This window comes from Quercus suber, unplaced genomic scaffold, assembly GCF_002906115.3.
Source record: "Quercus suber isolate HL8 unplaced genomic scaffold, Cork oak 2.0 scaffold_469, whole genome shotgun sequence".
NCBI lineage: Eukaryota > Viridiplantae > Streptophyta > Magnoliopsida > Fagales > Fagaceae > Quercus > Quercus suber.
Genome location: NW_027069920.1, coordinates 476,993 through 549,081, shown reverse-complemented (window position 1 = coordinate 549,081; position 72,089 = coordinate 476,993). Strand labels below are relative to the sequence as shown.

General features: G+C 33.9%; 4 protein-coding genes, 1 long non-coding RNA gene and 1 pseudogene across 5 annotated transcripts; 2 read left to right on the top strand and 4 right to left on the bottom strand.

Moving 5' to 3' along the window:
• Positions 1-9,400: 9,400 nt before the first annotated feature.
• Positions 9,401-10,456, top strand: LOC136062947 (uncharacterized). Its single transcript, XM_065762701.1, has 2 exons — positions 9,401-9,771; positions 9,875-10,456. The coding sequence occupies exons 1-2, from the start codon at positions 9,416-9,418 to the stop codon at positions 10,212-10,214; spliced, it is 696 nt and encodes a 231-aa protein (XP_065618773.1). The 5' UTR covers positions 9,401-9,415; the 3' UTR covers positions 10,215-10,456.
• Positions 10,457-25,874: 15,418 nt separating this feature from the next.
• On the bottom strand, positions 25,875-27,450 carry LOC112020596 (putative F-box/LRR-repeat protein At3g28410). Its single transcript, XM_065762692.1, has 3 exons — positions 26,682-27,450; positions 26,248-26,345; positions 25,875-26,129 (listed from the first exon to the last, which is right to left on the bottom strand). Exons 1-3 carry the CDS (start codon positions 27,448-27,450, stop codon positions 25,875-25,877), a joined length of 1,122 nt encoding a protein of 373 aa, XP_065618764.1.
• A 12,901-nt stretch (positions 27,451-40,351) lies between these two features.
• Positions 40,352-48,327, bottom strand: LOC136062936 (uncharacterized). Its single transcript, XR_010624670.1, has 3 exons — positions 48,196-48,327; positions 48,031-48,070; positions 40,352-40,582 (listed from the first exon to the last, which is right to left on the bottom strand). It is a non-coding gene; the product is annotated as an uncharacterized LOC136062936 (long non-coding RNA).
• Positions 48,328-49,762: 1,435 nt separating this feature from the next.
• On the top strand, positions 49,763-54,160 carry LOC112038151 (nuclear/nucleolar GTPase 2-like; annotated as a pseudogene).
• Positions 54,161-54,683: 523 nt separating this feature from the next.
• Positions 54,684-62,583, bottom strand: LOC112000127 (putative pentatricopeptide repeat-containing protein At1g09680). Its single transcript, XM_065762695.1, is given in 5 exon segments — positions 54,684-55,194; positions 60,362-61,236; positions 61,239-61,790; positions 61,793-62,341; positions 62,344-62,583. Coding segments are annotated over 4 exon segments (1,704 nt in total). The 5' UTR covers positions 62,477-62,583; the 3' UTR covers positions 54,684-55,194; positions 60,362-60,766.
• Positions 62,584-65,585: 3,002 nt separating this feature from the next.
• LOC112038150 (F-box protein CPR1) lies at positions 65,586-66,551 on the bottom strand. The gene has a single exon (XM_024070965.1). It carries the CDS (start codon positions 66,549-66,551, stop codon positions 65,586-65,588), a length of 966 nt encoding a protein of 321 aa, XP_023926733.1.
• Positions 66,552-72,089: the final 5,538 nt, after the last annotated feature.

The following is a 72,089-nucleotide window of genomic DNA, read 5'->3' as shown; positions in this document are numbered from 1 at the left end:
TCACTTTTAAACAAAAATCAAATCTTTGTTCCCTATAATAATTTGATAGAAGCAAGGCTAGTAGCCTAGTCGCTACTCTACCTTCCACATGAAAAGTTCATGAAAACAATTTCCTCAAAAAACAAAAATTTAATCTATTTTCATTTGAACCTTGAAAAAGACATAATTTTTGGGTTTCCATAATAGATAATTATGAAACATTATGCTTTAGCCCAACGTATAATAAGCCGAATGTATAGCCAACAAACATTTTACAAATTACATTTTGCCTCTTGAGGGAGCGCTGCACAATTTCTTCAATCAAATCCTCTCTCTGCGTCAGGTTGAAGGAGAGTCAAATGGCCAGTATTTGGGCCTTCACTATTTTCAATTGGTGATGTCTATCGTCTATATATGTACATATGGAGAATTAAGCAATGGGCTTCAGCTCAAGCAAAAAGATGTATGGTTACCCACAAGAAGACAATAACAAAATGCCCAAAAGCCCATCACCGTAATCTCTTACATCCCCCTTAAGAATGCTTTTGATTGAGTGAGGAAATGAGGCATCGAAAAAACTCTATGTAGACATATTTTACATAAGGTATTACGTTGTGATTGAAGCAGTATTATTTTAATATAAGTTAATCAATGAAACTTCTTTTATTATGTATCAATTATAACTTTTTTTTGAGAGAGAATACTAATTTCAACTTAACATTTTCGTATATTGCGAAAGCGAGTATGTTTCTAGCCTTATGAGAAGTCAATAGGGAATTTTTTTTTTTTTTTTTATAAAAAAAACTATAAGATATTTCTAATTGAGAACACTCTTGTACGCTCTTCTTAGGGCTATGAGAGGTTTTCCCCAACACAGTTGGATCAATTAGGGCTATTTTTTTTTTTTGGAAGTAAATAATATACTAACATTTTTAATTTTAAGTAGTTCATGTGGCAATCCACATATTAAGTAATTGTTGTAGTGACAATGAATTTGATTTCTTTCTTGTTTGATGTGGACAATGAATACAAATATTGGTACAATAATAACATAAATTAAAAATTAATCTTTATTTCTCTCTCTCTCTCTCTCTCTCTCTCTCTCTCTCTCTCTCTCTCTCTTCTTTTTTTTTTTTTTTTCTCCTTTTGGGTAATGGAAATAGAGAAATGAATAAATAAACAAAAACTTAAACCCTAACCCACGCTTTTGTTGCCCATAAACTATTTTCAAAAGTCAAAATTAACTCATTTTTAGTCTTATAGCTTGTTTGGATGGAGGGTAGAAAGAGAGAGAGTGGAGGGGAATAAAGTAAAGTTAACTAAAAATAAGTTAATTTTATGCTATATCTACTCTTTCCTACTCTACTCCCTCTTCCTCTCTTTCTCCTTCTCCCTCGATCCAAACGTGCAACTTTCAGTTTTACTATTCTCATTTCTTAAGCCCTAAATAAATTAGCAACGACGAACAAAGCAAAAGAGGAAACTTGGTGAAGAAAGACTGTACTGACCGGCAATCATAGAGCACGAGGCTATCACCATCGAAGCAAATGAAAAACACGTCCTCTTCGTCCTTCTTTTTCCTCGGCGGTGGTGACGTTATGATCATCTTCAGCTGACCTCTCGGTGGTCGACCTCGCTTTCTCTTCACCACCACCACCGTCTTCATCATAATAGTAGTAGTAGTATCTAGCACTACGGGAAGGGGAGGAGGCTCCACCTTGTTCTGCATCGTTGTTTTTGTCATCATCATCATCATCATCAACTCCACCGCCGCCTTGGAAGAGTCCTCCGTTGCTGCCGGTGTAGCTCCGACGAGTTGGGAACCATCAATATGACATTGATCGACGCTCATGATGAGGTCCACGTTGATGTAAAATGAAAGAAGAAAGCGATAAACTAAAACAAAAGGAAACAGAGTTGGACTGAAACTCTACATCTTCATTTGATAATGAAATGGCCATAATATAGGCTAAAAACAAACGGTTACAAACACAAATATAGGCACCACTAAGATCATGCTAAACAACTCCTACAAACCAGGAAACAAATAGAAACAAACTACTAAACTCCTAAAGACTAGGACAACCCAAATCCATTCTAACATGTGCTGCACTAATTTATTCAACAATCCCTCCCTTAAACTGATGTTCCACACATAACATCAGTTTAATAAGACTCAAACTTTGAAGTGCCATCCCTCAGATAAAGTCCTTTGAACTGCAAACACCAAGTAGCTCCCTGAGCTTCTGAAATGCTGGAAATTTGAGAGGCTTTGTTAGAATATTAGCAATCTGATCTTCACTTTTGCAGTAAACTAGATTAATAACTCCATCATTCGTGAGATCCCTCAAGAAATGATACTTCACATCTATATGCTTGCTTCGACCATGTAAAACAGGATTCTTTGACAGCTTTATAGCTGAATTGTTGTCACAATAAATAAGAGTAGGCCTATCTTCTTTAAACTGCAACTCTTCAAGAATCTTCTTCAGCCAAATAGCTTGACAAGCACAAGCTGTTGCTGCAACAAATTCAGCTTCAGTGGTTGACAATGTGACGATTGCCTACTTCTTTGATGACCATGAAACAGCTCCTGTTCCCAACATGAAAATATACCCAGATGTGCTTTTTCAATCATCAGAATCTCCTGCATAATCACTATCTGTAAAGCCGAACAAATCTGACTTTTCTCCCTTTTTAAAGAACAGCCCAAAATCCTTAGTACCTTGCAAGTACCTAAGAATTCTTTTTGCAGCCAAAAGATGAATCTTTGTTGGACACTCCATGTATCTACTAATGACACTTACAACATGCATTATATCAGGCCTTGTTGCAGTCAAATACATTAAGCTCCCCACAATCTGCTTGTAAAGAGTATTGTTAACCTTCTTTCCTCCATCATCCTTGTTTAGCTTCAAACCAAACTCAGAAGGTGTATTCACAGGATTACAATCCTTCATCTAAAACTTGTCCAAGATTTCTCCCACATACTTCTTTTGAGAAATAAGAATGCCAGTAGAGGACTGCAACACTTCTATGCCAAGAAAGTAATGCATCATGCCAAGATCAGACATTTCAAATTCAGCCATCATAGATTTCTTAAAGATTTCAAACATGGCTATATTACTTCTAGTATAGATTAGATCATCTATATAAGCAAACAATGAGCATTTTCCCTCCATCATCAACTTTTTGAAAAGTGTATGTTCATAAGGACATTTTTGAAATCCTTCCTTCAAAAAATAAGTTTCTATATGATTATACCAAGCCCTTGGGGCTTGTTTTAATCCATATAGAGCCTTCTTTAGTCTATACATTTTATGCTCATTTTCAGATTTCACATAACCAGGAGGTTGATCGATAAATACCAGTTCCTTCAAATCTCCATGGAGGAACGCTGACTTCACATCCAGCTGGAAGATAGGCCATGAATTCTGAGCTGCTAATGCAATCACCAATCTGATTGTGTCATGCCTTGCAACTGGAGCAAAAACTTCTTTATAATCAACACCAAACTCTTGCTTATAGCCCTTGGCCACCAAGCGTGCCTTATACTTGTCGACTTCACCATTTTCCTTCAGCTTTGTCTTGTAAACCCACTTCACACCAATTGTTTTGTGCCCTTCGGGAAGATCAGATAACTCCCAAGTGTCATTCTTTTCAATGGTTGCAATTTCAGCATCCATAGCCTTCCGCCATTTTGATTCTTTGACAGCACTTTCAAACATTGTAGGATCACAATCTGAAAATAGAGCAAAATGAGTGAGTGGGTCTTCAGATTGATCAATTCCAGTTACCTCATAATCATACATCCATGCTGGCCTCCTTCGAACATGATGAGAACGTGATTCAGCTGCTGCTTCTGGTGCTATTGGAGTGACTTCAGAGGCTACAGGAGTTTCATTTTGAGGATTTTCAAATGCATTAGTTGCTGGAGCAAGGTGTTGCTGCGGCTGGTTTACTTCATCATCTTCTTCTCCATCAAAACTAGCTGGAATTAGCTCTCCAACTACATTTTTGCTCCATTCCCAGATTTGATCTTCATAAAAAACAACGTCTCGACTGATAAGTATTTTCTTAGTGTTAGGATTGTAAAGCTTATAAGCTTTTGACTGATCACTAACACCGAGAAAAATACATTTTTCTCCTTTGTCATCTAGCTTCTTCCTCTTCTGATTTGGAATATGGGCATATGCAACACACCCAAAAATTCTAAAGTGATCAACAGCTGGTTTCCATCCGCTCCATGCTTTCTCTAGTGTCATATTTTTAACAGCAAGTGTGGGACTTCTATTCAATATATGAATGCTCCAGTTAACTGTTTCAGGCCAAAAACTCTTTGGAATACAACTCCTAATTAAAAGACTTCGCACCATATTTAGAATAGTGCGATTCTTCCTTTCACAAACACCACTCTGTTGGGGCGTATAAGCTACTGTAAGCTGCCTCTTTATTCCATGAGTCTCATAGAAACTTGCAAATTCATGTGAGTTATATTCTCCACCACGATCTGTACGTAGAGTTTTTATGGGACTGCCAACTTCTTTCTCAACTAGCGCTTTATAGCTTTTAAAGGCTAGAAAGGCTTCAGACTTCTCTTGCAAAAAATAAACCCAGCTTTTGCGACTAAAATCATCAATGAAGGTAAGTATATATCTCTTACCTCCATTAGAATGTGGAGTTATTGGCCTGCAAATGTCAGAATGAACAAGCTCCAGTGCAGCCTTCGCCCTCCATGATTTCCCTTGTGGAAATTGATTACGGTGTTGTTTGCTAACAACACATTCTTCACAAATTTCAGAAGGAGCTATAATTTGAGGAAGACCAGTCACCATATTCCTTTGTTGTAAAGTTTTCAACCCGCCAAAGCTAAGATGCCCATAGCGAAAATGCCATAGCCATTCCTTCTCTCCCAATCTTGCAGAAAGACATGAGTAAGCGGTGTCATGAAGATACAATGGAAACATTCTATTGGCTGTCATGTTGACTTGAGCTATCAAGCCCAACTTCTCATCTTCAATTCTACAACTCCATTTTTGATAGAGATTCCATATCCCTTTTCTTGTAGCTGACCAATACTGAGTAAATTTGTTCTCAAATCTGGAACAAAGAGAACATTAGAAATAGTTTGAATAGAACTTCTGTTGGTTTGAATTGCTACCTTTCCCTTTCCCATAACAGAGACTGTAGAGCCATCACCGAACTTCACAACATCACGAAAGGCTTCATCCAATTCAGAGAATACAGACTTCTCTCCACTCATATGGTTGCTGCAGCCAGTGTCTAAGTACCACAAGAATTTCTTGTGGGTTTCCTCCTTGCCGTGACAAGCCATCAACAAAGACACTTCTTCTTCCTTCTCGGCAAAATTGGACTGCTTTCCACCATCTCTCCTTAGATTAGTATGACACTCTGACTTGTAGTGGCCAAACTTGTGACACCTATAGCATTCAACTCTTGATTTGTCTGCTGACTTTGACTTAGAAGATGTTGAATGATTGTTGTTGTTGTCATGGCTTTTTCCTCTCCCTTGAGAATCAAAATCTTCAGATTTATAATTTGAGTGTCTACCATCAATGCCGCCTCTACCTCTGCCTCTTCCTCGTCCTTGACCTCCTCCTTTTGATGCCAAGGCTTGTAAAGCTTGCTCTTCTTTGTCTTGCCAATTCATTTTCTGCTCATGAACCAACAAAGAACTCTGCAATTCATCAATGGACATACTGTCAGTGTCTTTAGATTCCTCAATCGAACAAACAGCATAGTTGAATTTTGTTGTCATCGAACGAAGAATCTTCTCAATGATAGTGACATCTGCCATTTTGTCACCATGAATTCTCATCTTATTTGCGATTGTCATTGTCTTGGAAAAGTAATCTGACACCGATTCTCCAGACTTCATGTGTAAAGTTTCGAAATCGCCTCGAAGTGCTTGAAGCTGTGCCCTCTTTGCCTTTACTGTCCCCTCATACTTCTTCTTCATAGAATCCCAGATCTGCTTGGAAGTTTCTTTACAAAGAATGGTTTCCAGGATGGAACGATCAATTGCCTAGAAGAGATAATTCTTTGCTTTGAGATCCTTCAACTTCCGCCCTTCAAGCTCCACCTTCTGTGCATCTGTCAGCTCAACACCTGCTGCTAGTTCTACTACTCCAGAAACAACAACTGTCCAATATTCTTTGGACCTCAAAAAATTCTCCATGAGCATGCTCCAATGGTCATAGTGACCATCAAAGCGTGGGATTGCCGCCTGCACAAAATTTGAATCTGAAGCCATCAATACTGTTTGGTGACTCTTTCTCTCTTGCTTTTCTCACTGGCTCTGATACCACTGATGTAAAATGAAAGAAGAAAGCGATAAACTAAAACAAAAGGAAACAAAGTTGGACTGAAACTCTACATCTTCATTTGATAATGAAATGGCCATAATATAGGCTAAAAACAAACGGTTACAAACACAAATATAGGCACCACTAAGATCATGCTAAACAACTCCTACAAAGCAGGAAACAAATAGAAACAAACTACTAAACTCCTAAAGACTAGGACAACCCAAATCCATTCTAACGTGTGCTGCACTAATTTATTCAACACACGTCTCTGCTTTGCTCCGACAAATTGTTAAAGAACTAGATGTGGCAGTGCTTCATGCTACCAAAATGAGGTTACAAAATTTTTATTTAATAATGAGACAGTAGCATTCCGTGGTAAGCCTGTGTGATAGATTTGCAAACCTTGACCATTACCAACATAAACTTGATTAGAACCAATGCTTTCTTCGGTACCAAGAGAACGTTGGCTAAATCTGAGCTAATATGATGCGTGGAGCCTGAGTCAGGAGGAGTGGTGAAATAGGCTACCATTTGATTGTTGGACGGACTCTCATAAGCAGTCAAGAGCTAGCAGAATGGCCAATCTTGTGGCATACTTGACAAGTGTGATGATTATAAGTAGATGGAGGAAAGCCTTAAACACCATGACCCTGCCCCCTGCCTCGAGATCATCACCAGATTGAGAGAAAGAGTAAGAGTAGTACTGAGAGGGACCATTCTTCAATCAGTGACCACGTCCACGAGGCCACAGACCAACCATTAGTGGTGGTGTTATCTTGGTCACCGTGTTAGCAGTAGGATAAATAGCATCATCGGATTGGGTGTAGCTGTTCTATAGGTTGTTCATGGGTGAGTAGATGACCATAGAGCTCTTCAAGAGTCATAGGATCAACTCGGGTTGTAACAGAGGTGACTAGGGAGTCATAATCCACGCTTAATCCATGCCTTGGATTGAGATATTCTCAAAATCGTCGAGAGGTTGATCATGAGCAACAGCCAAAGTATCAACTAGTTGCTCTACTTTTTGAAAGTAGTCAGCAATTAATAGACAGAGTGCCCTTATTAATGGTTGATAACTGATAACGGACCTGCATAATCCTTGCCTTAATTAGACTTGGAGGAGAAACTGCTATCAAGAGTGGTCCATATAGCATGAGAAGTGGGAAGCTAGGTTGCACGGACACGCCATTTTTGGCGTCGTGTCCGTGTCCGACACATGTCGGACACCGGAACGGCCACGACGCGCCAAATTCCGGTGTCCGGCAGTGTCCCTTTTTCTTTTTTTCTTTTTTTCGTTTCTCCCACACGGCGCCGACGCGGCGCCGACACGAATCTGACGCGTCCGACACGCCAGCAGTGAAAAAAAAAAAAAAAAAAAAAAAAACAAAACACACAGATTTTGACAGGTGGACTTAGCATCACTGTTGATTTTGTGATAACCCTAACCCAATAAAACCAATTTAGACTCATTCTGACTGAAATTTGAAACACATCTCAAAAAGTTCTTCAAGTTTAGACTCACCACTCACTTTGACTGATAACCCCGCTGCCCTCTGTACTTCGCCGGAGTTAAATCGGCCAGATCGGCGAGCTCCAACGTCGACGCCGTGCCGCCTGTCCTCTGTCCCTTCCGATCTCTCTCTCTCTCGGCGTGGACAATAGGTCCGAGCTCTCTCTCTCTCTCTCTGTTTTTTTTTTTTCACTTTCTGGTGAATGCACTAATGGGGGGTGTTCTGTTGGTCCATTACTTATATAAGTTATAAACTTATAATGCGTTTTGTTTTGTCATTTGTGTGTGTGTGTGTTTTTTTTTTTCATATAAGTTATAACTTATATGTTATAAATTTGTTTTTTGTGTGTAGTTTTATTTATTTATTAAAGTTAAATATTGTAGGTGATTTTACTCAAATGAATACCGAAATTGAAAGCAAAAATTATCAGCTGAGGTAGCTGGTGCTCCTCTATGGAAATATGTTACTAAGTTAGAAAAAGCAAGTGTTGGTGGTGGGAATGTATCTTTCAAATGTAACTATTGTGAAAAAACTTTCAAGGGGTCTTATTCAAGGGTGAAGGCACACTTGTTAAAATTGTCTAACTTTGGAATACAAGCATGTGCCAAGGTTGGAGATGAGAATCAAATTGAAATGCATAAATTAGAAAATGCATATGAGGAATCTTCGCGTAGATTGAAGAAGCCTAGGCTAGTGTCTTTACCATCTGATTCTCCTACTAGTCCTAATTTGGAGTAAGGAGAGTAGTACAGCTACAAGTCATCAATTTTTTCCAAAAAAAAAAGGGACTGGGAATTCTCCTTTGGAGAGGGCTTTAAACAATCAATGTCGAGAGCAATTAGATTCTCTTATTGCTAGGACATTTTATTCTGCTGGTTTACCCTTTCACTTTGCTAAGAACCCATATTGGATTGAGATGATCAAATTTGCAGCTAATAATAATTTAGCGGGCTATGTTCCTCCGGGTTACAATAAATTAAGAACAACTCTGTTGCAAAAAGAGAGGGCACATATTGAGACGTTGTTGAGGTCAATTAAAGAACTTGGAAAGAAAAGGGTTTAAGCATTGTAAGTGATGGGTGGACAGATGTACAAAAAAGGCCACTCATCAATTTTATGGCTACATCAGAGAAAGAGCCACTTTTTATCAAATCCATTGATGGTACCAAAGAGTACAAAGCATTTCATTGCTGATTTGTTTCTAAAGGTCATTGAAGAGGTTGGGCATGAACATGTTGTCCAAATTATTACTGATAATGCATCTGTTATGAAGGCTGTAGGGTCTATTGTTGAAGCTGAATATCCTCATATTTTTCGGTCACCTTGTGTTGTGCATACCCTAATTTGGCCTTGAGGAATATATGTGCACCTAAGAACTCTTTGCAGAATGAGGTTGCATATAATGAATGTAACTGGATTGCACAAGTTTCAAATGAGGCAACTTTCATTCGTATTTTCATCACAAATCATTCTATGAGATTAGCAATTTTTAATTCATATTCCCCTTTGAAGTTACTTGCTGTTGCTGAAACACGATTTGCTTCAATAATCATCATACTTAAAAGATTGTATCAAGTAAAACAAAATCTTCGAAATATGGTCATTAGTGAGGAATGGATGTCATACAGAGAAGATGATGTGGGAAAAGCTCAAACTGTGAGGGATTATGTTTTGAATGATTTGTGGTGGGACAAGGTTGCATATATTTTGAGATTCACAGAACCTATTTATGAGATGCTTCGAGTGGCTGACACGGATGCACCTATTCTCCATAAGGTGTATGAAATGTGGGATTCCATGATAGAAAATGTGAAGAAAGAAATATACCGGCATGAAGGCAAGGAAGACTATGAGGAGTCTCCATTCTATGATGTGGTACACAATATACTCATTGAACGGTGGACTAAAAATTGCACACCACTTCATTGCCTAGCCCACTCCTTGAATCCGAAGTAATTTTTCTATCTCTTTAATCCTTTCGTTTATATTCTTTAGGCATTTCCAAACAAATAAACTAAACTCATTAGTTGTACTTATTTATTTGCTTTTAACTAGGTATTATACTAATCAATGGATTGAGGAAGTCAGAGGCCGTGTTGCGCCACATAAGGATGCTGAAATTTCTACGGAGAGAAACAAGTGCCTCAAAAGGTTCTTTCCTGATCCTGATGATAGGAAGAATGTTAATGTGGAGTTTGGTTTGTTTTCAGGAGTTAAGGCTTATGATGATGATAACATGGTGGATAGGTGGACCTATGATCCATTGCTTTGGTGGTCAACTTATGGGTCCAATTTACCTGTGCTTCAAACTTTAGCTCTAAAGCTTCTTGGACACCTTGCTCATCATCATGTGCTGAGAGGAATTGGAGTACATATGGCTTCATCCATTGTATGAGGAGAAATAGAATTACTCCTAAACGTGCTGAAGATTTAGTGTTTGTTCATTCTAATCTTCGACTTCTTTCAAGAAGGAGGCCCGAGTACACTACTGGAGAAACTAAGAAGTGGGACATTGGTGGAGATAATTGGGATGGACCATTTGGAGGACCTGGGTTGCTTGAGATTGCTTATCTCACACTAGATGAGCAAGAGATGGAGACAAGTATTGCTGAGGATGATAATTATGTTGATGATGATGATTTTGTTGTTCTGTGATAATTTGAAAGTTTAAAACTTGTTATCCTTTTATGTTTATAGTTTGACGTTGAACTTGTTATCATTTTGTGTTTTTAGTTGATGTTGAACTTGTTATCCTTTTATGGTTTGTACTCTAAACATTATGTGTATTATTGTACCACTTTGGGTGTTGTTTACTTATTTGTAGTTTTTATATAACTTAAATTCTAGACATAAATGTATTTTATGTCTAAAAACATTAAAAAAATATGCCTAAATATAAAATTTAATTAATTATTTAACCCGTAACCGCCGTGTCCGCCGTGTCATGTCCTTATTTTTCAAAAATTGCCGTATTCTCGTGTCCATGTCGTGTCCGTGCAACTTAGGTGGGAAGTCCAACAACATGGGTAACAAGAGATTCAGAGAGAGATGAGATTATATGGTAGAGAGAATAATCTGATCTTGTTGGACCCAGTGAGAAAATTTGGATTAGGGACTTGAGTAACCATCTGAGGAGTAGTGCCATCAACGTAGCCAAGAAGATGCTGACCACGAAGAAACTGATCTTTTTCATACTAGATTTCTTTTTAATGGTCACTGTTGAATTTTAATTGACTTATAAATGACACTCTTTTGTAGTGTCCAAATCTCCGAGAGCAAATATGGACCTAATAAGTGTAGATTTACGTCTTCAATTTTTGTTGGGCCTTAACTTGGGCCACACAATAGAGGACATAACTCCGAAAACAAATGCATTCAACTCTCCATAAAAGGGTCTAGAACTGGANGGGATGGACCATTTGGAGGACCTGGGTTGCTTGAGATTGCTTATCTCACACTAGATGAGCAAGAGATGGAGACAAGTATTGCTGAGGATGATAATTATGTTGATGATGATGATTTTGTTGTTCTGTGATAATTTTGAAAGTTTAAAACTTGTTATCCTTTTATGTTTATAGTTTGACGTTGAACTTGTTATCATTTTGTGTTTTTAGTTTGATGTTGAACTTGTTATCCTTTTATGGTTTGTACTCTAAACATTATGTGTATTATTGTACCACTTTGGGTGTTGTTTACTTATTTGTAGTTTTTATATAACTTAAATTCTAGACATAAATGTATTTTATGTCTAAAAACATTAAAAAAATATGCCTAAATATAAAATTTAATTAATTATTTAACCACCGGTAACCGCCGTGTCATGTCCTTATTTTTCAAAAATTGCCGTATTCTCGTGTCCATGTCCGTGTCCGTGCAACTTAGGTGGGAAGTCCAACAACATGGGTAACAAGAGATTCAGAGAGAGATGAGATTATATGGTAGAGAGAATAATCTGATCTTGTTGGACCCAGTGAGAAAATTTGGATTAGGGACTTGAGTAACCATCTGAGGAGTAGTGCCATCAACGTAGCCAAGAAGATGCTGACCACGAAGAAACTGATCTTTTTCATACTAGATTTCTTTTTAATGGTCACTGTTGAATTTTAATTGACTTATAAATGACACTCTTTTGTAGTGTCCAAATCTCCGAGAGCAAATATGGACCTAATAAGTGTAGATTTACGTCTTCAATTTTTGTTGGGCCTTAACTTGGGCCACACAATAGAGGACATAACTCCGAAAACAAATGCATTCAACTCTCCATAAAAGGGTCTAGAACTGGCATCAACGGTGTAGTTTTTTTGGAGGGTAGGCCTCATAGAAAAAGGGCCGGATTAGCTGTTACTCGAACCAGTTCTTATCTTTATTTTTTTGGAAGGTATCCTGTACTCTTTAGAAACCCAAGTAAGGCATCATGCATATTTTACATTTTTTTTTCTTCACAAGATCCACAACTTTCCTTAAAATAAAAATAAATAAATAAATAAATAAAACAAATCTGCACCTTTTAGTTTAAAAACTCTCATCTCTCACTAGATATATGATTGCAACGTATTCATCATTGCGATGATGGTCATGGCTAGCCCAATATAATTTGGGGTCTACGGCGAAAGATTAATGTGGCCCTTTTATATACAAATATTAATTAAATAAAATTAGTTAATACTAATCAAATCAAGTTTAATTTAATGCATTGAATACATCATTTAATAAATAACACTACCTTAAACTATGGTTAATATTGTAAAGAGAATTGAATATCATAATTGAAGCATAAATTTAACAAAAAATATTATATGTAATTTTTCAAAAAAAAAAAAAACTTTATCTTGGATATTTGACGATACATAGTTAAGTAAATTTGTAATCTAATTTTTAAGAGAAAGAGATAGATATTATTTAGTGTGTGGCTTTGTAGGAAATTAGTTTACAAAAATTAAAGCCTCAAACTATTAAGAGAGAGTAATCATCATTGATGATCTAACACATTTGCAACTATTTTTAAAAGCATTTTAGGGTTTTTTTTTTTTTTTTTTTTTAAGAGAGTTTCAACTTTTAACCTATGGCGTCCGCTCCGAATTATAACTCTTTATCATCAAACCAAGACACCAATCGGTTTTTGGTGTAGGTAGAGATCGAACCACAGACTATCCAACCATCAGAGACTTTTCTAGTTGAGCTAATTGGAACCCAAGCATTTTAGAGTTTTAATTGGGTTGGGTTTCTATTGGTCTCATATTTTGAAAGCCTTGTTAGAAATTAAAAAAGAAAATGCTAAAGGTACTATAAAATTTCATAATATGACGTGACAATAATTGTGATTGATGAACTTTAATAGTGTAATTAATTGATGCTTCAATTACTTTTTGTGTGATAGGAGAAATGTCAATTTGTAAGCATATGGTAAATTTTGTAGTATCCATAGCATCACTAATAAAAAAAATGGCGCACAATCATTTGAAAAATTCATAATTTTTATAAAATTTTGAGTCTTTAACAATGGGAATGATGCCTTTTTTTTATGGGTAAAAATATTTTTTGATGTGGGCCTTAAGCCTAGGCCTTGGGCCGACCCTGGTGGTGGTAGTGGTGCTAGCAGCATCTAAGCACTTCAAGCACATGTGCGGTGGCTAGTTTGCTTATAACATTGCATTTGTTCGTAAAAATTTGGTTTTTTTATTTTTTTTTATTTTTTAATTTTTTGGGTGTTAGCATGTTTTAGCCATCTCCTAACATTTTTTTCCCCTCTAATAGGATGTTCTATTTAATACTAAGTATGATTTTTTTTTTGGCAGAGATTATGGAATTGGATGACTTGGGAATATTGTGTTTAAAATAAATTGGAATTATGTTTGATTAAATCCAATATATTCATTGTTGAGATTATGGAATTATGTTTGTTTAAAGTAAATTGGATGACTTGGGAACATTTTGTTTAAAGTAAATTGGAATTATGAAACATGTATTTTGATGATAGAATCTCAACGTACCTTTACAAGAATTAGTTTGATGGTAGTCTTTAGAGGTCATGTACTAGTAGTACCTCTCACGGTGGAAAGTCTCGAAGTCATTTGTCTCATGTAAGTATATGTATTTAGCTCTGTATAAAACATGTATTTTGATGATAAAATCTTAACAATTACAAAATATAGTTTGATGATAGTCCTAAAAATTCATGTATTGGTAGTTCTTGTCCCGGTAGAGACTAAGTTATTTGTTGATTTTTAGTATATTTATTAGCTATGATAAAAACATGTAATTTTCAGTTATAGGCTGGATGAATAGTGTGGAACTCAACAAGATATTCATCATTATGAGGTTCGTCTGAGATCTGGGATTGTTCCCTCGGTGAATTCTCAATACCAGCACTAATCCTAAAATAGATTAGCTAAGTGGAATTCTCACTTCTAGCTCTCCACTTATAATTGAACTGAGTTTCAACTATTTAATTAGCCATTAACTAATTAGTACTCAAATTAAATCTAAGTGCTCAATTGCCCTAATGTAAAGAAAATACCAAAAACTAAAATGACTTAATTTGTAGTGTTAGGGTTTCTCCTCCATCAAAGAATCTTTATTTTTATGTAAAAAATTTAGTTGTTTAACTTGTGTAGAAATTACTTTCCTCCATGTGTTATTGGGCCTAATTTTAAAGGCCTATTTTTAAGACACAATAAACTTCATAATTAATCAAAATTTTGACCCATCTTGATATTTTATTAAATTGAAGGTAATTGGGTAAGCAGAGTTAAATTGATGGAACAATTAAGTTTCCAATAATTGGATAAATTTAAATAAAGTTTTGAAAATATGATAAATTTTTTTATCCATAGACTTACTACTAGAGTTTATTGAATAAGCTAGTTATATAGCTGAAACAGGTGGCATATAAACCGATCTACTTGGGAAAAATGTTTGGACCGCCTCTCTCACCTCCATGGCTTAGTCTCAAACAACAACTCTCTCTCTTGATCAAGAAATCTTCTTAGAATTTCTCTCATTTTCGGTAATATCTCTCTCTTGTTGATGTGTTGTTTTAGGGTTGTATTTTAGTTATGTAATTGAGATATATATCCAAAAGTGGCATATAAAAACCATTTTCTTGGGCTCCAACACTCACTCTCACGACAAACTCTTCTCTCCTAATAAGAAGCTTCTGCAAGAACCTTCTCTCTCTCTCTCTCTCTCTCTCTCTCTCTCTCTCTCTCTCTCTCTCTCTCTCTCTCTCTCTCTCTCTCTCTCTCTCTCTCTCTCTCTCTCGACTTTTTTGTTTTGTTGTAAGTAGTAACAGTAACAATAGAGGTGTACACTAAAGGATGAGACTTTACTTTTGCCAAATCTATTGTGCTCTGTTTTTTATGTTTTCAATTTGTCTTTGAGATGGACCTTTGTAACAATTTTGTGTTTCTTAATTTATAGCCAAACCAGTAGTGATTTTTGTGTTCTGTTGAAATTTGCCTTCGAGATGGAGTGCGCAATATGTTTCTGTTTCATTATCAACAATTTTATAGAGCATATGTTTGTGTTTCATCTGGGAAGCGCAGGTGTAGCATTTTGATCACCACACCCATGTTGGACACGTCGGGACGTGGCATGCGGCCTGGACGCTGCTGACACTACATCAAAAAATGTCTATTACAAAAAGTGTTAATACAACAAAATAAGTATAGTAGTATTAGACAAAATATTGCATCTACGAGTTAAAATTGTTGCAATAGTAACTTAAAAGTGTTAAAATATTGCATCAACAATAATAATTTGTAATAACTTATAATTTTTAGTTACAATAGAAGTTTTAATAAATTAGGAAAAATTGTCGCAATAACTTAAAATGAAAGAATCGTTGCAATAAATTGATACCAATTATTTTTGCAATCTATTGCAATGAAAATTTCGAACTAATAGCTTATTGCAAAGAAGTTATCATTGCAATAATTTGATATTAATTCTTTCATAATCTATTGCGATGACAACTATGAAACTGCAACGAATATATTGTTGCAATAACTCAGTATCAATTATTTCATAATCTATTGCAATGACAAAATGAAGTAATTATCTATTACAATAAAGATATCATTGCAATAATTTAATTCGACTTATTTTGGTCAATTATTTGCAATCTATTGCAATAAATTTAGTGAACTAATAGCCTATACCTACAAGCTATATGAAATAGTAAATTTTTTATTGCAACAATATATATATATATATATCATTGAATTAAAGTTATCATTAAAATATTTGGAGTTTATTGCAACAAAAGTTTTTGTTATATAAACTTATTATCTCAAATTTTATTGCAACATCTTGCATTAACTATTGCAATGACTTTAATGTTATTGTAACGATTTTTTTCGTTGCAATAAACATTTTTTCTTGTTATGAGAAAACATGTTTCTCTTAAACAATGACAAGCCAATCTAATAGTTGATGTATTTCTTATGATGTAGTGAAGGGAAACATGAAATTTTTTCTATCCAAAAGCATTGAAGACAACCAATTCAAAGGTTCTTTCATTTCCTACATCCACCAAACATTTATTCAGTTCATAGAAATTCAATTGAGAGGATGAGAATGTTATCAGGGAGAATTTAGTAATGGTTTAATAATTTTTTTGGGTAAGAAACTTATATGTGGAAATGTGGATGCAAGTTTTGAACAATACACTAACCTTCAATCTTCCTAGAATTAGGAAATTTAGGATGTACGCCAAGATAAAACTCAAAAGGAATAGACTCAACACCTTCTTCCTAAAAAATGAAAAGTATTGTCCAGACATTTAATTAAGACAAACTAAATAAAATAAGATGAGCTAGAAATCTTACATCAAATGCTATCCATTTAAACTCCAAGACAATTTCATTCAATGGATGCATGTTAGAGCACTCAATCAACATGACTTTAATGTCGCCATTCTTCTTTGGGCGGCCATTTAGCAAGTTCAAGATTTTGACCTTTCCTATAGTTTTGCATTGACACTGAATCATGTATATATATACACACACATATTGATGAATGAATAACTTTATTTCAAACACACTAAAATGAACAAATGAATCAAACTTGCAAGGTTAGAACTAAGCACGCACTTGGATAATTAATAGCTACACAATAAATCTAAAACATATAAACACAAAAAACAAAAGAAAAACACACTTGGATACTTATATGAAGTGGTTCATGCTTCTTCTTGTTAACAATTATTTTTTATTGCAACAATATATATATATATATATATATCATTGAATTAAAGTTATCATTAAAATATTTAGAGTTTATTGCAACAAAAGTTTTTGTTATACAAACTTATTATCTCAAATTTTATTGCAACATCTTGCATTAACTATTGCAATGACTTTAATGTTATTGTAACAATTTTTTTCGTTGCAATAAACATTTTTTCTTGTAATGAGAAAACATGTTTCTCTTAAACAATGACAAGCCAATCTAATAGTTGATGTATTTCTTATGATGTAGTGAAGGGAAACATGAAATTTTTTCTATCCAAAAGCATTGAAGACAACCAATTCAAAGGTTCTTTCATTTCCTACATCCACCAAACATTTATTCAGTTCATAGAAATTCAATTGAGAGGATGAGAATGTTATCAGGGAGAATTTAGTAATGGTTTAATAATTTTTTTGGGTAAGAAACTTATATGTGGAAATGTGGATGCAAGTTTTGAACAATACACTAACCTTCAATCTTCCTAGAATTAGGAAATTTATGATGTACGCCAAGATCAAACTCAAAAGGAATAGACTCAACACCTTCTTCCTAAAAAATGAAAAGTATTGTCCAGACATTTAATTAAGACAAACTAAATAAAATAAGATGAGCTAGAAATCTTACATCAAATGCTATCCATTTAAACTCCAAGACAATTTCATTCAATGGATGCATGTTAGAGCACTCAATCAACATGACTTTAATGTCGCCATTCTTCTTTGGGCGGCCATTTAGCAAGTTCAAGATTTTGACCTTTCCTATAGTTTTGCATTGACACTGAATCATGTATATATATACACACACATATTGATGAATGAATAACTTTATTTCAAACACACTAAAATGAACAAATGAATCAAACTTGCAAGGTTAGAACTAAGCACGCACTTGGATAATTAATAGCTACACAATAAATCTAAAACATATAAACACAAAAAACAAAAGAAAAACACACTTGGATACTTATATGAAGTGGTTCATGCTTCTTCTTGTTAACAATTCTCTCCAAAGAAAGTTTGAGAAGTCCAGCATTCAAGCCCCACAAGAAAGAGGTTGGTTTTGTTCCATCCATCTAGTGGCATCAAGTTGGTTACTCCCTCCAACTCAGGTGCAAGATGTAGCTCAAATTGAGTGAACACATGTAGAACAAATGGTTATATGGCAAGAAGGCAATAAAACCCTAACAAAAGCATATAATAGAAAAAGTGGAAAGAGAAAAGAAAAGAAAATTTAAAACAAATGCTATAAACAACTTTTTAAGGTAGATTTTTGGGATTAGCTTTCAAGTTTGAATTTTGCTTTTAGTTTTTATATACAACTTTTTAAGTACAAATATATTTTAGCATACTTTCAGAAAAAATAATTCAATGAAAAACTAAATAATTTGTTTTCAAACAGACACATTGTATAACATTAGTCAAACCCCATACCGGTTTATCTATTTCAACCTAACTCTCTCATATGCTTCAACAGACCATTCTACCTAACCAAAAAATGTGCTTGGAACTTCAAACTATAGTATCCAACTAACTCAAAAAATTACAATAAAGATATCATTGCAATAATTTAATTCAACTCATTTTGGTCAATTATTTGCAATCTATTGCAATAAATTTAGTGAAGTAATAGCCTATACCTACAAGCTATATGAAATGGTAAATTTTTTATTGCAACAATATATATATATATATATTATTGAATTAAAGTTATCATTAAAATATTTGGAGTTTATTGCAACAAAATTTTTTGTCATACAAACCTATTATCTCAAATTTTATTGCAATATCTTACATCAACTATTGCAATGACTTTAATGTTATTGTAACGATTTTTTTCGTTGCAATAAACTTTTTTTCTTGTAGTGTAAGAAAAAAATTTCTTTTAAACAACGACAAGCACAATCTAATAGTTGATGTATTTCTCATTATTTATTTAGTCTCTCTTTCTTTTATTTCTCTTGGTAAAAATACAGAGGTTAATATTTATATTCTATTTATTTTTTCCCTGAGAAAAGAGGATATTTTTATTAATTTTATTATTTAACTGAAATTTATCTTATATTATATTTTCTCTTGAATATTACTTAGAACTCTACTTGCTTCGCGACTTGGTGGGGTTATTCAAATTTTTCACAGACAAAATTGAAACTTTTTGAATGGAGATGAAAATCGAATTTATATCCGAAAATTTTCATGAACTGTGTAATGTGTATTTACTATTTAACCCAATCAAGATCATATGCTATTTAATAAGCACTTGTATGTTGTATGTATGATGTATGTGGTGATTTTTTTTTTCTTTTTTTTTAAATAAGATAGAAATTCTACTTTAATTTAATTTAAGTATATATTGTGTGAAACATTTTCCTAAAGATTTGAACCCGGCCTTTTCCTTCCACTCTCATACTTGTATGTGGTGATTTTGAATTGTAAAAAAAAAGGATTAACATTTTTGAAACGCAAAAAAATGATTAACTAATATATATATATATATATATATTAGTCTCATCACATGCATTTTGTGTGGGTGATGAGGCTCTTTTTTGGGGGGTGGGAGTTTAGTGTCATGATTTTCATTGATCCCAATTTGAGCAATGGTTGATGTCTTCTTCCAAATTGATTCCTTCCATCCTATATGACATTGCCTTGACATGATTTGGGAGCATAATGTTTCATCAATTAAAAGCATCATATCTGTGAAACCTTAGTTCTTGACTTTCTTATATAACTTTTCTTGTGCAGGATGTCTCAACTCTTCGAATTGCGTATTTTGCCAGAAATTGAAGAAATTTCACGTATGGAACCAGCTGGTGGGTGGAGCTCCAACAACACTTTTAGAATTAAGCTCAAATGTGGAAACTGCAAGGATGATACAAAATTCCTCCCACTTTGTATGGAAAAAGTCACCAAATCTCCTGGCTGCAATGCTCACATTATTCACAAGGTATGTAGTTTTTATTCCTTGTTGTTTATTTATTTTTATTTTTTTAGAGAAACTCCTTGTTGTTTATTCAATCGTTTATGTTTTGTCCTCTTCGATGTGTTTTTTTTTTTTTTTTTTGCTCATAATATTTTTTGTTATGTTTTTAGTGGCGGTGCAAGAACGTTGGAACTGTCCAGATTGTCAGCTTGTTGCATGGGTACTTAACTAAAATGGAGAAATTAGGATCATGAAATTGGAATGTGAGAAAATGGAACCAGTTGATTTAGCCTTCAATTTTAAGTGGCAAGCNCAATCTAATAGTTGATGTATTTCTCATTGTGCACATGCCAGAACAATTAGTCTTGTTTCATTGGCAAAACCAAATAAATTAAAAAAAAAAAAAAAAAAAAAAAAAAAAAGAAATATGAGTAAAATTCACTATTCCTAACTACAAAAGTAGTCAGTGAAGGGAAACATGAAATTGGTAAAGTTCAAGACTTTATGGTTAAAAAATTTGGTAAAGTTTACATTTTATATTATATACATGTTGTAAAAGTTTGTTCCAACTTTCTTATCCAACAAAGAAGAAAGAGAATAGTGAGATCATTTTCTTGGGAGACAAGGGAAGGTGAGACGGGTCATCATCTTGGAGGTGCCTCTGCCAATGGAACTTTGGTAATTCTTCTACATAGTTTTTCTACATGCTTCAAGAACTAAAATGTGTTTTCAGCTTGAATGTTTCCCATTTTTCATTTGTGTGAAAGTAGGGAAAATAATTTCAGTACCAATTAGAAACTATGTTAATGTCCAAAATTCTTCCTCTGGGTTGTGGAAAAATAAGGAAAGCAAAAGAAAAGGAATGAAGGAAAGTTTAAATCCTTTATTACTTTGGTTCCCATGAAATATGAAAAGAGAGGACAAGAAATGAAGGAATTTAACTCAAAGAAGTACTCTTCAAATGTTACTTATCAAAAAGGGGGAATCTAGTGCAAATGTAGAGTTCTTGGCTGTCCTAGGTTCTTCACTTTATTTGAGATAAAGTAGTGGGAAATATGTATTTATTTATTTAGTCTCTCTTTCTTTTATTTCTCTTGGTAAAAATACAGAGGTTAATATTTATATTCTATTTATTTTTTCCCTGAGAAAAGAGGATATTTATTATTATTTTATTATTTAACTGAAATTTATCTTATATTATATTTTCTCTTGAATATTACTTAGAACTCTACTTGCTTCGCGACTTGGTGGGGTTATTCAAATTTTTCACAGACAAAATTGAAACTTTTTGAATGGAGATGAAAATCGAATTTATATCCGAAAATTTTCATGAACTGTGTAATGTGTATTTACTATTTAACCCAATCAAGATCATATGCTATTTAATAAGCACTTGTATGTTGTATGTATGATGTATGTGGTGATTTTTTTTTTCTTTTTTTTTAAATAAGATAGAAATTCTACTTTAATTTAATTTAAGTATATATTGTGTGAAACATTTTCCTAAAGATTTGAACCCGGCCTTTTCCTTCCACTCTCATACTTGTATGTGGTGATTTTGAATTGTAAAAAAAAAGGATTAACATTTTTGAAACGCAAAAAATGATTAACTAATATATATATATATATATATATTAGTCTCATCACATGCATTTTGTGTGGGTGATGAGGCTCTTTTTTGGGGGTGGGAGTTTAGTGTCATGATTTTCATTGATCCCAATTTGAGCAATGGTTGATGTCTTCTTCCAAATTGATTCCTTCCATCCTATATGACATTGCCTTGACATGATTTGGGAGCATAATGTTTCATCAATTAAAAGCATCATATCTGTGAAACCTTAGTTCTTGACTTTCTTATATAACTTTTCTTGTGCAGGATGTCTCAACTCTTCGAATTGCGTATTTTGCCAGAAATTGAAGAAATTTCACGTATGGAACCAGCTGGTGGGTGGAGCTCCAACAACACTTTTAGAATTAAGCTCAAATGTGGAAACTGCAAGGATGATACAAAATTCCTCCCACTTTGTATGGAAAAAGTCACCAAATCTCCTGGCTGCAATGCTCACATTATTCACAAGGTATGTAGTTTTTATTCCTTGTTGTTTATTTATTTTTATTTTCTATGACGTAAGACATTAAAATTATTTCTTTGATTATATTTTGAGTATAAATGCATTCTAATGATATCATTTTGCAGAAAGATGGAAATCTATCTGAAGAAATTGAATTTACTACTGGTGTGTGCCCTCACTTCAACGTTGCCAAAGATGAGACCACACAGGAACCTCAAGTGTTTGGCTTAAAGGGATATTTTGAAGTGATGGATGGTTGAAAGAGTTGACCTCATTACATCTTGCAATATGACATCTTTCATTATCACTGGCCGGACTTGGTGGACGAAAACTATTTTAGATGATACATAATTATTAGGGTAAAATATCATTTTCGTCCCTAAACTATCACAAAAGTTCGTTTTTCGTCCCTAAACTTTCAAAAGTTCGTTTTTCGTTCCTAAACTTTTCCAAACGTATTGATTTTTGTCCCTCCGTCTGACGGAGTGCTGACGTAGCTTTGACAGTGTGCTGATGTGAGAGGGACGAAAATTAATACATTTGGAAAAGTTTAGGGACGAAAATAGAACTTTTGAAAGTTTAGGGACGAAAAACGAACTTTTGTGATAGTTTAGGGACGAAAATGATATTTTACCCTAATTATTATATATAATATTTTCCAAGAAAACTCTATGTTGGCTTATAGATTCAGACTAAAGCTATTTTGAGAGCTTATAATTTTATGTTAATTAGAAGGAGGAACCCAGCTGCTATGGAAGCAAGGCAAACTCCTAATATTGTGATGTAATCCTTTAACTTCTTTGCCTGGTATTAGGAAGAAAAAAAGTCTTGGAATAGTATTTTACATTTTTTTTTTTACCGTATATGATATGCAGTAGTACTTTTGGACTGGAATGCATGAAACATTATTGTTTATGAAAATTGCCAACATAGTTTCATAAAAATTAAGTGGAATGTATAGCTAACAACAATCAAAATCACCATAAACATATCAGTGATCAATTATATCACTATCTTCACTCTGTACAGAGTCTTGACCATAAGTACCAAAGAAATTTCAAAGTTTACAATCATTAATTGAAAAAAGAAATTAAAAAAAAAAAATAAAGATAATGAAAGGTTTGAAAGAGTAAATACTAAATAATGAAACGAGGTTTTAAGGATACAGTAAGTATAACCAAGTAATTATAATGTCCACTGTTTTACAGCCCCTTTATTTTGCTTTACCAAATACAAACTCTAAACTTTTCCTCATCCCAGTCCTTTCAAAAGCAAACCTATTGCCTAGCACAGAAGATAAAGCTATCAAGAACATTATGCTGAAACCTACTTTTGGTTTGGCCATTGAAATACAAAGAATTTCAAGGTTCTATTATCTTCAATTCACAATGTTTAGAGCATTAAACATAAAAATAGTTCACATTATCCAATGTGGGCAAGCATTTATTCCAAGATAAATTATTGCTTTAGACTCTAATCTTGTGATAGCTTAAGCCACCTCTCCATGCAAATGGTGATCCCAATCCAATCTAAATTGAATCGCATGATTTCTGTCAAGGGTAGGCAATATATCAAACAATGTCTTGCAATTAAGAAGCCTCTCATCTTCAATCCCAGGAATACTGATGATCTTTGCTCCTTTTAAATGATGTCGCCAACATTTTGGACGACAAGTACAGCAATGGTCTAGATCTTCTCTATCCAATACCTTCTCACATAGCACCTACTGTTTTATGTAAATTAGAGTTGAGGTAGGTAGTTCCAGCAAGAGTAATAATTCTGAGACAAATTAGAATTATTCCTAATCTTCATTGCTTTTCATAATCTAAATAATTGCATCCATAGCCACAGCCCACATCTTCGCACCTGGCATCAAGTAACTACGTTCTCTTTAAGTAATATAAACAAAACATAGTGACAATATTTAAAACAGAGTCTTGGGCACAAAATGGAGGATATTTATTACTGTCTTCAGGAAGCAAGCTAGGTCAAGCGTTTGTAGCATGAGTGTTGCTTGAATTCTGTTTATAGATGGAACTGCCTGTTTGGTTAGAGATTTAAAACAACAATTTTCAATATTTAAATACTGCAAATTATGGGCCAATTTCAACATATTTGGTAAGAAAGTTTAACAAAGACGGTGTGAGTCACAGTTCACATTTTAGTGTTTAAGCACTATATTTTGAGAACAGCTTAAGAGGAGTTTTCAGCTTTTAAGTCACAGTTTTAAGTGACATTGTTGTAATTATTTTGAAAACCATGAACCCATATGATGTTAACAACAAATAAAACAAACTTTTTCTTTAAAACACATACTCATACCAAACACTCAAATTGTTTTTTTTTTTTTCACTTTTGAAAATATGTTACTAGAAACATAATACCAAGAACATTTTTTTCTTTTTGGCATTTTGAGTACTTTATAAACACGAGTTCAACACTTTTTAAACCATGGTTTTTACATCATTTTGAAAACCAATACCTAAACTCTCTTACCAAATGGGACAACTGTTTGGTTTTTCCATTTGGTAATGAGATAGGCTCATTCATCACAATCATACACCACTCACAACCCAAAAAAAATAAGAACTGTTTCAAACTAAATAATAGACTAGCAGAAAGTTAGAAATTTTTTCTGTTTCAGACTAACAAATATTTATTCAAAAGTTAATATTTTCCTAATTTTAACTTACAATTCAAATGGAAAGGTTCTCTTACAATTCAAAAGGAATCAAATCAAACTTGAGTGCTAGTTCTCTATATCATCATAAATAAACATGTGTATTTCTCCAGTGCTTGTGGGAACTGAATGTACAATTGTGTGGTTTCTTTATTTGGAATTGAAATACTTATTCACCAAAAAAAGAGTAATTGTGGAAAGTAAAACTTGTGCATATTTCAAACTAATTGATAAATTATGGGATTTATAACTTTTGGTTGTAAAAGACTAACTGATATTTTATTAACTGTGTCAATTTTTCAAGTTTTAAAGTATATTCACATCAGGCTTGTGAGTTGTGATAATGTACTGTGTGAAACAGAAGATAAAGGTTTGTGAAAACTTTGGCATAGGATTCACATCAGGTTTGAGTACTGAAATTTTATATCATCTTATTCTTCAAATAAAAATAGAGTCAAGATAATATAGAGATATAATGAGAATATCATTCACAGGCTCATTAATTTTATTCTTCCATATAATTCTTAAAACTTATACCTTTTACGAAAATTTACTAGCTACTAGAGTTTTCTCAATAAAACTTGATTTTGGACAAATTTATTGTTCTATAAATAATCCCTCGCTCTCCCAACTCATATAGGCTTGTTTAAAGAAGATCATTAATTCAAAAACTAGATAATGCAAATGGACACCAACGGTCTCAAAGTTGATGTCTCTACTCTCTTGAATGGATTTTTTTTTAGACAGACCTATTAAGGGGTTTTAAGTCTCAAAACCCCAGGCTATGGCTTGTGGCAAACGAGGCAAGGTTCACGGTAAAAATCATTTAAAATAATAATAATAATAATAATAATAAGAAAATTTACATTTATTTTATGAAAATCTATTACCAAGCACCAACTTCAGCAACATTGTTACTTGACGAGAATTAACACTAGTTTAAAAAACATAACAAAAATAAACCAAACTACATTATTACTTCATAGAAAATGCTTTTTCTGAATCTTAATAGTTTGACATCAGGAAGGATAGGTATTTAAAAACAGACACCACGTTTCCCTTATATTTTAACATCTGAATAATTGTATATGTTAATCACTAACATGCAACAGATGAAAACCCACTTCAATCTAATTAACTCGTTAAGTGCAACTTAGTCTAATAGAGGCACTCTAAAATCTAGTAGAAGAAAAATCATACCTTTATGCAATTCTCTCGGGACTCCAAACCTGTTCGCAATGACAGTTTTTTTGGACAACAACTCCAGAGCAAGCCATCTATAAGACTTCCATGATCTATTGTTTCTATGAACGGTGGTGATATTCGTAGATCTAGCATCATAATTAAGTTCCAGTTCAAATGATGGAGGAATTGTAATTCCTTTCAATTCTTCAAGACTAAATGCAACCTTTATAATCAATGCAAAGTAAAAAGGTTTCAGAAAACAAAAGGTGAAATTGAAAATATAAAAAAGATGCTGAAGAAAAATTGGGTGAAAATAGATAAACTTCCATTAGTGGACATACCTCTTGACACATGATTCTTAGGGTCAAAACATTTCTTTGATTTGACATTACTAGAAATTCCCTCAACTTATGCAACCATAGAGTGTCAATATGATCGTCTTCGAGTAATGTAAAAGTAAGCTTAAAAGGACATGGAGCATTCTTAGAAGATATCATAGGAATAAAATTCCTGAGGCTGTGAAATTCGAATGATGATAGATTCGGACTATCAATTTCAACCTCCAGCAGCTTTTAGCATGACACAATTATTAAACACCTAAGCGACTGTAAAGAAATCTTAACTCTTTCCAACATTTTGCAGTTAACAACTTTCAAAACTTCAAGGTGGGAAAATCTAGAAATATTGGATTGAAGACACTGGTCTGTAATCCACAAATTTTTCAAGTATAATTTTGTCAAATTTTGACATGCAGTGATGTCTAGCAGACATTCACCTGAATAACTAAATCTGAAATATTCAAGATTTGCTGCTTCAACTCTGAGAATCTCAACTGTTTGTTCGAGGGAATACACCTCAACACTACAAAGTTTAGGAAGTTTGGAGATGTCTAGAGTTTTCAATCCGTAACATCCTATTAAACCAAAATCGGTGATAAATGGGCAACTACGGAAAATATCTTGGATAATCTCTTCGTTCACACAAATATGACTAAGCCACAACTTTTGTAGGGAATAATAATTCAAAGCACACCAAGAAAATGGTTGCTCTAACTTGCAATTATTAGTTGATTTTGCAACAAATATTGTCCCGGGCAAACAATACCACGTGTTCCTTTTGGTTTGAACCTGAAGATCTATCTCTTTGACATCGTGTTCCAAGGCCATACCTATCCATTTATCAACCAATGAAGCCAACTTGAAGTCAAAAAGGGTCATGTTAAGTATAAACTTCTGCATTGGCAACTGATGCACGTGAAACCTACTTATAGACTTATCTACATCATTCATGAACTTTTCAACTCTGTTCTGACTCTCTGGACGCGTATCTGGCACGCAAGGCGAATGAAGGTTAAAGTAATGCATTTGATCAAAATCAAAAATGGGGAATGAGGACCATACACAATTCCATTTCTTGGACAAGAGACCAGTTTTAGCTGCCTCTTTTCGGTATAGGAGGGAAAAGATGTGATGCAGGATAAATTCTGGTAAATCTGATATCCGATCCACAGCACAAATTTTTTCATCCATCACGTGCCTCTCCATGCTCATCAATTTTCTACGTTCTGCTTTTGTATCATGAGATTTGCCAAAACATTAAAATATATATATACACACATATATAATTAATTAATTATAAGAAACCCAATGGTACAAATCTAAGCAAAAAGTAGATAGTTAATCTAAAACAAATGATTCGAAAAAGAAACACAACTTATTAATTCTGATTGCAAAATAAATAAAAATTTTAAGTCCACGAACTCAAGTAGGGTGTCTTGATATATTTGTTATTAGACATATTTTTAAAAAAAAAAAAAAAAAAAAAAAATTAATATGGAAATCTTATAAATGAACAAGAAATTCATAAAGAAGTTGGTAGATAATGCAATAATACAACAAAAAGATAACAATGTTCAAACATTCAATATAACAATTATTAATTACATAAAAGGACAAGATTATTTTCCAAATTTATTTAGGGCTTCCAGAATTTTACTAATAATATTTTTTACAATTGTTTCAACATTACCAATAAAATATTGTAATTTTTACGACAGAAGGAAAAAAAAAAAAAAAAAACATAGTTTTGGTTTTGGTTTTGTTGAGTACTAAATTTAATTTAATGAAAAGATATCAACAAGTTTTCATGGGCTAAAATATTTAGCTCTCCGCTCTCCCATCAAAACAAGACTGACTAATTGTTCACAAACAGATAGATCAACAATTAATCCATTTTTTCTCCCACAAAACATCACTCTTTTCTTTAAAATACAAAATCAAATCTTTTTTCCCTACCTTCAACATGAAAAGTTTATCAATAATTAACCTTCTTCTTTTACCTCAAAAATACAAAAACTTTACCTCTAAGAAGACAAGATCAACTTTTGGAAATATCCTAACGGATGCTAATCAAACAACATTATTTATGAACGCTCAACATAGTTTTCATCAAAATTAGTCTGAATCTATAAGCCAACAAAGAGAATTACTGCAAACTAAAAACAACAAAAAAATAATAATAACTAAAAACAAAAAATGAAGTAACGCAAAAATATTACATTTTGAGTTAACAAGATCAATCTCTGTGTGTTAGGTTGAAACTTGAAGAGATTAGGATCCAGTGCAATATCTAGAGTATTGCACCGAGTGCAATATCTTTGTGGTTTTAAGGTTATTGCTACTCAAGCTCATGCCAAAGCCAAAATTATGTTGTTGTTGTTGTTGTTGTTGTTTGTTTTTAATTAATTTACTTTTAATTGATGAAGACAATTTGTTTTGTTATGGTTCTATGCTTCTATTTTCCAAGCATGTCGGTATGTTTTATTCATGAATGTGCTTATCTATGATAATAGTTACACGCCAAATTACTCTGCTTCTTCTACTTTTTTCTTTTTCTTTTTCCTTTTTTGGTTGTTGCTAAAACCACCAGTAATTACTCCTAGTTCAACTAAAACTTATGCATTTAATGGCAGAGCCAGAATTTCAATTGGGGGGGGGGGGGGGGGGGGGTGGGTGAGATTAAAAGTTGATTTTAAAAATGAAATCAATTTAAAAAATATTAATTGATAATACTAAAAAATAATTAAACAATTGTGAACAAATTTGGGTTTATAATAAAAACAGAGTTTAAAACATTGGAAAAGTTAAGATATAGAATAGAAATTTCAAAAAAATTGAGACAAAAATAAACTAAAGTTGCTACAAGTTTTATTACAAAAAGCTAACAAATTGATGTGGTAAAAACATGTTTAGTACCACTAGACAAAATAATAAATAAATATAATTGATTTTTTGTAATGGTAATATATCATTTTATAAGATTAATGTAGTAAAATTTGTAATGTCTTTAACATTACTTAACAAGAAAAGTTATATGAATAGTGAATTAAAAAATAAAATAAAATAAAATGAAAAGAATACACCAGTTAAATGGGTGAAAATATGAGACAAGAATCTTGTCACAAGATATAAGCTACTTTAAAAGAATAATGAAGTAGGTGAAACGCCATATGTTTTGAATTCTTTGATATGTGAAGGAGATTGGTTTTCCTTTGCCATGTTGGTATCAGAGTTTGTTTCTCTAAAGGGTGTGTGTGTGTGTGTGTATTCATCATATTAGGTAGGCAAACTACTTAAGAACAGAAGTATCTAAGGGATTATTTGGGAGGAGTCAGGGGGGCAGATGCCCCCTCTCGCCTCCCCTTAGCTCCGCCTTTGATTTAATCTAATTTATTATATGCAATAAAATGGATTAAATAGACAAACAAAGAGTTATCAATTTAATTAAGTGGCTACAAGTTCGTGCTAACATAGCTTGATTTTTATAATTTTTGTTGCACAAACAGATCCTTAGTATCAAAATGGTGACAAAAAAAAGAATGTCATGTTGTTCTTTTTGGGTTTGGAGTTTTCGGGCATTTCAAAATATGTTGAGACTCTCAAAACCATATCAAAAGAAATGAAGGATGACCAGTGTCACGGAACAAGATTTTGATATTGAGCGCCAGAAGCCTGATGATCGATAATCACATGCCTTGGTACGTAGTGCAACAATTTTCATCAATATCAGGCATCAACTACGTTAAGGAGCAGTGGCAATTCAAGAATGAGCCTATCATCGTGGTGTTGAATGCACAAGGGAAAGTGGAAAACCGTAATGCACTTCACATAATTAATTATGGCATGGAGAAGAAGGGTCATCCCTTTCACTCGTAGCAAAGAAGACGAACTACCCAAAAGCGATGACTGGTTTGGATCCGTATTAATGAGTGAAATTTGTTCTTCTAACAAGGAGTTATCAACTTGGGTAAAGATTAACTTCACTGATCTAAATGCATAAACATACAAACATTGCATGGATGATGGAAGTCCTGGGTTATATAAAGACACTAGCGATTAACATGTGTGATACACAATAATTTCTTTTAAAAATTATTTATGTATCTATTTTAAAAAAAAAAATATCAATAATTAAAGAAATAAAACAAAGGACATGTAAAAAAGACATAATTTAATTTAATTATAATTTTGCTTAGAAAAGACAAAATTAAATCAATTCAATTAGTGTTAAGATGTTTTATCCTAATAAAAAAATGGGTTCTAATTCGTTTTAATTGATATGTAACAAAAATCAAAATTAAAAAAAAAAAAAAAAAAAAAAAAAAAAAAAAAAAACATAGAACAAAGAAAAATAAACATAACAATGACATGGTGAGATTTCAAATAGTTTTCATTATACTTGACACACTTTTAAACACGTTTACACACATAAGAGCGCCAGAAATTGTTTATTTTGCAAACTCATTTACACACAGTATATTCATTGAAGTTTTTAAACTAAAATGATGACTACAAGTCATGGTTTTTGTACAAAAATAGTGAATGCTGTATATTATGTGTGTAAGTGAGTGTGTTAAATAGATATTGTTTGATACACAAACCTTTTAAGCAAGTAAATGTATTCATGCATGCATTTGAAGCAAATTTATTGTGCTGATTTAAATAAAATTTTTGCCCTTGTTCAATCAGTTCAAAGAGAAGTACATTTTCTTTTATGGAGTTGATCAGGATGAGACGTGGACAAAATTTCCTGGGGAAGCAAAAAATGTGAAAAATGATTCGGTTATAAGCATAGAATTGTTTCCTGTGGAAAAGAAGGGCCTTGACATTTCTAGAAGAACATAGCCAATTACTTGTGTTAGAGATATATTAGTCTATTAGCATAAGATCAAACCAAATTCTACTTTGTGTACAAGTCAAGTCTCCTACTTATACTAGAAGTCTATTAGTTTAGAATTTAATTTACTATGTATATACGTATTATGGTTCATTGTAATACAAGATTTATATTACACTCTATATTATTGATGTAGCTATTTAGGGTTTCCTCTGTGGATGTAGGTTGTTAAGCACAATTTATACTTTCGCTTTTGTATCCATACTAGCATATTCAACATAATATATAATGCTAATATTGAACAACTTGTTATTCACCACGTCTCATAACGATACTGAAATTCGCCCAGAGACAAAGAAAATCCTAAAGTTGCGTTCCTACAAAGAGAAAGGATGGGTTGTGCTGTGCAAAGGAACTAGATTGGTGTTCAGTGGTTATGGGCCAACAGTTCTGAAAGTCATGAAGCAGTTGTTGGAAGCAGCAGGTTAAGACAGACAGTGAATTCTTAAAAGTTTTCGAGAAATGTCATGACGAAGAACGAGCTAAGAACAAAAATATTTGTCTCGACTTTGATATGCCAAAGAATGATGGATTGATAGCAGATGGTATGAAATTTTCTGACTGTTCCAAGACCATGGAGATGGACTTCAGGTTTAAATGCTGCCACTAAAACCATGGTTAGGAGAGAGTATAAATAAATTCCGATACTATATAAGATAATTATTGTTGCACCAGATTGCAACGTATAGACCTTTCTTTCTGGACCAGTACTATTTCTGCGAGATAATTGTGTTTAAAAGTTTGTTATCAGTGCTAAAGTCTAACTATGTAATGTGTGCTGCAATAAAGGGCATCTTGATTACGCTGGTGGTCTGATGCTAAGGTATTATGGATAGTATCTCTGTACTGTAATAGATTAATGTTTATATATGTTGCTAGTCTTTATTATTTATGCATCACACTTGGCTCGCAATTTTACACATTTAATTTTTATTTTTATTTTTATTTTGTTTACCATGCTTCCCTTCGTGTAAAAGGTTGGATAAAATACATAAATAAATAAATAAATAAACTACTATTTTTTTCTATTCGACCAGAATAATAGTTTTTTTTTTTTTTTTTTTTTTTTTTTTTTTTGAGAAGAGAGAATAATGGTATTTTGGTAAGAAACAATAAGAAATAACCAAACCCCAATGGATAAACCCATCTATTCCATAATCCAAGAGTCAACGGCCCCTAGGACTTACATGAGTCTAAGTCTAGATTTCTTCCAACTTGATATCTTGTTCTGATGGTCCAATTTAATATAAAATAGGGTGTCTAAATGTTCAAAAATTTTAATACATGAGTTTCGGTTAGTTGAATTTGTCAAGTCTCTTACTGTTTTGTTATATATTCATTTTTTATTTTGTGTTTTAATACTGATTACTGACTAAATAACTACTCCATTTAAGTCTTGAATAAATTATTGAAATTGGTGATAAGCTATTGTAGGGGTCTAAACTTGTTTTCATATTCAGATTAAAGGGAATAGCCTAATGTGTATATTTCATTGAATTAGGTTTAAATAGAGATTTCTTAACTTCAAAATTTTGATGATAGGTTTCTTTAACAGCAGTCCCATTGATGGGTTACAAAGGATAACAAAATTAACCTTAAGGGGTAAAGTGTAGCTTTTAACACCACATGTAGGCTAAGATGCAATCATGTTGTACGACATGCATGTGAGTAATCTGTAGTTATTTCGTTTCCTTGTCATTAGTCTAACCAAAAGTTGTGTCTATGTTGTAATAATAATAATAATAATAATAATAACAACAACGACAAATCATGTGTCTATTTTTATGGCCTTACATGGTATCATTTTGCATCCAATCAATATATAAGGAGAAATATTTTGAAAAAAAAGATAATGTTTGGTTTGAATTTATTTCTATTAATCCTATCATACATTTCATCCTCTATATGTATTAAATAGCCTAAAGAGAAATCGAATATGGTTACATAATTGTCAATGAAGCAATTCTTATTTCTACACAAACCTCTTCTCCCAAATCATCACCGAAGTGGGACGAGATAGACCGAATTAATTGAAATTTGTCAAAATGGACTGAAATGCCATATTCTTGACAAATAGGGCTCTTAGAAACACCAAAATGTGACTGTTGAGTTTCATAGCAAACTTGAGTTTCACAAACTCAAGTTTTTAAAAAAGTGACAAATCTTTAATTATTTCTCAAATAGTGATAGATCTATACATATTTTGCCAAACAAATGTATTAGGCTATTTTAGCCCTTAATGAGACTGTATGAGTGCTCAGCCTGAATTTTCCTTTAAGCCTCCCATGTGACTAGCTTTTAGACCACTCAGCAGTTTTGTTTTCCAAAGAGTTGAACCTTTCTTGTCCCAAAGCTATATTTGTACCCATAAAACTTCTGCGCCTTTAGAAACACATGTGGCCCAAATGATTTAGTAGTTTTGTGGCCCAAACGGAATTCTTACTCGTTGAGATTTGGGTCTTCAAGGACTATTTTTGCGCTTCATGATTTAGCCCAAATGGTATAAGTGGACAATTTTCCTCCAAATTCTTTTCTTTCTTTCTTCTTTCGGTGTATTAATATGGGTTGGGGAAACTTATTGCATGAGGACATGACAAGGGGTGAGGCGATAAGGCTTCCAACCATTTGCGAAGAAAACATGGTTCTTCACAGCAATTTTTTTTTAATTATTATTTTTATATTTTAAGAAAGGGCCGCAAATTTTTTTTTTTTTTTTTTTGAGAAAAAGGACATGCCGCAATTTGTGAGATAAGAAAAAGACGAAATGGGAACCTTTTCCGTTGATGTAGATATTTAAGTACAAAAATAAGGAACATGGTTAGTTAAATACAGTGTGTGTTTTTTTTTTTTTTTTAAATTTGAGCAAAAATATATACGGTAAATATATAAATGGTTTTAATTCTGAACTTTTGTTTCAAAATATCGACAGAAAAAAATACCGGAAATAGAAAACTAACAATACATGTAGTATGGGTTTAATAAATGTTTATATTTTAGAATTTTGTAACAAAAATATGGAAACACTTGAAATACTACTTTATGTGTATTATTTATTTTTAGTTTATAATTTGTTAAATTGTGTGATTGTGAATAATTGGTCAATAATAGTGAATAATCCACAAATCAATAAATTGCAAAATTAAGTTAGTAGCATGTCCTATATTTGTTCTATTATTATCACATTAAGCTAAAATCTTAGATATCTTTACTTCCGGAACCGTGAGGCAAAGATTACTAGATTCGTAGTTACTAGTTCAGAGTTGTCAGCTTTGGTTCTATAATTTTAATTTTTTTAATATAAAAAACAGTTTTTGTTTTTGAGTTTTACTAATGTATGTGTAAAGATATTAAGAGCAAGGTTAGAGCGGTAGATCAAAGTGAAGTAAGAAGCAAGTGATGTAACAGTGAAGTGGTGCTGCAACAGTGAAGTGCTAGTTGAGTGGAGCAAAGTGAAGCAAGTGACAGTGTAATGCTTAAAACAACATTAGTTTATATATAGGATCTTTGTACAGTTTCAATTCATTCATTCAATTTAGTAATAACAGAAATCTTCTAGAAGCTTTCTCTCTCTCTCTCTCTCTCTCTCAGCTTTCGTAGCACTCCTTTGTTCTTCTTGTTGTTCTCTGTTTTCCATTCTTACATTGTATCAAAGTTTGAATCTCTTTCAATGGCGTCCAATTCTCAACAAGCTTCATCTTCAGCCTCACAATGTGAGCTTTCACCATAGGAGGAAACATAATAGCCCGTTCTTTTTACATCATGGTGAATCACTTGGTGCGATCTTGGTTTCACAACCATTAACAGAGAATAATTATCCTACTTGGGCTCGTGCTATGAAGATGGCTTTGGATGCTAAAAGCAAACTCGGTTTTGTTGATAGATCAATCATTGCTTTAATGGCAGTCACTCCTCTGGAGAAGAAGGCATGGTCTTAGTGCAATTCAATGATTTCTTCTTGGATCTTGAATTGTGTTTCGCCTCATATCACTACTAGTGTGATCAATAGGGACACAGCTCTTGAGGTTTGGAATTCACTCAAGAATCTTTTCTCTCAGGCTAATGGACCAAGGATTTCACAGCTATAGAAGCAAATCTCTACTGTGACACAAGGTGATTCGGCAGTCACTTCTTACTTTACAGGGCTTTAAGTTTCGTGGGATCAATTGCTGAATTTTAGACCTTTGCCTTGCTGCTCTTGTGGCAAATGCACTTGTGGTGTGAATGATAAGATCACCACTCTTCAGCACGAAGATTCACTGATGCAGTTCTTCAATGGATTGAATGATGCTTATTCTCAAGTGCACACTCTAATTCTCATGATGGAACCTATTCCTTCAATAGATAAGGCTTTTTCTTTGGTGATTCAAGAAGAGAGACAATGATCCTTGGGTTTCAATCTGGGCTCATCAGTTCAAACAACTGCTCTTGCTATTAAAAATCAAAGCTTTACTTATGACTCTGGTTTTGCAAGAAATTCTAGCAAGAACTTCAAAGGCAATGCTGGGAAAGGAAGGCCTATGTGCAGTCATTGTGGCAAACTTGGTCACATTAAGGAGAAGTGTTACAAGCTGGTTAGTTTTCCACCAGGTTATAAGCAGAAGGGAAAGGCTCCAATGGCAAACCAGATCAGTCTTGAGGGTGATCAATCTCAGACTGAAGAAACGCAACTATGTAGTGGCAATTTTCCTTTTACTTCTGAGCAGTGCCAACAGTTGATTTATTTGCTTAACACCCATGCTTTCTCATCTAGTTCCTGTGAAGGTATTCATTCAGCTAATTCTACAATCAATCCTGTTTCTACCTCAAGTAATACTTGTCTTTTGTTTGAAGAATGTGTCTTTAAGCATGCAACATTCTGTGTTTGCTATCAATCCTATGAACACAATTGCTTTCAATGATGAAACTTGGGTTCTTAATACTGGGGCTACAGATCTCACAATTCATTCTATTACTTTATTCACCAAAATCACTAGTTCCATATCTACCATTATTCAATTACCTAATGGTGAGAAAGTCACTGTCACTCACATGGGAACAATTCACGTAACATCTACTTTAGTTCTTGAAAATGTTCTTTGTGTTCCCTCTTTCTCATTCAACCTAATATCTATTAGAAAATTAACAAAGTCCTTATCTTGTTGTCTTGTTTTCCTTTCAAATGTTTGTTTCATACAAGACCTGTCATGTTGGAAAACGATTGGAGTGGGTAAATTGCACAACAATCTTTACTTGTTGCAAGCTTCACCAAATTGCACATCAATATCAGGAGTTTCTTCCATTTTGCAGTCTGTTTTTAGTTCACTTGTACATTTTGTTTCCAGTGTTCATGTTGTTTCTAAGCCATATCTTTGGCATCTTAGACTTGGGCATGTCTCTGATAATAAGCTCAGTACTTTGCACAATAATCTTCTTGATGTAATTCAATTTCAAAGCAATAAAGATTGTGTTCTTTGTCCTATTGCTAAGCCAAAAAAGCTTCCCTTTCCATCTTTTAATCATATCTCTCATAATGTTTTTGATATTGTCCATTGTGATGTTTGGGGTCCTTTTATTAAATCTACTCAAAAAGATTACAAATACTTTCTTACTCTTGTTTATGATACCACTAGATCAACTTGAGTCTATCTAATGAAATGCAAATCAGATACTAGACCTTTGCTTGTTTCTTTTTACAACATGAAATGTACTCAATTTCACACTAAAATCAAAGTGTTTAGGACTGATAATGCTCTTGAATTTTTCTTGAACGATTTCTTTTCTGTAAATGGTATTATCCACCAGTGTTCTTGTGTATTCACTCCACAACAAAATGCAGTTGTAGAGAGGAAACACCAACGTATCTTGAGCATGGCTAGGGCCTTAAAATTTCAGTCTAATGTACCTCTTTATCTTTGGGGTGAGTGTGTGTTAATTGCTGTACATATCATTAACAGGTTGCCTTCTCCTATTTTGAACAATGAGTCCCCTTTTGAGAAACTATATGGCAAAATCCCTTCTTATGAACATCTCAAGGTCTTTGAGTGTCTTTGTTTTGCTTCAACTTTAGTTCACCATAGGTCTAAGTTTGATCCTAGGTCTGTCCCTTGTGTTTTTCTTGGATACCCCTTTGGTGTTAAGGGTTACAAGCTTCTTAACTTGTTTACTAAAATGATTTTTATCTCAAGGGATGTGATTTTTCAAGAAAATGTTTTTCCTTTTGTATCAAATCCCTATTCATCTTTCACTCATTCCAATATCCCTTTACCTCATCTGTTTCCTTCAGTGGCTTCACCCCATAATCCTTTGGTTTCCTTTCCAACTTATGATCCTATCATTGATAATATTCCTACATAGGATCATGTCATTCCATTTGCAGATGAGCCTATTTCCACTGCTCCCATTCCTAATATTGTTCCTTCCCTTTCTTCCTCACTTCCTATCCTAGAGTCTCAGTCACCAAATGAGGTTGTTTCTATGCCTAATTCAGATGTTGTTCTTGGTAATCCTGCTATTCCTAATGCAGATGCAGATGTTGTTCCAAATTTAGGTGTTGTTCCTCTTAATCCATCTTTAAAGAGATCCCAAAGGATTTCTAAGCCTCCTTCCTATCTGCAATCTTAAAAATGCAGCTTAGTTCATTGTGATCAATCTACTCACTTCACTTCATCCATCAAGTCAGGTTCCTCATCTACCACCTCAGGTATCAAATACCCTTTGTACACTTATCTGACTAAAAAATTGTCACCATCTTATGCCAATTTTTGTTCCCTCATTACTAACATTCCTGAACCTAAGTCCTATTTTAAGGCTATCAAAAATCCTAAGTCGCAGGAAGCAATGGATGCAAAAATTGTTGTTTTAGAGTCTAACAATACGTGGACTCTCACTCATTTACCTCCTTATAAGAAGGCAGTGGGTTGAAAGTGGGTCTATAGTGTGAAATATAAGTCAGATGGCAATGTTGAGAGGTACAGGCACTTCTGGTTGCTAAGGGGTTTACCCAATAGGAGGGTCATGACTTTACTAAGACCATTTCACCTGTTGCCAAAAATTCTTCACACAAGAATATAAATCTTGGAAGAATAACATCATCCAAATATCAAAATTCTTCAATTTACAAAAGAATGATGAAGGGATCCAAAGAAGACACTAAAACCTCACACATGTCGTCCAATGAAATCTGCTCACTTTCAAGTTATGATCCCTCAAACATCCAAAAAGACCTTCAAAAGGCAGATACTAAGAGGTCGTCATAGAAATACTAACATTCCTGAAGAAGAAAATAGTTGAAGATAAAGAAGCTAGAATCTAAACAAGTCAAGAATATTCCTTAAGCCTAACCAGCATAAAGCAAAATCAGACTTGGGAATGAGGGGCAACTGATGAGTCCAGAAAAATCATTATGGTTGTCCATTAATATGGACAACGTTGCATCATTTGTAGGCCATCAAAGATAACCGCTCAACACATTCAATAACGACCAACAAAGGCCTTAAACTCTCATCAAGACAAAGAACGTTACAATCAAGGTAATAATCACCCTAATTTATGTACAACAGCTATCTAAGTCACCTATAAAAGGGACAATCTGTCTCACTAGCTAAGGTACGTCAAAAACCACTACAAAACATTATCTATATACAAAAGATATGAGCTGATACTAACTTAAGTATCAGAGACTCCCCCACTAAGAACAATCTGGTGGTCTCTTCGTTCAACTCTCTTTATTTTGCAGGTTCTACAAGATCATTTAAAACTCCGGATTGGACGAGTGATCCAACTAACGATTTTGGCATCATCAATACTTAAGATTGGATTTACTAAATATTAACCCAAGAAATTTTTTCAAGACCAATCGTATTGAGTTGATTCACATCATAACAAAATTTATTTGGTTGATACATGGACTTACCAATTCAATATAGATTTAAGATATTTACTCAAATTATTGATAAAAGGATTTTTTTTTTTTTTTTTTTAATTTGTTCCTCTTAACTCAATCTTTGGAGAAATTTTTTTTCAAGAACTTGTTCGATCCCTTTCCCTCTTCCCAAATTTCCAAATTTATCTTTTTTTTTTATTATATATATATATATATATAACTTTTTTGAATTTCAAAGCTTATTGTAAGAAAAATAAATGCCTATCTAATCTTAACAAAAATGAATGAATCAATGAATGAAAGTGGAAGAAATGGAGTTTCATTACCCTTTTTGGTCTCGCACACCAATCATTCCTTGAAAGGTCCTGTACCCTGTATTAATTTTGCTTGACCTATTTTTTCAATATAAATATTGTTTAATTCTGGCTTCCAAAGATACACCTCTTATAATGAATAAATGAAAATCTTTACCTTGTTAAATCAAAATCAAAATCTCACGAGGCAAGTATCCACGTAAACTAAATATATATCCAAGTGTTCCCTTAACCTTCTGAGTTACCTTTCAAGTGTTCAATTAAGGGTCCGTTTGGATTGAACTTATTGTTGCTGAAACTGAAAACTGAAAACACTGTAGCAAAATAATTTTTAAATGTGTAAATAGTACCGTGGGACCCATTTTTAATGAAAAAGTTGATAAAAAATGAAATTTGTGGGTCCGTGAACAGTGCACAAATGCACTGTTCATGGACAGAAGTCAACAAATGCGGCTACTGTTCATGTGAACAGTAGCCGCACAGTAGCGCACAGTTTTGCTTTGCTCCCTCTCACACCTGATGAAAAAAAAAAAAAAAAAAGGTCAAAACGTGAAAATGAAAATGCGCCGTGAGAATAATCTCAATCCAAACGCCCTCTAAGTGGTGCAGAGTCAAATGCTAGACCATTTATTTCTAATAAATAATGCTCCTAAGAAAAATGACAAATTTGTTAGGATAAGGAATGAAAAAGTGCTTCTGTCAAAGAGGCCTGCACTTTTTTTGTTAAAGTAGATACAATTGGTACAATTGAGATTTATTGTTGATTCATTTAGTGAAATTCCATATTTCGTGTATATATATATATATATATATATTTTGAATGTAGAAGACAAAATTTTTATTCATAAGCTATTTGTATAGTTGTTACAAACTCATCCACCAGGACATGCCAGTGGGAGGTACATGGGCCTATGCATGTCTTTGCATGTCACCAGACCAAAACAAATACAACATATTCCTGTGCAGCCTTAAAAGAAAAAACACTTTAGCCTTACAATACGAATTTTAGACTTCAGGAATTCTCTTTTGGCTATGTTTCTCAGTTCGGTTCAGTCATTGGCAGAGTCTCTAGTATTCTTGCAACAGGTTCATTGCTCCTCTCAAGATGCCGCAAGGTTGAGTTTGTTTTCTATCAAAGAGCCACTTGTTTCTTGCATTCCATATGGACCATGATACCATAGCCCAAACCTCTAGTTCTTTGGTCGAGAGCACCTCCATTAATTCTCACACCAGTACATAGAAGTCCTTTGCCCCTGAGCTACGTTTCTTTAGTTAGGAAAGGAAATTAATTCTTTTCCATTGTTTGGATAGCAATTTTCTTTTCTTTTTTATAGAAAATTTCAACAAATAAGGTCTGCTCCTGACTCTTTATTATTAGACCAAGACATCAGTAGAGAAAAGAAAACTTAACTTATAAATTTGATTAAAAAAAAAACCTATTACTAGACCCACATATTTCCTTCTCCCTTAATTTTTATTTTTTTCTATTTACTTCCTTTCCTGTCATTCAAACCCAAGGCAGAGTAAAAGGACCTTATATGCTCATCTTTTTCTAAAGGAGAGAGAAAGAAAATCTGAATCAACAGCACTTTGAAGGCACAAACCCATTTTTCCTTGGTATTCATTCTAACTTCTAAGCATCTCCATGAAAATCCTACCCCAATGCAGAAAACCTTCGTTGTACAACCCAAAAATCACAAAAAAAATCCCATTAAGCCCAAAAACCCAGCTTCACACCTTCTTCATAACCCAACAACCATTGTTAAACCACAACAATGGCAACAACATCAACTACAGCAAACTTCATAAAGCAACCTCCTTTCTTCCACAAACCCAAAACAACAGACAACAAGCAAGCAAGCAAATGACCCCATTGTAGCACCAAAGGCAGCAACTTTAACAAGAAACAAGAGCAAAGGAAGAGAGAAAAGGGGATGGAGCACAACAAAGACAACGCAATATCATTCTTTCTTACTCTGTTCTAAATCTTTCATCTTTCTTTTTCCATTTTTAGCTAAAATCCTAAACTAAAGTTTGGTCATTTTTTTCAGCTATCAACAGAGCACAAAGTAAATAGAGCAAACAGGTAACATCTATTCTTTTTCACAAGCACACATCACGCACACAAGCTGCATTATAGGAAATATACATAGCATACATAGCACACTCACAGATATATGCTCACACACATATCAAAACCCCAAAATCCATTGGCAGATGGGAATTTTTTTTTAGAGAGAAGGGATTTTATTTATATATAAGGTTTAGGTGCAATACATTTGGGAATAATTAAATTCTACACCATGGTTATTAAAAAGTTAGTCAAGATTTAATTTTAAAAAAATGATTTTTTTAAGTGCCCCGTGGGTGTAGACTAGACAGTTAGTGTTGTAATGGCTTTCCCACCATCATTCTCTTATAATATCTAACTAGTCGCAGACTCGTGCGTTGCGCGTGATTATTTTTTTATGGTGATCTCATTATTATTATTATTATTTTGTAATTTGAACTAATTTAATGAAAAGTAATGTATTTCATAATCATATTTATCACAAAATAATTTTTTATTATTGTAGAATTGTTTTATTTAAAATTTGAAACATTAATTCTACTATAGTTGGTTGACTAATTTTTACATCTCTAAGTCAATTAAACACATTTTGCATACTACAGGTAAACCTTCTTTTCCATAAGGGTTGAAATAATGTGTGTAATATTTTTTTTTCAATGGAAGTTAAAAAGAATAAAATTCACCTAGTCTTGATGTTTTCTAAAAACTAAATTTGGAGATTCTCTTTCAATAATTGTGAAAATTCCAACCAATAATTCAGAAGGTAATACATGTTACATGTTCATGCTTCGATTGTGTAATTAAAAATTGGATTTTCATTGTCTTTTAAGTTAATAAAAATCTTACGTATACTTTTTTTTTTTTCAAAAAAAATTTACATATTTTTTTAACGTGGATCTTTACATATACCTTAATAAGTAAACCCTATACATTTCATTTTCTTAGATGCATAAAAAAAAAACATCTATTCCATAATAATAGTGGCTAATTAGTTTTTTCATGTTTTCATTTATAACGTTTCTTACTATTATCATATTTTATTGGCGGTTGATTTTCATAATAGAGGCATTAAATAAGAGTTAAATTCTTAGAACCTTTCATTAGATTTTAAAAGTCATGGTGTGTGAAGAATATAAGCATTTAAGGACTTTTTTTATATTTTATTATTTATAAATAATGTTAAATGAAATGTCAAAAAAAAAAAATTTTGAAATTTTTCATCTTTATTTCTTATATATTTCTATTATTACTGAAGAACGTTTTCCATTTAGTTTTGATAATAAATATGATTTTCTAGATTAGAGTTTGATTAGCATCAAGTTAAAATTTTGTATTATTTTATTTAATTGTTGATTATATGATTTAATTAAGTGAATTTAACGATTTATTTATTTGCATTGTAAAGTTTATAATAACATTCTTAAGGTCATCTTTAATTAATTTTTTTACTCCTTTAGCCACCGGCCTCTTTGTTTTCCAATTAACGGTTACCAATTAATTTATTTAATTGACATTTGATTTCTTTTACTAATCTCTTTCTCTCCCTCTTTGTTAACATCCTACTGTTTTCCCAAATTTGATGATAATCCTAATGTACTAAATATGCATATTGTAACGTTTATTTTTATTTTTATTTTATTCCATTTTGCTGTCATGAAGTTAGTACATCCATAACTATTAGTTATTATTTTATAATATTTTTGATTTGATATTATTATTATTATTATTATTATTATTATTATTATTATTATTATTATTATTATTATTATTATAATAATAAATTTAGTGTTTCTAAAATTAAAAAAAAAAAGATTTTGAAAATTTTCATCTTTATTTCTTATATATTTCTATTATTACTGAAGAACGTTTTCCATTTAGTTTTGATAATAAATATGATTTTCTAGATTAGAGTTTGATTAGTATCAAGTTTCAATTTTGTATGATTTTATTTAATTGTTGATATTATGATTTAATTAAGTGAATTTAACGATTTATTTATTTGCATTGTAAAGTTTATAATAACATTCTAAGGTCGTCTTTAATTAATTTTTTACTCCTTTAGCCATCGGCCTCTTTGTTTTCCAATTAACGGTTACTAATTAATTTATTTAATTGACATTTGATTTCTTTTACTAATCTCTTTCTTTCCCTCTTTGTTAACATCCTATTGTTTTCCCAAATTTGATGATAATTCTAATGTACTAAATATGCATATTGTAACGTTTATTTTTATTTTTATTTTATTCCATTGTGCTGTCATGAAGTTAGTACATCTATAACTATTAGTTTATTATTTTATAATATGTTTGATTTGATATTATTATTATTATTATTATAAATTTAGTGTTTCTAAAATAGCATGTGTTTTGTATTCTCTTTTTCTATTAAGGCTGCATTTGTTTTTGGTGAAAATTACTTCCGGAAATGCTTTTTCGTAAATGCGAGTGTTTGGTTGCGTATCGAAAATAGCATTTCTGGAAATTCATTTCCGTTGACCGTGAGTTAAAGCGGAAATTGCTTTCCCCTTTTATTTTCACTTCAAATGAAATTTTCTGGAAAAGAAATAAAGAGCACGAAGAGAGAGAGAGAGAGAGACTCAGACCGGCGACCAAGCCCCACAAACCGCCAGTGAGAGAGACCAAGCCAGCACGAGCAACCGCTGACCCACAAACCGATGAACCCAGACCCACGAGCAACCGCCGACCTATGAATCGACGAACCCAGACCCACGAGCAACCCATCGCTTCGACCCACGAACCAACGAACCCAGACCCATCGCCTCCTCGATCTCGCCGATCCACGAACCAGACCCATCGCCTTCGACCGCCGACCCATTGCCTTCGACCACCGACCTAGACACCTGTCGCTTTTTCTTCCTCGATCTCTCAGTTTTTTTTTTTAATTTGATTGTTGTTGTTGTTGTTGTGGTGGTGTGGTGGTGATGTTTTGGTGGTTGTGGCTTTTGATTGCCGGAATTTGTTGCCGGAATTTGGTGATGAATTGGTTGTGATTTTGAAATTTTTTGTAACAAAATTTGTTTGGATGCTAAGAAAATAGATGAGAAAATGTGAAAAATTGTAGGAAAATAGCGTTTTCCTAATAGAACCAAACACATGAAAATATTTTCTATAACCATTTTCATAATACAACCAAACACTTGAAAATATTTTCTTTTTCCAGAAAATAGCATTTCCAGAAAATAGATATTTTTCAGAAAATATTTTATGGGAACCAAACGGACCCTAATACACTATAACGTTTTATAGGAATACTTTATAAGAAAATTGTTTATTCCTTTTTCTTTTTTTTTTTTTTTTAAATTGAGTGTTTCTAAATTGATATTTGTTTTGTATTTCATTTTTCCATTGATGCATTGTAACATTTCATGGGAAGACTTTATAAGAACAATTTTTATTTATTGAATAAAATATTATATGTTTAATTTAAAAAAAAAATGAGACAACATATAAATAATTATGATACGGAGGATGTTGCTAAATTTAAATGTTGAATAAAATAAGATGAGAATAAAATAATAAAAATGAAATGTATAGCAATAAACACCATATTATTTTAGTTATGCTATGTAATAAAATAATATTATATTTTTATATACTATCTTTATAATGCAATAACATAACATTTAACCACCAATGAGAATAAAAAAGATAACAACATAAAATATAAAACTAAATCGTATCAAGCTGGATTACCTGTCAATTCCAATTTTAGCAAACTAACTGACTTCTAGTAGTCTAAAACTGATTTCTGCGGTGCATTTGGTGGAGCTTTCAATACTGCATCAGTATGTTTTGAGGGTCATCCTGTTACACTAAAATTAAAAAAGAAATATATACCAACAATTGAAGGAATATATATATATATATATAAAGAGAGAGAGAGAGAGAGAGAGAGAGAGAGAGAGGGAGGGGCTTTTGTGTGTGGAAAAATAGAAATTATGCAAGGAATAAGAGGGAGAGTGACAATTTTATAACATGAGGATAAGAATAAGAAGAGTCAAAAATAAAGGAAGATAAAGAGATAGAATGATATTAATATTAAGAGTAGTGGAGATATGAAAAGTTGAAATAAAATGAGAAAGGTTGAAGAAAGTTAAGATAGAGAATAGTGGGGATATGAAAAGTTAAAATGGAATTGAAAATTTAATAATAAATAAGAATAATTAAAAATAAGATAAATTAAATATGATATTTTGATTGTAATATAATAGAGTTTTTAATTCACTTTAAATGTTAAAAATTGTATAAAAATAATTGGAAAAAAATTGATAATGACATGGCTGCTAACGTGGCTCAATAGAAGCGTAGCAACATTAAATGCTACGCTTCAGCTTTTAGTAATATATAGATATAGACTAGTCGCACACTCGCGTGTTGCCCGTGATTATTTTTTTAAAGTTATCTCATAAATATATATAAATATATTATTATTATTATTATTATTATTGTTGTTGTTGTTGTTTTACTTTTGTCTATGTAACTTATGTAAAATTTTTATACGGTAAAATTATCCAAATCATGCTATTTAATAGGATAATATTATATTCTTTATAATGCAATAGGATAATATTTAACAATCAAAGAGAACAAAAAGAAAAAAAAAAAACTTAAAACACAAAACTAAATTGCATCAACTCAAAGTAGAGTTCTTAAAAATACAAAAAATTAATAAGCTAAAGCAGAGATGCAAGAAAAAAAAAAAAAATCCACCAAAAAATTGAGAGAGAGAAATAACCTTTTTTTGTGAGGGAAAATTATGCATAGAAATATAGAATAGAAAAGATAATGAAAATTTTATAATAAGAAGATAAGAATAATAAGAAAAAATAAATAAATGAAGATAAAGGGAAAGATGAAGAGTGATATTAAGGTAGATGGTAGTGAGGAGATGAAAATGTGAAAGGAATGAAAAATGTTGAAGGAAGTGTAAATGTTAAAAAAAATGGGTACGATTTTATAAGGAAATTTTTATTTATTTGTATTTAATTAAAAGATTATATGTTTAATTTTTTTAAAATTAAAAAAAAAAAAAGAAGAGAAAATATTAATAATTTAATGATATGGAGGATANTACATCCTACATGATGTTCATAAATTATAATACAATATTGAAAGTTTGAAACTAAAATTAAATAAAAGATAAGTTTGAAATTAATGTTTTTTTATAAGCATTTTAGCTCATATTAGGTCCAACTTCGAACCGTTTTGAACTGAATTGAACAGAATTGGACCGACTCGGGTAGCGTTAGAAAAAAAAATCATCAGTGGACGCGCGTGTAGTCGCGTCCACGGCCGCATGGTGTGTCCACACGAATCCAACTTGAGTGTGTAGGCCAAAATGGTCCACCCGTGCTTCCTTAATATTTAGTTGGTATTGTGTTGTTGTGTGAAAAGTGTTTAATTGCAAATATGATTGAATTGCTTTATGATAGAGCATAAATTTTCTGAAAGCCACTTGTTTTGCTATCTCTTTGTTTCTTTTTGAAAGCCACTTGTTTTGCTGTCTCTTTGTGGTGATTATTTTAAGAAACACTAATGCTTGTAACACTTTGATTGGTAGTACATTAAAGCCTTGTAAAAATGAGAAGGATAAGAAAATAATAGAGAGGTGAACCAGACTGACAAGTCCACAGTGATAAACAAAGATTGGTAGATCTTTTTACTAGCGGTAGGACATACAAGGAGGAACAAGAGGAAGGGAGGATTTGGCACACCAAGCTAAAGACAGAAGTGGATGGGACGGTTCAAAGGATGTTGCTCCAGTGTTGATCCCAATCCAAGACACTAGCTAATGAAGGCAACAAGAAGAGCCATACAACAGGAAATTATAAGAGGTTTCACAAACAAAATGCTTCTGACTGATGACACATTATCCTGCTAAATTCTATTAGGGCATCGCCATACAGAATGAAGGGAATCAATTTTGGAAGAAGATATCAACCATTGGAAGGATGCCAGAATAGTAATAGGGTGCTTAGTTGTAATTAGATTACTGTTGGAAGAAGACATTAAAGAAGGAAATGCATCTCAATGATGTTCTAGGAATATTTTATCTACTAATTGTCAACCTAACTTCTTGTAGAAACAAAAGGTTATGCCTCCTATGGAAACTAAAAATTTTAGCATTTCACATGCCAAAAAAAAAAATTAAAGTCCTACTGTAAACAAATATAATATCAAGAAAATCCAAAATTTTCAAATTGGATTAAAATTTGGAGAGCAATCACTTTTGCATCACCAAAAGATGGTTTATTCAATTTTTTGTTAAATAAACCGAATAGAAGATCACTTGCGGGAAAAGTATTAGTTAAGGACAGTTTGTTGTCTTTATCATAAACACACTAAACATGAGGAATATGGTAGTGCCATACAGGATAATAATAAAAATGCCCAAATTCAGAATTTTAGAGACAGTTTTTTTTTTTTTTTTTTTTTTTTAAAAAAAAAAAACAAATAACTTACAAATCATAAACACACTAAACATGAGAAATATGGCAGTGCAGGATGAAAACAAATGTCCAAATTCAGAATTTTAGAGACAATTTAAAAAAAATAAAACCAAATAACACCTAATGTAACTTTAACTCGACACTTTTGATTTAATCAAACATAATTTAACTTACATTAAACAAAATCTTCCCAAGTCCTCCAATTCCATAATCTCTGCAAAAAACCAAAAAAAAAATCTTAGTAATTAATATTAAACAGAACATCTTATAAGACAAATAATAAGAAATGACTAAAAGATGCCGAACCAAATCAAGGTTATGGAAAAGAAAAACAAAAACCTGATTTTGTTGTGAACAAATACTATGTTATAAGTAATCTAGCCACCAAAATGGGCCCGAAGTGCATAGGCGTTGCCAGCACCACCACCATCACCATCTCCACCACCATCGACTATATCTTCATTACTAAAAGTGAAAGCTGCAAATCTTTTTTAATTATATTATTTTAAGGAAAGGTGTGGATCTTGTGAGAAAGAAAGTAAAACATGCATGATGTTTTAATCATGCATTAGTGGGGTCTCTAAAGGATGGCTTCCACCTAAAAACAAATCTCTAAAGGATAAGAACTGGGTTGGGTAACACCTAATCCGGCCCCTTTTCTATGAGGCCTATAGCCTACCCACCAAAAAAACCATCACCGTTCATGCTAATCCTAGACCCTTTTATGAAGAGTTGAATTCATTTGTTTTTGGAGCTGTGCTCTTTATTGTGTGTCCCAAGTTAAGACCCAACTAAAATTGAAGGCTTGAATCTACAGTTAACAGGCTCAAAGGTTCAAATGGGTTTATTCTTTTTCTTTTTCTTTTTCTTTTTCTTTTTGTGGATAAATTACAAATTGGTGTGACGGTAGCATTGCTATGACTGAATTGACTAATTTAACACAAAAAGTGTAATCTATCTACTCACGAGGAAAGATCATGATAACTGCTAACTTCTTGATATCTAACAATGTGTGGTATGCTTTGCAGAACTTATTATTATTACAAATTCTAGATGTTTCCTATAACATTACCTCCCCTTTTATACGCACTACCATATTACACACATCTCATGAAACAAATGTCACTACTTTGCATTTTCATTGACCCCCCTCCGCCTGGGGCCTAACTCATATACTCCCTCCGTCCTTAATTTTTCGGCCTCTATTACTATCAATAAATAAATTTCCTAACATATTTTTTTACGTTATTTAAAATGTCAATGCCCCTCTTTCAATAAAGTTTAAATTAGGGAGCATAGTTTTGGAAAATTTTACCATTTATGTAAAAGATAACACGTCAAATAATGTTACTCTAAAAAGTTAGATTTTCTAAACAGGCCTAATAAAATGGGATGGAGGGAGTTAAATAAAAAAAATAAATAATAAATAATTAAATAAAACTCAATTTGATTCAATTAGTTTGGCCAAATTATGACCAGCAATTATCCTACAATGTAGACATATAATGTTATGGCCAAATACACACACATGCACTTTTTTTTTTCTTTTCATTTCCTTCTTTTATTTTCAAGCCACATCCAAAGGAACTGGTAGGTTGTGTTTGGCAATGACTTAAAAAGCCAGCTTATTTTACTATTTAGCTTATTTTTTATACTATTCATAGGTTTTACTGCACTTTTCGGTACTATTTATGAGTCTCACTATACTATTTCAACTAATTTTTACCTTTATCTATAGTATTTTCAGTAAAAAGTTTTCAATTTCAACTAAATAAGTTATTTCCAAATAGACACTTAACATGATTAGTATGGAACTATGGAAGGACCTTATACTCAAAGTTTAGGATTCACTGAATATATAAATTGCACATTGTATATGTGTAACTCTTAGCGTGATTTAGCTTAAAAAGCTGTTCTAATATGTTGTTTTTCAAATTTATATCTTTCTTGGACTCAGGGTTCTCTTCTGTCAGTATTGAGACAATTTGCTCGCATAAAAAGTGACAAGCAATCCATATCTGTCGGATTTGTTGGGTATCCCAATGTTGGAAAGTCGTCGGTTATCAATACACTTCGCACAAAGAATGTAATATTTCTCTTCTCCTTAGCTGCCTATGATGTGTTATTCTTCTACAGCGGCTAGTTTAATTTAAGGGCATGCAGGCACACACATAATCATATATACTAGGCCTGTTTGTATAAACAAGGATCTATTCATATATTTATTTCTCTAAATGTTATATTTGATATATTATTGTAGTTTGATCATTGAATCATAAAACAGAACTTAAATAATTTGGTTACCTTTTTTGCAGTGCAAGTAGATTGCATTTAAATTTGGACTCATTTTACTTTTAAATTTTTTTTGGATTTATTTGTGATTTGTTCTGGTTATGCTGTAGTAGACTTTGAATGCCCCATAATGTTAGCATATGAACATGTTATTTAGAATTAAGATATGTTGCCTGTCGTACAACATCCTCAACCTCCCTACTGTGTGCTTGCGGTGGCATTCTGCCAGGCTGTAGCTCAACCTACTGCCTGAAACACATGCATGAGTGTGGAACTATGTTTTGGGAGGCCAAAATAAGAAAACATAATCAAATTCCTGTAATAAGCTTTGTGCATTTTGTGATGGTGGTTTAAAGCTATGAATTTTTTTTTTTTTTTTTTGGTCAGCACAAGTTATTTTGTCATGTAAAATCTATGCAATTCTGCTAGTGTCTTCTTTGATTAAATCTTGATCTTACATTGCAAGAATATTTCTTTGGATGATTCAAATTACACATTACATACACATTTTACCATTACTATCAATACCAAGAAGCTTGCCAGCAAAGGACATTGGTAAAGAGTCCCATTCTTAGGATTTATATCCTTGTGTTCCTTCTTGAGGAAAGACAAAGTTCAATATTTCTTATCCATAAAACAAGAGAAAGTCCAATTGATCTAGTCAAGAGAGAGAGCATCCAGTTTACTAATACGAGAAAAAAAAAAGGACTTTAATTTTAATGATGTTTGTGATCTATAGCTTTTATGTGACAAGGTTGTGCTAATGGTTTGGTTCACTGACATACTTGTGTTCTTCTTCAAAGGTTTGCAATGTTGCTCCTATTCTTGGTGAGACTAAAGTGTGGAAGTATATTACCCTCACAAATTACCCTCACAAATAGGATCCATTTGATTGACAGCTCTGGAGTTGTTTATAAGAGCAGTGACTCTGAAACAGATGTTATACTTAAGGGTGTGGTATGTTCTAATTATGTGCTTCCATGATAAATTTTAACCAATTTTGAAACATTGATTTGCTGATGCTATTGTTATAATTATCCTTATTTGTTCTTAATTATGCCTTTGGTTTCTAAACTGTAGAATACAGGAATGTGCCATTGAAGCAATATCATCATGATTGAGTTACATTATGCAGTAAAATTGTAGTCAAACCTGTATTATATGTGCCATGTGATTGGGCATCATATTCAAATTGTCTTCAGCTAGATTTGAAATTGTTCAGGGTTAATTTAGTTTATCTCTTGAACTTTTTTCCCCCTAGACCCCTAAACACTTTGTGCATGAGGAGGTGTCAATTCAACTACAAGGTCTTTGGCTTAACATTTCTAAAATTAGTTTGCTTTTATCCGTGTTTTGGGTGTTTGAAGTTTTTTTATTAACTTTTTTATTTTTTTATTTTTTTTTATTTTTGAGATGATGTATCTTTTTTACTTGACTATGAGAATTCGGTCATCATGTTAGTAAATTAATCTTACCTTATTGTTGCATATTATATATGGGGCTAGCCTATTTTGATCTTGCTTTGTTATATAAGGACTCCTTCTCCCTAATGATTGCTATCTTGCCATGTTTTGGTGTGCCTTTTATTTTTATTTGTGGTTTATATGTTTGAAGTTTTTGTATTAATTTTAATTTTAAATTTTAGATGATGTATCTGTTTTACTTGATCTATGAGAATTCGGTCATCATGTTAGTAAATTAACCATACCTTATTGTTGCATATTATACGTGGGGCTAGCCTATTTGGATTTTGCTGTTATATAAGGTCCAATTCTCCCTAATGATTGCTATCTTGCCTCTTTATTTTATTGGATCTGTAGAGAACTCCATTGTCTCTCTCTTTCTATTTCATATTAATGCTTGTGTGTTTTTATTAAGCAAATTGGTATTTTATGAGTCATTTATATTGTTTTTAATAAGGATTTTGCCCTTGTTTCCAGGTACGTGTCACGAACCTGCAGGATGCCTCTGAACACATTGGAGAAGTTTTGAAACGTGTGAAGAAGGAGCACTGGGAAAGAGCATATAAGATAAAAGATTGGTGCGTCTCTCTTCTATAGTTTTAATTTTAATAAAATATTATGTCATGACTCTAACGATACATTCTAGGGCATTCTGCCTTTCCAAGTATCTCTTGGCAAGAGGTCTTTTTGCACTTATTTTTGGTGGGAACTCAAGATCTCTCCCTCCATATAATAAGGGAGGAGGTGCCAGTTGGGCTAGAGCCCATTGTCAAGTGGTCTCCTTCCACTTTGATTGTCCTGGGCTTTCGTTGGTGTTAAAACTGCAGCTGTGAGCAAAGTACTAAAACTTAACAACATCAGAATTCATTCTTGCTTTTTATGTTATACACCGTCATTTCTTGGGTCTTCATGGTGTTAAAAATACCAAATATTGGATATTAGATATAAAAGTCACATGGATCATTATCACTGATTGCTATCAATGGATTTTAGGTAATAGTTATCTTGAGTCTGGCTTTAGTGAATTTGACAAGAAGTAAATACAAAAAAGGGTGCAGTTCAACATGTTCCTTGGTTTTTATTCTAGGATTTTATAGCGTGTATTATTTTGTTTGCTTGCTTTGTCTAGGCTTCTGAATGAGACTCTTAATTCCTTTATTTGCCTGTTTTTCTTTTCGTTTTTTTTTTTTTTAAGAGAAATATACAACATTGTTTGCAGAATGCTAGTTATTTGTTTGGTGGTGATCTCAAGAATGATGATAATGACTTTCTAGTTCAGCTATGCAAATTGACAGGAAAGCTTATGAAGGTACAATTATATATATATATATATATATATTATTTTTGATAAGTAAGGTACTTGTATTAGCTATAACGCTTAATGGTGATGTTAGGATACCACTTTTGTCGAATGCTTGCAATTATTCTTCAATTCAGCTTGATATGATTTTTAACAAGATTAGAAGACTATTGCCTTTTCTTATGTGTCTTTGAGGTTCTTTTTTTATAAGTAATTTCATTAAAAAAGAACAGGAAGGGGCACAACCCTAGTACATGGGAAGTATACAAAAGAAGAGCCAAAAAAAAAAAATTGCTATAGTATTGAAAAAACTTCATATCAGCTTGGAAGTCAGCAAGGTTTTAGGTGGTAAAAGAGGTGAAAGTCAACATTCACTCATAGATGAGGAACAAAAACTTCAGATGTGCCATGCCCTTTCCCTCAAAAGTACGCCTATACAGTGTTACTCAAGCACAGAAAAATTGACTCCCAAGCCTCTTTACTATCATGCTTACCCCTTTCCAGCATGTTAAGTGGGCAATCACTGAACCCAGCATTACCCAACTTACCTCCAAGAGACATAAACAAGTGTCCATAACTCTGACGCCGTTGAACGTTGAATGGTTAGCATATGTGCTATTAGATTTATATGTACAACACCAATCCATTAATGGCAACTCGGCTCTTGATGTTGTTACTTTTGCTTTTGAAATTAACAGTTGTGCTTCATTATTGACACTACTATGTTACAAATGGGCTGTCTAGCTAGGGTGGTGAACCTGAGTTGATGACTGCGGCAAAAGATGGTCCTCCATGACTGGCAGAGAGGTAAAATACCCTTTTTTGTGCCCGCTCCACGACAAGAAGACAAATCGTCAGATGAACCCAACGTTTTTGGTGCTGACCAAGATGAAGTGGGTAGCAGTCAGGCATCTGCAGCAGCTTTCAGAGCTATTGCAAATGTTATTTCCTCCCAGCAGCAAATGTCTGTCCCTGTTCAAAGGGATCTCTTCAGTGAGAACGAGTTAAGGGGTGACACAGACAAGCTGAAAGGGTGTGAAAAATTCAAGCTGGTCTAAGATGCCAAGGGTGATACGCATGAACTTTGTCCAGCAACCTAGGATGAGATTGCCGGTCAGCTTCCTGCTAGTTAGTCATAGGTTTTTTGCGGAGGGATTATCACTTTTTGTAGTCTGGGCAGTTTTGTATGTCTAAAATAAATTTTGTTTATGAGTATTTATACCTGGGAGCTTGTCTTAATTACAGATTATGTGTGTGTATAGCAAAAATTAAAAAGCCAGCTTATTTTTCTATACAGGTCATTTTTGCTACTATACATGGATCTCACTGTACTATTTCAACTAAATTTTATCTTTATTTATAGTATTTTCAGCAAAAAAATTTCAATTTTTGTAAAATAAGTGAATCTCAGACAGACCCTATATCAAATTACAATGCCTAATTATATTATACCACAAGTTTGTTTTTCCCCCCCAACAATCTAATTCAAGGAAATCAATTTAATAATTTGGCTTTTCATGCATTTTAAAAGGCAGGAAACTCATCATGCTATGATTGGGAACAATTATGGCAATTACATTATTTATATCAGGATTTGTGACCTTGAAATTTTAGAGCTACTGCTATTTATGGGGTTGGCTTTCTGCTTGTTTCATAACCAGTTTGAATTCTTTGATCATAAGCCATTGTTTCATTTTAAATCGGGTGGTTTACCAACTTTACCTGATTTACATTTGCATATAGTGAGAATGAAATATGATATGTTGATGGGATGGTATGGGAATGACAACATAAATATAAAATAACTTTTAAATGTTTACTATTGCAATTAAGTCAAACATGTTGATAATTTCAATCCAATCTATTTGATGTATCAAACGGCTTATGAAAAACAAGGGAAACTGTAGACATGGCTCAATTTTTGCCAGACTGATATGCTTTGGCGTGCAATTGGACAATCTTGGGTCAAATACTTGGCCGTATCATCGATACAGATTTAATTTTTGGTGGCTCCCTGGAGAGCATGTGAGCAGAGGGCGGGGTGGGATTTCGATTCTGTTTTCATGAGATTCAAATTGCATCTGGATCTGCGGCTTGAACCCCATCCTAGAAGCTTCATCAAATGAGGCTCTCTTTTTGAAAACTCGTATTGTATTACTCATCCCTCAAGCATCCAAAACTTGAAATCAATAAGAATAAAACAAAATTCTGGGGTTATGCACTGAATTTCTTGTGTGCCCTCAACTGATCAAACTCATTTGCTCCCACTAGTATCTCCTTTACCTACACAATTTGAAAGTTGGCATTCAGTGTCGACAATGCTCCTTCGGTTAATGTATCAGATATGCTTAGGAAATGAGTGATTTGGGTTAAAGTATAAATGTATGACAGAAAAGAAACGAGATGAAGGTCCATATCCGCAATTTTATGCTCATAAAACTCATCTAGGTTATCAATAGACAAGATGAAACAAGAAGTACAACTTGTCTTCATTCCAGGGCGTACTTATTCAATTAACTCTTCCACATTGCCCTTTGACCTATCCTGGAATTCCCAAACAGACATTATTGGTCTTGTTGTAAAGAGATAACACATTTTGAAAGAAAATGGTTTTAGTAAATCAGGGGATTATTTTCTTTTTCGTTTTCCTTTTTGACCAGTAAGTGATATTTATTATATTTCAATCAAGCTGATTCTTATGAAATCATTTTATGAAAAGCCAGAGAATGTTCCCCAATTGTGCTGAAGTTCATGCAAATGAAAACCTGCAAGTGGAATGTAGGTTTAAGGGAGGATATGCTAATGATGCATTACAAATGATAAACTGACAAAGTATACAATCTTCGGTGCATACTGGCAGACCTTTACTCTCTGCAGATAGGATCATTTGAACATTCGACTTATCTTGATCAATTGTTGTTGCTGTGCTGATATGTCAAGGATATAACATCATGTGGAAGGTCCAAGTTTTTATAATTTACCAAACTCATGAGATGGAACAAAGAAAAAACAAGAAGAATTATGGTCAAAGGATATAGAATTGATCAATGAATATATTTTTATGACATCAACTACTGCAAATTATCAATTACAGCAGGATTGTGGCAGAAAGAAAGTTGAAAATTTTATGTCAGCTAAACTTTTTTTTTTTTTTTTTAGGCAATAGATATTTTCATTAAAAAAAGTATGTCATGATCGCGATGCACTAGAAACAAATACAAACAAATCAAACAGAAGTAGAATGCACAAAATCAGAAATAGAAATACATTGTGTAAAACCCCAAATACGAGACCACCCAAACAAAGTCCCAACTAGCAAAGCCTTCAAAAAACCAGCAGATTTCTCAACATCCTCAAAAGTGCAGGTATTTTGTTCCCTCCAGATTAGCCATATCAAATATGGCTGGAACCATATTCCAAACCAAAGAAGAGCGCAACCCCAAATAATTCTCCCATGCAAAAATAAGAGAAACAACTGTCCTTGGCATCACCCATTGCAAACCAAACATCAAAAACACTTCACTTCATAAGGCATGTGCGAACTTGCAATGAAGTAAAAGATGATCCATTGTTTCTCCATCACAACGACACAAGCAACACCAATTAACCAAAGACAAGTTCTTTTTTACAAGGTTGACAATAGTAAGAATACTATCTTGAGCTGCAGTCCATAAAAAGAAAGACACTCTTTTAGGTACCTTACTACTCCAAATACATTTCCACGGGAAATGAAAGGTAGGAGGAATTAATAAGGAATTATAGAAAGAGTGTACATCAAAAACATCATTGGAGTTAACTTCTAAAACAAACTATTAGTCCGCTCTCCCTTAGGCATTTTGGAATAAAAAAGCTCGTAAAAAGCAAACACTCTCTCCTCCTCCCAATGATTAGGAACCCTGTGGAATTGAATATTCCAACTCCTACTACCACCATCTAGTGAAATACTAAACAACTCAAAAATCCAAGCTTCTTTACCTATAGCACGGGAGAAAAGATTAGGGTAAAGATCCTTTAAGGGAATGTGCCCACACCAAAGATCATACCAGAATCGAATATGAAGACCCTCTTCCGCCACATACAACACATAGCCAAAGAAACTCTCATCGCCTTTCCTAAAATTCTTCCACATTCCACATCCTAGAGCACCTCTACTAACTTTAGTGCACCAACCTCCACTAGACTCCCCATACTTGGTAGCTATAACCTAACGTCATAATGATTGGTTTCATTTCCAAAACGCCATAACCATTTTCCAAGCAGGGCTTGATTAAACAAACCAGACGTCCTTATCCCCAAACCTCTTGCTTCAACTGGCCAACACACTTTATTCCAAGCAACAAGTGGATATTTGAAAGCTTCCTCAAAACTCCCCCATAGGAAATTTCTCTAAATCCTTTCTAATCTATCCGCCACAACGGGAGGGATAATAAAAAAGGATAAGAAATAGGTGGGAAGGCTTGAAAGGGTACTTTTCAATAAAGTTAATCTACCCCCTTTCGACAAATATAAACGTTTCCAACCAGAAAGCTTCTTCTCCATTTTTTCTATAATAGGATTCCAAATTGATGTATCCTTAAAATAAGCTCCAAAAGGCATACCTAAGTAAATCATGGGCAACCTACCAACATTGCAACCTAAGACACTAGCCAGAGTATCCAAACTCCCTACCACCCCTATTGGAACAATCTCACTCTTACCAATATTAACTTTCAATCTTGCGATAGTCTCAAAGAAAATCATCACCATCCGAATATATAAAAGTTGTTCCCTAGTTGCATCACAAAAAAGGATAGTGTTATTAGCAAAAAGAAGATGAGAAATATGCAAACCTCCTTGTGAATGAGAATTCACTGGAAAACCCCTAAGAAAGCCTCCCTCTTCTGTTCTTTTCAACAGCCTACTCAAAAATTCCATCACCAATAGGAAACGAAGAGAAGAGACAAAGAGTCCCCTTGGCGAAGGCCCCGAGTACTACCAAAAAAACCCACTAGAGAGCCATTAAGAAGAACTAAAAATCGGACGGTAGAAACACAAAACTTCATCCACCTCCTCCACTTCTCTCCAAAACCCATCCTCTCCATGAGATAAAACAAAGCATCCCAATTCACATGATCATAAGCCTTCTCAATATCCAACTTGACAATCACACTTGGAATGCCACTCTTCATTCTACTATCCAAACATTCATTAGCAATGAGAATGGAATCAAGAATCTATCTCCCTCCAACAAAAGAATTCTAAGAATTAGAAATAAGTTTATCCAACACACAACAAAGCCTATGTGCCAACACTTTTGATAGTAGCTTATACAAACTACCCACAAGGCTAATAGGATGAAAGTCCTTAATGTTAATAGCATTGGTCTTCTTAGGAATCAGACATAAGAAAGTGGCATTAACTGATTTTCAAAGATGCAAGTTCTATGAAAATCCACAAAAAAGCCATAACATCTTCTTCTACCACACTCCAACACTTTTGGAAAAACCCATAGTAAAACCATCTGGCCGAGGTGCCTTATCGCCTTCAACTTCCTTTAAAACCACAAGAATCTCCTCCTTATCGAACTCCCTTTCTAAAGATAGCCTCTCAAATTCATCCAAGCAAGCAAACTCCAGGACATCAATAGTAGGTCTTCAAAATTCAAGCTCTTGATATTGATTATAATAAAATTCCACAACCTGAGCTTGAACCTCCTTGTCATCCTCATAAAGCACACCCTCAACCTCCACTTCCCTAATTTGATTGGTTCGCCTGTGTGAGTCAGCCAATCTATGAAAAAACTGAGTATTATTATCCACCCCTTTTATGAACAAGGCCTTGGATTTTTGCCTCCAAAAAATTTCCTCCAAAGAAGCTAAATGCTCGATGTCAGCTTTGATCACAATTCTTCTAGATCTATCTTCTAGAGACAAAACATGCAGCTCTTCTCACATATCAAGCTCCCACAACTTAGTCAAAAGATATTTCTTCCTAAAAGCCACATCCCCAAACACATGCTTATTCCAATGCTTCAAATCACCTTTCAAAGCCTTCAGTTTACAAGCTAAAACATAACTTGGGGGCCCCACAAAGTGATAACCCCTCCACCATTGCCAAACTCGATCCACAAAACCCTCCACTTTTAGCCACATATTTTCAAATTTAAAAGCACTCTTCCCCCTCAACGCACCTCCTGCCTCTATTAAAATAGGACAATGATCTGACACCACCCAAGGAAGAGACTTCTATATCACATCCAAAAAATGATCCTCCCAATCAGCTGAAATTAGAGACCTATCAATTTTGGACATGGGAGGACTATTAGAATTTAAACATGGCTGAGCTAAAAGAGGTACAACCAAGCCTCTCTACCGAATATCTGATGATGTTAAAATCACCAATCAAACGCCAAGCCGAACCCCACTGCAATCTCATAGAATCAAGTTCCACCCACATATCATTCCTAGCACTGTCATCAGATGGACCGTATACCCCTGAACACACCCATTCAAAACCGTCTACCACTCCCTTCAACAAAACAGAAACAGAAAATCTACCAACAAAAAAATCAAATTTCTCAAATAACCTCCTATCCCATGCCAACCAAATATCCCCAGCAGTGTGACTTGCATCCAAAACTGCCCAATCTACAAATGGGCTGCCCCCATAAACTTTTCACAACAGTAGAGTTTGTATTGTCCAATTTGGTTTCCTGTAAACAAATAATATCACCCTTCTGCTCCTTAAGCAAAATTTTCACAATAACCCTCTTACAAAAATTATTTAAACCGCTCACATTCCAGGATAGTATTTTTAAATTCATGGATACTAATTTGAGCCCAACCCAATGGATTTCAAACTACCTTTAGAGTTTGTACCAGCCTTCCTATCATAATTAATGGAAGAGACTAAACTCCTTAATTCCCTCATACCTTTCTTACTTTTGTTCCCTGTCCTACTAATGAGAGGATTTAGAAGTACCCGATTTCCTTTAAAACCATGTCAGCCATGAAGCTTTAAATAATTAATATATTTATTTTATAAGAAAAATTATGAGACTAAAATTAAAAGGGAAAACCAAAAAGTCATATGTTTATCAGACTAGAAAAACTTAAAAATCAAGTTACCTGTAGTGCTCTATTGGTTAAAATTCTAGTGAACCAAGGGATTTTTGAGGGTGCCCTAGTTCAGGAGCTCTCTGAGCATCTATGTCGGTGCCTATTACAATGACAACCCCCAAGTTCTTGTATACATAATCTAAAAGCCATTTGACTTGAGGTGCCACATAAATATCATCGCATCTGTAGCACAAGTCAATTAGCAAGCAAGATCCTTGTAATTGCATATAGTTGTTTACTGATTATATGTGTCAACTCTCATATGTATATGCCTTGCCTTCTATTACACAAGGAATGAGGATGCTTAGAACATGAAAGTGAGATGTAGCTTCTAAGATGTATACACAACAAACCTGAGAGTGTTCAGAGAAAGTCTTCTCCGTCTCAGAAAATTTTGAGACAATGATCAAATCTCTTGAAGTGATTCCGGTCACCCATAGAATAAAAAAAAACACACATCAAGAAATTATCAAGATAGTGTCTTTGGCTCAAAAGGAAATGTTGCCTTATTTTGATGATATAGCCATGAAAGCAACACTCTGTTCCTGTTTCAAAATCTGTCAGAGAGCTGCAACCATGTCCATGACTGAAAACCATATCTATGGTGGCAATCATCTTAAGTCTCTCTATTCATTTTTGTTCTCTTAGCAGATGGAAAGTAAAGAAATCATCTAAGTCTCCCATGTTCATGTTCCAGACTGGCCTTCACCAGTCTATTGAGCCAACAAGCCTTGTAATTTTTCCAAGAGATACGGTAATCATCTCCTTTGGCAATCCTTTAAAGTTGTATTGATTTCATTAACTATTGAAGTATAAGAAGCATAATCTGAAATAAGGCCTTTTTCACTTCGTAATCTATCAAAATGCTCTGGGTTTCCATTCCTGCAATGCCCTTCTAACAAAATGTTGTATGTAATATCATCTGGAACCACCCCCAAATTAAGCATAGCATCTAAGAGCATATTTGCATTTTTCATCTGCCCTAGCTTACAAAGGCCATTCATAAGTACGTTATACGTTACAACACCTGGAACATAGCCATCACTCTGAATTTCTTTGAGCAACTTAAAACCCATTTTAACATCACCCTTCTTACAAAAACCATCCATGACCATGGTATATGTTGCATCATCAGGTTTCATACCAGCACTTAACATCTCCTTCATCGTTCTTTCTGCATCAACAACTCTTCCTTCCCTACACAGCCCTGAAATAAGAGCTGTGAAGCCACATTATCAAGTTCAATCCCTTCATCACTCATTCTCTTCCTAATCTTTAAGGCTGATTCTAAATCTCCTTCCTTGCAATTCCCATCAATAAGAATAGTGTATGTGATCATGTCAGGCTTCAATCCCCTCACACTCATCTCATCAACAAGGTTCCTCACTTCTTTCAAATCTCCAATCTTGAAAAGTCCATTGACAAGTGTATTATACGTAATCAAATCAGGTTTCACACCTTTCCCCAACATTTGCTGATAAATTTCCATGGCCAAATCAATTCTCCCATTCTTACATTGCCCATCAATCAATGTCGTGAAAGTAACATCATTCGGAACCAACCCCCTCTCACACATTTCATCAAACAACCTATTCGCATCATCCAAGCTACCCTCCTTACACAACCCGTGAATCAAAACACTGTAAGTAAAAACATCAGGATGCATTTTACTCTCCTCCATAACCCTTTTCAACCTAAACCCCTCCTTTAAATCCCCACACTTACAACACCCATTAATCAAAGTATTGAAACTAACAACCGTGGGACGCAAACCCCACTCGGAATTTCCTCAAACACAAGCTGGGCTTCCCTAATTTTACCCTGTTTACACAATTTATGCATCAAAACATTGAAGTTACACACATTTGGTGGATACCCACAATCCAAAACCTTCATATAAAACGCACAAGCCGATGAGGCTGTCTTCGACTTCATCATCTTATCAAGCAAAGACCCACACCCTCGAAATGGGACTCGAAAATTATGCTTCCTAACCAATCTAAAGCACTGAATAGCATCAGAAACAAAACCATTATCCGTATACGCAATCATCAAAGCATCAAACACAGAATCGGAGTACTGGGTACCTTTGGTTTCGACGAGGGAAGCAAAAACAGAGCAAGCCGAGTCCTTGCCTTTCCGAGAGACAAGGAAGTGGAGGAGTGACTGAGCTTGAGGGAACATGTTGTGGAAGCAGAGGAAGTGGGCCATGGTGCAATAGGAATGGAGGGTGTGGCGGAAAGTGGGGTGAGAAGAGAGGCATTGGAAGAAGGTGAGGAGAGAGTGTGGAGAGAGAGAGTAGGGGTTGTGGTTGTGGTTGATAACATGTTGGGGTTTTGGAGTTGAGAAGAGATTGCTGAGAGTATAGGGTCTTCTTGGTGAGGTGATGGTGGAGGAGTGTACTTGTACCAGGCTGAAGATGAAGAGAAGGAGTGGTGTGTTGTTCTTGAGAGCTTGAGGGTGGTCATGCCTTTGCTTTTCTTTCTGATAGTAGTTATCTCTCGCTCTCCCCTCTGTTTTGAACGAAAGAATATTTCTAAACGTTTTAACAAGAGGGAAAAAACAAGAAAAGAAAGAAGAAGAAGAGGGAATATATGGCCTACAACAGGGTGAACATGCAAGCCTTGGCCAAATTGGATTATTACCGTATAAAATGACACGTGAGATTATGAGTTTCGGTGCTCATATGAAAGTGATGGTTTACCATTACAGCAGATATTAATATAATATCAAATTGTGGCCAAAGTTATGGGAAAGTGTGATTGTAGAACTAAAAATAAAATAAAATATAGGTTAGTTTGGAATCAACACCAAAAAAAGAGAACTTAGTTATCAATCAGCACGTCCGCCAAGTGTCCTCTCTACCTGTAATCGTGGTTGGCCATGAGATTACATATATGATATATAGCTTAAAACAATTTTAACTGATGAAAAATGAATAATTCATAGCTGTTAGTTGTATATTGTCTCCAATACATTTTCAGGCTTTGAAAGTTTTTGACTTGATAATGCCTGGTGCAGGGCCTGAATTTTGCCATGCATATTCTACCACCTGTTGAAAGGGGCCTCTGCTGTATGCCATTGGCTGTAACCATAATAAAAATCTTGAGCCAAATTGGATTGCCATATAATCAAATATCTGTTCTTGATTTATCTCAATTATTTTGGTTAATTCAATATTTTATTTGAACATTACTTTTGAATATCTCTCTGTATTTCTATGCCTGGCTCCAACATGTAAAGTTAACCAGGTAACTTAAAATGTTTGACAGAGTTAATTACTTTTGGTGAGCTATTAAATTGCTGAATAGTAATGTTTAAGGACACTGGAGGCCACACAGAATGATATTGTCATGAATCTCTGAGAGTTGAATACTGCTGCCATGTAGATGGCAGATTTGAACATAAGGAGAGGTGAGTACTTTTGGTCTTGTAACTTTAATTGCCTTCACCCGCCAACCTATCTGCCTTTTTCAAGTGCACAAGGTAATCAGTACATTACATTAATTCCCAGATATCATTTCTTGCTAAAAGATAGTTGGGTGGCTTCACAATTGTGTCAGTAGGGAGGTCCTTAAATGTCGATAGATAAATCAATTATCACTTCAAATTCCATTTGTGATAATCTGTCAATAGTCAACTTGAACGTGTAGTTGCAAACACAGGTGATTTACATTGGTCCTTGAGACAGCTGCAGGTGTAGATTTATGTCAGCTGCTTGCAGCTTGCCTTGGTAAGGGCGTAAGGCAGTTATATACATGTTTGGACCTTTGAGGGGTTCCATCTTTCTGTGATAAGTTGAAGCTTAGACTTGTGGTCGATTTTTGAGTGATAGCTGGATCTAGTTGCTTCTCCTTCTCTTCTACCATGATTTATTTGGACCTTTAATTTATTCGGGGTTAACTTTGATTTTTTTTTTTATTATTATTACACAATTCTCCTTTTATGCTTCACATGTGCTAGGGTTGTGTAATTTTTTGCATTTCAATAAATCGATGTCCTGGGAGGGCAGTTCCACTTCCATGTACATATCCAAATAAAAGAGAGAGATTTCAAATCCAAACTATTGGCATCAAAATCTAGTCACATTGGAGAAATTGGGCATGAAAGGAGAACTTTGACTATAGGTCTACTATACCTTATAGGATTCAAAACTACCAACAAGCTACAAATCAGTAGCCTGGATTCTAAGTGACCACAGGTTGGAGGTCAAGAGCACATCGGTGAAAGAAGATGAACAGGGGTTAAGTTTTAGCTTTGTTTTTCTGTAAAAAAAATGCAGAAATGACTGAAAAAATTGAATATAACATTCATATGGAATTAATTAGCAACTAATCTTTTTGTATAATATACTTGTAGAGAATCAAATTAGGCATTGAATCCATGTCAATATATCAAGTCTGATGCTATAGACCAGATAGAAAAGTGCAGATAATAAGGTGTAATTTCTCTGGGTAGGATTTTTCAAAACCTAATAGAGAGCCGACAAACATTTTTTCTTGGAGTCGCCATGCACTAGAAAGTTGCCTTCAACAAGAGAAATTTGTTCCTGTTAAGCCATGGAAGAAAAATGATGCAGATGATACAGCTCTTTTGGACTTTATACCATTTCTTGAATGTAAGCATTCTTCAATTTCTGTATTATAATATAGGATACACTCTTTAGTGCTTTTAATTATCATGTTTGTTGAATAAAACCACTGATCTTGTGAAAATGCATTACCATCTGGTTGGTTTGTGAACATTTGTTGACTGTACTAGTCCATCTGATATCAGACAAGTACCGGCATCAGATCAAGGGTGTGAGATGCCAACAGAATTCATCTATATCATACAAGTACTGCCGTACTGGCATCATACCCGAGGCACATACATGCAATAATTTTTCTTTTGATGGAACACACATGTAATTAGATACAAGTCAATATGAAAAGTAGCTTATGATTTTACAATATTGATTGTACTATACATGCACTCCCCATCAACAAAAACAGATCCAGATCATTCAATTTTCAACAATAACTAACAGATGCGCATTTGTATCTAACCATCCACCAAAAAAATACCAATTTGCTGGTCTCCCTGAAACTTATTCTGATTTAGATTAAAGTTTTAGGGAAGTGAACACAAGAAAGGATGCATGGTATGCTGCATGCACCAAGATATGTTTCACATAAAAACCGATATGTACAGATATTTGAAGATCTTGACTTCTTTAAAAAGTCCCTTGCTGTGAAACTTGAATTACAAAAATTTGCATCCATGTAGATAGAACTTCTTTATTCTCATGATTAATTCAAGTATCAATACATACTCAATTAAGGTAATCACTCTGCAGTACATGTAATAAATGCTATTTACTCAACTATCTCATCAATAAAACTGATCGCTATCTATTTTAAATGTAAAAACACTCAATTAAGGCAATCAATCAGAAATAAGAATTTAAAGAAAAGTGCCATGTATATTCTAATTTTTTTTTTATAAGTAATAAAATTTTATAAAAAGAGATTACTTCATGCACAAATGGCAAAAAGTGGCCTAAGGAATTACAAACTAAAACAATAAGAAAACGACTCAATAAACATTGAAACATAGTCTATAAGAGAGAGTCCTCAGGCTTGAGAGCAATGAAAACAGGTCCATCAACGCTAAGAACATAAATGTAAGGGCCATAATAAATTCCTTCTTTCCTGTTGTTGTTCCTACATTTTCTTCTCTACGTAAATGCACAGTAGGTTTGTCAAGCAAAACTATACTCTCAACATAAGAATCAACAAAAGTATGACAATTTCCAACAATCCCAAGATCTTTAATCTCTTGTAGAGACCCATTTAAAAAAGCCAGTGGGTCGCAAAAAGTTACAACTCTTGTGGGAGGCAAAGTAGTAAGCGTTTTTAATTCACCCATGGCTAGTGAGTAAACCTCAACGTCAGGTGGAGACTCGTAGTCCCAGTCATCTTTATCCAGAAAAGTCAGAAACCTCACCACCTTATAGTCATTGGTTTTGGAATCAAATCCAAACCCAACAGATGCATCGTGCCCACCATGTGTGTGGAAGGTGATATTGGGTTGAGGAAGTTCCACAAACTTTCTAACACAAGGGTTCCAGAGAATGAATTTATGATAGTCTACATAAAAATCATCAGCAAGGCAGATGAGACCGTTGCAAGTACCCACCACACGGTATATTTCGCAAGGGCTTCGATCATGGAAAGGGAAGCCAAACCTAGTGTGTTCATAGAAATTTTCGTTGTCGTCCCAATGCAATGCGTAGTGTTCTTTTTCATGTTGGTCAGTTGTTTGTCTGAAGAGGAGGAGGGGATGGTTGTTGTTGTTAGAGGATTGGTGGAGATGCATGGAAATGAAGGTAGGGTTTTGGATAAGGGATTTCCATGTTTTGTAGACTGAGGTGCAAGTTACGATGGATTTGATAGGTAGACGTATGAGAACATGGGTTGGGATTTCATGAGGTAGAGAGTCCCACATCGCTTCTTTGGTGAATAAAGATTTGCAGACTTTAGGAGGCAAGTAGTCTGACATTATTCTTTGCTTGTTTCAAGCTTCAAAGAGAGAGAAATGAGAGAAAAGGGTTTAGAGATTGTAGAGGCAGTAAATAGAAGAGTTTAACAGTAATAGTTGGAGTGAGAGAGAGAGAGAGAGAGAGAGAGAGACTCTGTTGGAGAGCTTGTTTGCCTTCTTTTGGATAAATCAATTGCAAGCAAAATGGTGTTAAAAATAAGCAACATGACAAAAACGTAAACTATTCAGTTACCTATTCAACTAATTCCAATGCTATGGACTTGGAACAACTACATAATAACAATTCAAATCTGAAAACAACGATTTGATAGTCCAATAATTATTTGCGACATATCTCTCTTTGAAATCTCCAACAGTACTACAATTTTTGAGTAATTATTAGCTAGAAATCATGAACACCTTATTCGAGCTGCAATACCGTGTAAGACATGGGACAACCTGAGACATTTGCACACGTGTTCCAGTTGTGTCATTTTTTTTTTTTTTTTGAAAAATTGCAGTACAGGACACAAAAGGGACATTAAGGTCCATTGCCTTGTTTTAATCTTGAACATTAGTCTAGTTATTTTTTATAAGGCATATAGATTGACTGCACTTCTACCTCTGAAACATATACTTTGACACACTTAGGTAAAATGAAAGCATTTGTAATACATATACCTAACAATAATACCACCACCATCTAAGTTATAATTCATAATCATCCGAACACTTAACATTCTTCCATAACACAACCATTATACCATTCCCATGCTGGTTTAATACATAACCATCCAAAACACTACTACCATCCAAGTTTATTCAAAAGACACATTGTTCCCTAATATATAACCGTAATACTACCATTAAAATTGTTTCATAATGCTTAACAAAGTTTATTGACCACCATTTTTGGTGAAAATGTTCTCTAACCAAAATTTTCACAGTTTAGCATTTTTAGCCCTAAAGAATCTTCCTGCCAATTCATCATAAACCAAATGATCATAAGTAGTTGCAAGCATCTGCTCATCAAAAGCTTCTGTTGCCATCACCACTGCATAAAGCTTATCAGTGTCAACAGGGCCACAGTTGAGAGCTTTAAGCGCTATCATGATTTCCCCTCGTTGAGAAGATGTCTCACTATAAGCCTTGAAATCTGAGTTAAATTAATCTAACAAAGCAAACAACTGCATCTCTTCAGAGATCAAGATAAGTACTAATATGAAGATCAAGAAAATGACTTGTATAGTTGTATGAAATTCAGATCATAAAACAACTGCTAGTTAACAAACAGAATATGAAGATCAATAAGAGACATATACGGTGAAAAATTAATCTATTAACAAATAAAAAAATATGAATTTCTTTTTATCAAACAAGAAAATCAAAACATCCCTACAAGCTAGCAAATTTACGTAATAAATCATTCTTGGCATATACTAGTTGATACAAATCTACCAGTTCACAGAGCCGGAAACACAGCCCCCACCGCAAATACAAAAACAATTATGGAACCAACTTGAAATGAGACTTCACTTATATATTTTATATACAAAGAAAAAGGGGAAACAAAGAAACTATATACATCACATAAAGAATGACATTATAAAATTGAAATCCAGAAGAGGGGAGAGCTTGAGATGATGAGAGATCAGGTTATTATATGAGAAAAATGCTTCACTACATCAATAAATTTCAAGATAATCTCCATTGAGTTTGAACTTTATGTTTGAGAATCATCAATTACACATTTAAACGTGCAGTGGGGATCTACACAACAAGGCTAATTAGGTGTGTTTAGTATTTTACAGCCAGATCCATCATGTTTTGGCCGCTTCTGAAAATTATAGGAAGACTGAAGAAGACAAACATAGGTTGCATGTCATACCTAACAGATAAGCCACCTTCACTTTCTCCACCATTACTGCTAGTCCCACTACAGAATTTCGTTACTAATACCTCTGCACTACAGCTGCTATCGTTTGGGCTTAAAATGACAAGCACCACTTCATTATTGGAGCTTATAAAACTGAAAGAAAATTTTAGGCTTTGCTTTCATCATAAACTGAATTAGAGACTGATTTATATAAAAAAAGAAACCCAACCTCACTCAAAAATCACAATTTCAAGTCCAGATTGTGACCATTGCAGCAGATTTAGAGTTCCCTGTGCTATGCTTAAAAAGTTGGAAGATATTTTATGTTAGAAAATTCCTCCCATAAATATGGGATTCAAAATCCTTGAGTAAAACAAGAGACAGCCACAGAAACATACCCCACCATTATCAAACTCGGTCAATTAGAAATAGTGAAATTAGTGTTGAACTAGAGGAAGCTCTGATACCAGATTGTTGAGTTAGTGGAAGCTCTGATACTAGATTGTTGAACAAATGACTGAATAAAGAGTTTTTATTAAAACTTGACTCTTTGAATTACAACACTTTACAAGCTCAAATGCTTTGACTCACTAACACTAGTGCACACCTCTCACTAGTCTCTCGCTAGTCTTTCACTAGTCTCACACTCTAAGAGTCTCTCACACTAGTCTCCTCTACTTTTCAACTTCATAGCTCATTACATCTCTTTATACTAGGTGTATGTTGGTTAGGAAACCAACTTGAAGCTTCTAGCATCTTCTTTTTGAATACTTTATTTATCAAGCTTCTAGACTATTCTATAAACATGTGGCTAGGATATACTTCTTCATAGAAGTCTCTAGAGATATTTTCATAGAGAAATCTAGAAAGAGCATCATGGAGAAATTTCCGAAATGCAAGAGAACTTTCTAGAGAATTTCGGAGATAAGTAGATTGAGTGGAACTCTAGAAATTTCTATAGAGAGAGAGAGATTGTGTGAGAAGTTCTAGAAGTTTCTAGAATGCTCAAGAAATTTCTAGAGACAAGAGAGTTAGCGTTGATTTCTAACACTCCCCCTCAACACTGACTCTCTCCCAATTTTGCCATTGTCATCATACCATTCCCTCGGCACTTGTTTCAACCCGTAAAGTGTTCTTCGTAGCTTGCAGACATTGTCTGGCTGGGCTTTACTCTTAAATCTCTTTGGCTACTCCATGTAAACTTCTCGATCCAACTCTCCATGCAGGAAAGCATTCTTTACATCATCCATTTTCCATAACTTCCAAGATTTAATGGGTTTCATATCCTTGGGCTTTGGCACTTGCTTTAATACGTGAATCTCTTCTTTAATTCTTGGTCGATCCTCCTCTAGTGTCCTATGGTGAACACTAGTTTGCCAGGGATGGGTTACTTCTCTAGACTCTGGCTCACCTTTATCCTCAAAAGATTGTAACTCATCAGTTACCATGAACTGATCTTTCCTAGATTGCTCCCCTATGCTCTCAGGCATTTTCTCTTCAATTTCCTTTGAGACTATTAGCATTGCTTCCTCTTCCACTGCTTCTTCAACTGGCTCTATCATAGCTAGACACGATTCAACAACCCATTCTTCTTCGCTATAATCTTCTAGGTTGCTAAACGTCACTAAATTTCCTTCAACTGTTCTCCACTTGAATCGATAGTCTCGTGCAAAGTGGCCCATTTTTCCACACTTGAAACACTTGACATTACGGCTTTTGGGACTAGTGGATCGTCGATCATTATTGTCGCGACTTCCTCGAGCTCCTCCATCTTGAAAGCTCTCTTTATCTTCTCTATCTTCATCATTTCTATTCTTAGAACCTACATTAAATCTTCTCTTGGGTCGGTCTTTATAGTGACCGCTAAAGAGTACCTCATCGTCACTCTTTAGTGAGACCCCAACCATTTGCTTGACCAATGCTTCTTGGTCAACTAGCAAATTTTCCAATTCTACTAATGATGGTTGGACGGGCCAACCTTGAATTTTAGCCACAAAGCTTCTATATTCGGGTCTCAGCCCATGAATTATTATCCTTCTCATTCTTGAATCAGAAATATTTGATGCAGGATCTAATTCAAAGATTTCACGATAGAGAGACTTTACCTTGGTGAAGAATTATGTGATCATCATTTCTCGTTGTGCCACTGACATTAGCTCGTTCTCAAGCAACTGTAGCCTTACATCATTCTTCTTTGAAAATAGTGTTGAAAAGATGTCCCACACAGCCTTTGGTGTGTTTACATGCCTGATGTGCTCCAGCATCTCTTCCTCGATGCTTGTATTGATTGCAAACAAAGCCTTCGCAGCTTTAATCTTCCACTTTCGCAAAGCTTCAGCATTCTTAGGAGGTGTGGTTTCGCCACCAACCACGATCTCCCACAAATCTTGCCCCTACAAGTATGACTCCATACAAGTCGACCATGTGTTGTAATTCTGGTTATTGAGCCTTCTAATGCTACCGACAGCTTGGAGGTCCGCCATCACAACTTGGTGAAATCTCTTGCTCTACCAAATAAGCTTGGTCCCAGACCACAAGCTTCACAGTCCTAGACTGTACACGAGCAGAATGAACACCTCCAAAATTACTGTCCTAGATACCACAAACACAATCCCTGACCGCCTTGCTCTGATACCAAATTGTTAAACTAGAGGAAGCTCTGATACCAGATTGTTGAGTTAGCGAAAGCTCTGATACTAGATTGTTGAACAAATGACTGAACAAAGAGCTTTTATTAAGGCTTGACTCTTTGAATTACAACACTTTACAAGCTCTGATGCTTTGACTCACACACACACTAGTCTCACACTAGTCTCACATGTCACACACTAGTCTCACACACTAGTCTTACACTAGTCTCACACTAGTCTTGCACTCCTAGGAGTCTCTCTCACTACTTCACATACCACTACATCTATTTATACTAGGTGTATGTTGGTTAGGAAACTAACTTGAAGCTTCTAGCATCTTCTTTTTGAATACTTTATTTACCAAGCTTCTAGACTATTCTATAAACATGTGGCTAAGATTTACTTCTTCATAGAAGTCTCTAGAGATATCTTCATAGAGAAATCCGGAAAGAGCATCATGGAGAAATTTCCAGAATACAAGAGAACTTTCTAGAGAATTCCGGAGAGAAGTAAATTGAGTGGAACTCTAGAAGTTTCTAGAGAGAGAGATTGTGTGAGAAGTTCTAGAAGTTTCTAGAATACTCTAGAAATTTCTAGAGACAAGAGAGTTAGTGTTGATTTCTAACAATTAGCTTAAATGAATTTTAAGAATTTAATTCCTTTTGATACCAATTAGTGAAGGAGTTCCCTGATCTCAGTACTATAATTAAAAGATGAACTCTATTTATTCTATATTTCTTGTTTGAAAGAATCCTCCACATTGTTTTGTATTGAAGAGTTGAAACTTGAAGCATACCCTGATACCCTACTATAATTCCATTACTCAACCAAACTAGGAGTCCTGGATATTAATTTCAAAAACCAACCAAAATACAAAAATAAAGCCAAATCACAAACACACCAACCATAAAAAGAAAAAAACCAATCTCTTTTTCTAATAATATTAAATCAAGAAACTAAGCTATTAAGTACTGCCTCTTCAACAACCAGAAAACTGAAATATTCCATGTAAGAAAGGGAAAAACAATGGAAGGTGATAGATGGCTCATTAAG

Coding starts and splice junctions, on each gene's coding strand:
- LOC136062947 (XM_065762701.1), top strand. CDS start 9,416: ATGGTCATTAGTGAGGAATGGATGTCATACAGAGAAGATGATGTGGGA. Junction 9,772..9,874: donor GCCCACTCCTTGAATCCGAA/GTAATTTTTCTA, acceptor GCTTTTAACTAG/GTATTATACTAATCAATGGA.
- LOC112020596 (XM_065762692.1), bottom strand. CDS start 27,450: ATGGAGAGGCACGTGATGGATGAAAAAATTTGTGCTGTGGATCGGATA. Junction 26,346..26,681: donor TTTCAGATTTAGTTATTCAG/GTGAATGTCTGC, acceptor CATTACTCGAAG/ACGATCATATTGACACTCTA. Junction 26,130..26,247: donor TAAGAATCATGTGTCAAGAG/GTATGTCCACTA, acceptor TTGATTATAAAG/GTTGCATTTAGTCTTGAAGA.
- LOC112038150 (XM_024070965.1), bottom strand. CDS start 66,551: ATGTCAGACTACTTGCCTCCTAAAGTCTGCAAATCTTTATTCACCAAA.